The 71,398-nt window shown below is 43.3% G+C and overlaps 4 protein-coding genes and 1 pseudogene across 7 annotated transcripts in view; 4 read left to right on the top strand and 1 right to left on the bottom strand.

Annotated features, from left to right (window-relative positions):
- The first annotated feature begins 5,163 nt into the window (after positions 1-5,163).
- Positions 5,164-13,381, top strand: LOC134038844 (interferon-induced very large GTPase 1-like). Its single transcript, XM_062484454.1, has one exon. It carries the CDS (start codon positions 5,307-5,309, stop codon positions 9,996-9,998), a length of 4,692 nt encoding a protein of 1,563 aa, XP_062340438.1. The 5' UTR covers positions 5,164-5,306; the 3' UTR covers positions 9,999-13,381.
- Positions 13,382-20,051: 6,670 nt separating this feature from the next.
- LOC134038575 (interferon-induced very large GTPase 1-like) lies at positions 20,052-31,219 on the top strand. Of its 2 annotated transcripts, XM_062484034.1 has the most exons (4): positions 20,052-20,119; positions 23,270-23,337; positions 24,344-30,100; positions 30,206-31,219. In XM_062484034.1, the coding sequence occupies exons 3-4, from the start codon at positions 24,719-24,721 to the stop codon at positions 30,221-30,223; spliced, it is 5,400 nt and encodes a 1,799-aa protein (XP_062340018.1). In that variant the 5' UTR covers positions 20,052-20,119; positions 23,270-23,337; positions 24,344-24,718; the 3' UTR covers positions 30,224-31,219. The 2 variants fall into 2 exon arrangements, with proteins under 2 accessions (XP_062340018.1, XP_062340017.1); XM_062484033.1 differs by having other exon boundaries at positions 24,344-31,219.
- Positions 31,220-33,125: 1,906 nt separating this feature from the next.
- LOC134038574 (interferon-induced very large GTPase 1-like) lies at positions 33,126-46,428 on the top strand. 3 transcript variants are annotated; one of them, XM_062484032.1, is made up of 12 exons: positions 33,126-33,399; positions 34,514-34,606; positions 35,032-35,148; positions 35,343-35,456; positions 35,749-35,856; positions 36,105-36,411; positions 36,504-36,528; positions 36,995-37,258; positions 37,643-37,915; positions 38,016-38,285; positions 38,394-38,666; positions 39,500-39,830. In XM_062484032.1, exons 2-12 carry the CDS (start codon positions 34,566-34,568, stop codon positions 39,688-39,690), a joined length of 1,983 nt encoding a protein of 660 aa, XP_062340016.1. In that variant the 5' UTR covers positions 33,126-33,399; positions 34,514-34,565; the 3' UTR covers positions 39,691-39,830. The 3 variants fall into 3 exon arrangements, with proteins under 3 accessions (XP_062340016.1, XP_062340014.1, XP_062340015.1); XM_062484030.1 differs by having other exon boundaries at positions 33,136-33,399; positions 39,304-46,428; XM_062484031.1 differs by lacking the exons at positions 38,016-38,285; positions 38,394-38,666 and having other exon boundaries at positions 33,138-33,399; positions 39,304-46,428.
- A 2,932-nt stretch (positions 46,429-49,360) lies between these two features.
- On the top strand, positions 49,361-54,878 carry LOC134039044 (interferon-induced very large GTPase 1-like; annotated as a pseudogene).
- A 5,759-nt stretch (positions 54,879-60,637) lies between these two features.
- fbxw5 (F-box and WD repeat domain containing 5) overlaps positions 60,638-71,398 on the bottom strand; it is a 20,154-nt gene continuing 9,393 nt past the window's right edge. Inside the window, 13 exon segments of the mRNA XM_062483978.1 lie at positions 60,638-60,998; positions 61,224-61,436; positions 61,622-61,769; positions 68,150-68,180; positions 68,741-68,800; positions 68,802-68,870; positions 69,134-69,262; positions 69,264-69,404; positions 69,406-69,441; positions 69,594-69,742; positions 70,358-70,541; positions 70,797-70,954; positions 71,268-71,398. The exon segment at positions 71,268-71,398 is cut by the window's right edge and continues 98 nt beyond it. Of these exon segments, the coding sequence (XP_062339962.1) occupies positions 60,719-60,998; positions 61,224-61,436; positions 61,622-61,769; positions 68,150-68,180; positions 68,741-68,800; positions 68,802-68,870; positions 69,134-69,262; positions 69,264-69,404; positions 69,406-69,441; positions 69,594-69,742; positions 70,358-70,541; positions 70,797-70,954; positions 71,268-71,398 (1,729 nt within the window). The 3' untranslated portion in view covers positions 60,638-60,718.

Raw genomic sequence — 71,398 nt, forward strand, 5'->3', positions numbered from 1 at the left:
GTTGTCTTGGGGCTCCTCTTATTACAGCAGCAATCAAGGAAGATGAAGATGATACTGTATTATTCTGAACAGTATAGAAGTTTGTGTCTTTGCGCATCCTGATTTCCTGACTCACACCTAAGCACACAACATTTACCTTGACCTCTGGAGAAGTAAGGGTGGCCCCCCTCCTGGACCTTGCTCACCATGGTTACAGTGCTCACCATGGTTACAGTGGCTGGGCTTCTTGGCAGACATGTGCTGCCTTCTCTCAAAATAGGGAAACCACTACAGGAATTCCCACTGGCTGAGTTAAGGGGAGGAGTGTGGGCTGGGTATAGAAGTGTATATATTGACGGTGCCATCGTACAGCTGTCAGAGTGTTAGTGAGATCTCAGATTTGATTGTAGTTTTTGCAAGTTCAACATGGATTATAGGTCGAACGTTGAATGAACGAGTACTTATGTGCTTTGATTTTGTACAGGGTGAGTAGTTGTTGCTTATAACACTAGCATTCTGCTAATGAATGCTGATTGTATGACATTGACATTTTAAAAGGCTTTTTAGAACAAAAAAGCGACTTCAAATACACCCAGCAGTGTGTATTTTCTTTGCCTCCTCTTTCGAATGCAACATTCAAATTACTAGACAAAAAATTATATCCTGAGAAAAGTGGATTTTGAGGGGTATATCTCCATAGACCTCCATTCATTCTGCACTCACTGGTGAGCGCCCTCAAATGGAACCAGAGTGGAACTGTAACCAGTTCAGAACCCGGACGTTTCCAGAGAGTGGCAGTTTCCTCATATTAGACATTCTCTGATTCTATCACAGACAGTGCTGTTAAGTTACTGTAGACCTTCAGTTCAATATTGTGTATTTGAATATTCAGCAAAAAGGAATATGTCAGTTTTATTAGGACCTAGGGACTTGATCTGTTCCACACACGAGGAAGACACTACAAAATGTTACCATGTGCGAAGGCAACCTCATATCTCCAAAAATAATTGAATTACTGTAAAGGAAAATTAGATTAATTGCTAACGCTAAAATAAGGCTTTTCACATTCTCTATACATAAACCGATACTCCAATTCAATCAGAACTTGTAAGGTGTACATTTTCAAAACTCTTAGTACAAAAATCCAAACTGATCACACTTGTAACGCAACTAGTCATTCTTTCAAAACCTGATGGAATGCTTTCAGTCAGTTGCACATGTTTCCAGTCCACATAATCATTGTTTCAAACACAAGATTATTGTAATATGTAATGGGAACATTTGGTTTAATCACCAAAACACAACAGTATGATCTTCTTTCAGTTTAGTACTTTTAACAATCAGTTCATCCAACAGCAAACAATGCAAGATACATGTTTCAAATCGGCCTTATAAGTGCTGAAATTAATATGTTCCAGTACTATGTAAAAGACAGATTACACAGTTTGACATTAGGCAATACACTTACATTACTCACATTTACATAATAAATAATAATTTCCAAAATATCCATCCTATGTGTAATCAAGTGAAGGATCAATGAAGACATCGTCTACAATCATTTGGGCAAATTACGTAGTTTTTACTATTTTCAGATATAATTGTAACATAGGTATACTTTCTATATTACTATGTAACTAAATGAGAACAAAACATAACATTTAGAGGCCCCATGCCCACCTCTCTGACCTCTCTGTTGGTGCCCATGCCCACTTCTCTGACCTCTCTGTTGGTGCCCATGCCCACCTCTCTGACTTGTCTGTTGGTGCCCATGCCCACCTCTCTGACCTCTCTGTTGGTGCCCATGCCCACCTCTTTGACCTATCTGTTGGTGCGCATGCCCACCCCTCTGACCTCTCTGTTGACCTCTCTCATGCCCACCTCTCTGACGGATCCCTTGTCCACAAGCTCTTCCTATTCTCTGCTGTCTATCCTGCTATGTTGAAAAAAATTGCCAGTGTTTACGCCCCTACTTTTACGTATATCTAATCCAATTGTGGTTACCCCAATCTGAAATCAAGTAGCAATAACGAGTATTCATCATGTGTGGTTAATTTATATGTTCGTACAAAAACACATTTTATTTCTGTAGTTTTCAAAATCAATATACTGTTTATTGCTGAAATGAAAATATATAGGTTTACCAAACGGTTCAGTGATTAACCATTACAGTAAGATCAGTTGGATTAAGTGTTGGTCAAATGTATTTACGCAAATAAGATGAGAAGCATATATAAAAAAAAAAAAAAGTGATTGTGTAATTTTGTGCATTGTACTTTGTCAATTGAACATGTGATTACATGTTTGAAAAAACTGACTTTTTGATGATCTGCTTTGAGTTTTGTACTAACAGTTGTGAGGTTTTACCACATACTTGTGAGAATAGTACCAAAGCGAATAAAAAAAACTGTAACAGTTGTGAGGTTTTACCACATACTTGTGAGAATAGTACCAAAGCTAATAAAAAAAACTGTAAGTAAAGCTGTTTGAACTTTGTCCAAATCTGACCCATGCTAATACAGTACACCAGTGGTACAACCCTTTTTAATGAGCAACATCAATGACTCTGCAGTTGATGTGTTGCTGAATGAATAGAGAGTGTAGATAGCTACTAGCTAGCTACCATATGGTTGTGAGGTCAATCCCTGGTCCATCATGGATACATTGATTTACCCTAAAATGGGAAATTCCAACTTTTCGGTTCCAGAAAAGCGGATTTGAATTTGTTAAATCAACTCGGAGTACGTCCACTCTGATTTAAACGCGGGCATGAGAACTGTGCTGTGATCCACCATGGCACCTGGCGACAAACAACTTTGTCCTACTTCACCACACTTCAGGTAGAAGTGTTAATACGTGTTTATGGTGAATCTGAGCACATATTCCTGAAAAAGCAATACGGCTGTAGTAGCGAAGGAGAGACAATTGCTGTAGTCAATGCATACATTTGAATGCAGTAGCCAGTCCATACATTGAACATTTAACCACACTGTCTGTTAATATTACAAGTGAAAAAGTGGTGGACTTAATAAAATAGCATGTTCAATGTAAATTGTAATAAAGACAAAAATATAGATCAGAGAAACCCATTTTCTGGAACACATCCCTTAAGGCTTATATATGCTTCTGCGTTTTTCGAAAAACGGACACATGGGAACGCCCTCTTCTCCGAGGAACGCCCTCTACGAGCTCTCCGTCAGCCCTCGGAGAGCCCCGGAGAGCTCGACGTGCACCTCCTGAATTTTCTAACTATCCGTCGTGAGCGACGGAGAGCTACGGAGACCCCCTTGGCTGTGATTGGTCAGTATTAAGAATCGCTTGCATCAGGGGCGGGGTCGGGGTTGCTGGGATAAACAGGACAAACAGAATCCTTTGACCGCCATTGCTGTAAGTTGTCACAATTCATATTTCACCTAAACAGTACATGTAAATCAGCATCTGAATTAAAATGTGACGATAAATGGGCAATGTAGTTGCTGAAAATGTGCGTATTTTATTGATGAAACGGCTAATTTGTAAATTTGCTCCGACTTCTCGATAACCTAGGTAAATAAACACCCCACGACGATTTACAAAAAAACGTTGCGCCACCTACTCTTCTGGCGGTGAATTGTTTTCAGCATCCACAGCCTACGGAGAACCATAAACGCAGTCTATCCGTCCGTATCCGTGCGTATCCGTGCGCCCGCCCATCCGTAAACGGAGACGCAGAAGCATATTGCGGCCTTTATACTATTATTTCTGTGTTGTTGTCAACACCACAGATGTAACTTTATTTTTAGGCGTAAACAAACATGGTTAAATTGCATAGTAGAGATGTTAACCCTTGTGTTATCTTCGGGTCGTTCTGACCCATCAGTCATTGTGACCCACCGTCGTATTGCGACAACTTTACCGCATACAAAAACAAAGTGAAGCATTTTCTTTTAACCGTTGGGCTGTCTCAGACCCCCCACATTGCGAAGGTTAAAAGAAAATTATTTTTATTTGTTTTTGTATTGGGTAAAATTGGGTAAACACAACGATGGTTCGTTATGAACCTTTGGGTCATGTGACCCGAAGGCAGCACGAGGGTTAAGCGTTTCAAAAAATATTCACAGTGATTTAACTTTCTCAAACAGGAAGTACGAGCATCAGTAATCATGTATTTATTATTTCCTTAGGCAAGGAGTCAAAGACAAGACAAGGCAACATTGTCAGATCCAGAATCAAGAACCTCCAGATTTTGCAGTAAACTCAGGGATCTTTGACTGGGTGAAACTTTCTGGTTAAAGGTGTTTAAAGATGAATTAAATATTGTTAATTTGACACCATTACAAAATTAAAATAATACAGAGCAAAAAAAGATTGAAAACATATTCGCTTCACATGAGGGGAAAAAAAGCCCTTGAAGCAACTCAGTGAAAAGTGACAACGGGCAAATTGAATCTTCTAAAAACAGACAAGAGGAAGTGAGAAAAGGTTTAAATAATATTAAAAAGTTGTCCATTGAAGGCAGAAACTGGGCTCATGCGACGGAAGCAGATATGTATGTTGTTTCTGTTTCTGGATTTCCTGAACTTGCCACAAACCTGCAACTAGCCAGGAAGAAACTGGAAGATGCTACAGGTGCAGGTGATCCTGAAGTTCATAATGCCAAGGAAGAAACCACCAGAACCATCACCCTGTCCTTGAATGCGTTGTTGAAGACATTTAGGAAGAGTAGTCAAGAAGAAGCAGAGTTGTTGATACTTACCATAATCATGCTGTTGGGATATTGCAAGAATTGTAAAAGATTCAATACCCTTCTGAGTTTGGATGAAGTCATCTTCTTACAAGATAAGCTTCAACATGCGTACAGTCAATTCTCAGCTCTGAAATAATTGAGTTTGGAAAAGGCCCAGGCCTTCCTGCTTGTTACGGCTTTAACTGCATCTAGTGATGAAGATCTGGCTGTTACATTCCAGGAGAAAAGTGAAAAACTACAGATGATTAAGACAAAGTTGAAAGATAATATGTCAACCTCTATTGAATCAGCAATAAAAGACACAGACCATGACTTGAAAGAGCTTGAGGAAAGACTGAATTCCATTATAGATTAAACAAAATGCACGAAGCAAGAGGTGATGCAGAATGAAGAGGTAGTTTCAGCAGAGCAAAGTGCAAAGAACATGATTCAATCAACAAAAGACTGGAGTGTCTCCGATGGTGAACAGCACTTGGAGAAAAGTCTCAATTCCATTATAGATGAAACAAAACTCATTGACAGTGGTATCAAGCCAGGGGAAGTTATAAAAGATTTAGACAAGAATCCAGATAGATCTTCCTGTGAAGTTCGTGAAGATGAGATGACGGAACCAAGAAAGAAAACAACCAGATGTATGAATTTACTCCAGAAACTGGGTCTAAGTGACATGCTCCCCATACGCATGCAACAAAGTGATGTTCTAGTGATAGATGCTTTATCTCAGAATGTTAAACCACCTCAAACAGAAAAAGAACTGAGCTCTCAGTATCTGTACAAACTGATAATGTTGGATTACAGGGCTAGATTTCTGTCCTGCGAGCATGAACCAAGTGTCACAGTTTTAGAGAGCCATGATGAAGATGATTTTTTAAATTTTTTAGAGGAAACCATCCAAGAAGAACACATTGAAGAGCAACACATTCACCCGATGGATATTCACATGTCAGTTTTCCACTGTGCTGAGGATTTTTTGAGGCAGTACATATTTTCGAAACTCTCCAGTTGCCAGTTTGGACTGCCCCTGCTGGTACCTAACCCCTTTACACAGGAAACAGAATTCCCTCTCTGGGCCCTTCGGAACATCAAGAAGTCATGGCAAAGTAAATCTAAAACAGACAGCCCTGGCAAATACCAGAGCAGACACATGTTTAATACACCAGTGCCAGTTGTATCCTTCATCAGATTGGGAGAGTCGTCCATTTCCAAGTCCCAGATCTTGAACAGTGTCATTAGCAAACAAAAGCACAATGTGTTTTTCCATCGTCATTGCAAAGGCAGCACCCGAGACTGTCTCCTCATGGACGGAGTTGTGGAGATCGCCTGGTACTGTCCAGCGGGGAAGGAAGATGATGTTTTTGACGATTGTGTGGCTTTTCTGAACCTTCATGGTGATGCCAGAGACCATCCACAGCAACTTGAATTCATGCAGTCAGTGAGCACTGTGAATGTTGTTCTACTTTCAGAACATCCCTTAGATGAAAAAAACAAAGACATTTCCAAGAATCTTGTCAAGTCTACTGTCCCTCTGATTGTCCTTTTCTCAGGACAGGAAAAACATCTGACTCAAAAAAATACAACAAAGGTGAGATTAGCTGCCAAAAACAGGAACGAGGCTGAGCTGAAGGAAGAAATAATATCACATATCCAACACTGTGTCAACACTTCTGACAAGAAGACAAGCATTGAAATATTTTGTGACAAAGCAAGAAAACATCAGTTTAAAGTGGACGAAGACAAGAGATCCTGCAGAGATGGTCGTGAACAAGCCGAGGATTTGATGTCCCTGTTGAGGGAGGAAAGATCATCGAGTCTCAAGGAGAAACTTTTACCTCTCCAAGGAAAGCTGTGGCATGATTGGTGCCAGAAAAATAAGGATCAGTATCGTCTGAAATGCAAAGGAACAGAAAGTTTGGAATGTCAGTTGTACGCAATCAAGAATGAGATGGCTGCTATTCGAAAGACACAGCTTGAGGCAGCTTCATCAACCAATGAATTCATGAAGTCATTTATAACATGTTTAACATCCCCACTTCATTCAAAAGAGACAAAATCATACATGCTGCAGTGGCTGAGAATGTTCCTGGATGAATTCAACATGGATGCACTTGCAGGATATGAGGAAGAGTACCGCTCAACATGGGAAACATTTAAATGTGGCCCCAAGGTTGAAGGAGGATCAACCGACACAGATCCGCTGCTTATGAAACTTAACACGATATCTGACAAAATGACGGCTACCACAATTGAACTTCAGCACATCATGAGAGAAACAAGCCAGATGTATGAAGTTTTCAAGCCTACAATTAAACCTCAGATGGAGACATATGAACTTATAGAGGCTCTTCCTGCAATAGGAGCTGAGATGCTGATGTCTGGGTTGCCACTAGAGCTGATGGATGGAGATGCGGCCCACGTGCCTCTGTTGTGGATTCAGGCTGTCCTGGACCGTCTTACTGAAACACTTGGAGACAAGAAGGTGTTTGTGCTGTCGGTTCTTGGACTGCAGAGCTCTGGGAAGTCCACACTACTGAATGCCATGTTTGGTCTTCAGTTCACCGTGAGTGCAGGCAGGTGCACAAGTGGAGCCTTCATGCAGCTAATCAAGGTGGACCCGGCCATAGTGGACCAGCTGAAATATGAGTATGTTCTGGTGGTGGACACAGAGGGCCTGAGATCACCTGAGCTCAGTACTAATACGTCCCTCAGTCATGACAATGAACTGGCAACTTTTATTATCGGAATAGGTGACATCACCATCATCAACATTATGGGGGAAAACCCATCTGAAATGCACGACATCCTTCAGATTTGTGTCCAGGCATTCTTGAGGATGAAACAAGTTAAAATCACACCAAGCTGCATCTTTGTGCACCAGAATGTTGCAGAGGCCTCAGCCGGCGAGAAAAACATGGAGGGAAGAATGAATCTCCTGGGGAAATTAGATGCAATGGCTGTAACTGCAGCAAAAGAGGAACAAATCGACTCTGTCACTGGCTTTAGTGATATAATCCAGTTTGATGTAAAGACTCAAGTATTCTACTTCAAGGGGCTTCTAGAGGGAGACCCCCCGATGGCCCCTCCCAACCCCTCCTACAGCCAGAACGTTCAGGAGCTGAAGAACAAGGTGCTCTCCATCGCACAGTGGAGGTCAGACTGTAGATTTTCCACACTATCTGAAGTAAAAGGTCGGATTGGGGACCTATGGGATGGTCTTTTGAAGGAAAACTTTGTGTTCAGCTTCAGAAATACACTCGAAATGATGGTTTACAGTGATTTGGAAACAAAGGTTGCTGAATGGTCCTGGAAACTGAGAAAACATGCCCTGGAAAAAGAGAACGAGTTGCACAACCAACTTCACAGCAACATCATCGAGGTTGTGAATCACACAGATTTGATTGTTTATTTTGGTCAAGTTTACGATCCCTTGAAAGAGGAAATAGACAGATACTTCAAGGAAAATAGAACCCCAGAAATCCTTATTAAATGGAAATTAACCGTTGAAAAGCGGTTGGAAAATCTGAACGGGGAGCTCATTCAAAACATCATCAAGAAATGCAAAGATGTCATCACGATCAGGAAAAGCAGATCAGAACTTGACCAAAAGAATTCTGACTATGAGGCAGAATTGCTCAAAATAAGCAAAAACTTGGCATCCAAACTAAAAGACCAGAGGCTTACCGACCAGGACGTGGAGAAGCAGTTTGACTCAATCTGGACGGACTGGAGCACCAGAGTGGAAAATGAAACACCTCCGGAGAAATGTGTTAATGTTAGAGCTGCAGTGGAAGAAGTCTTACAAACAATTTTTTCTAATCAGAAGGACATCACAGACAAGATTACAAGTGAAAAGGGCCCATTTATGTTGGATGTTAAAAAACACATAAATAAATCAAAATTTGATCAATTTAAAGAGTTTTTCAACAAAAATCCAAACGACTGTATGAATCAGTGTACACGACAAGTGTCAAACAGTGTCCACAGACATATTACTGGGAAAGAAGCTGAAGGTAGGGATTTCAGTGATAGCTTTATTCATGAACTATTAAGCATCATAACAAGTGAGATCGACAGTTTCACAGAGTCCAATCAGATAAAATCCACAAAAGAATACCTAACTGACCTGTCTGTTCATCTCTGCATCAAAGCAGTTCCAACATTTGAGAGGATGCATTCATCGTTCAGGAAAACAGTAGATCCTCTAACATACTTGAAAAGCAAACGAGATCAGTACCTTCAGATGTTTAAGAACTTTTGCACAGGAGCCAACTCCATCACAATTTTTGCTGATTTTCTCTGTAAACAGTTGGAACCAGCAATCAAACAGCAAATGAATCAGAAAACCAGTCTTCAGATTACTGATTCATTAACGTGCAACAACCCAGCCTTTAGTGGAAACAGATCCAATCTTGAGGATCACATCCTGGAACATCTTGCAAAAAAGCAAAGCTTTAAGGACTATGAGGAATACATTAACCAACCAAAGACCTATTTTGAAAGATTCATCCAAGAACACGTGGAGAAATATTGTACAAATGACAACATGACAGACATGCTTATTGAAAACCTACGTTCCCTGGAAAGTGTGGTTTTAACAGCGAATACAGATGTAACAGCAGAAGTGGTTACACAACGTGGTGATGCCAAAACATGGCTTGACAGTTTCTGTAAGCAACTTGGAACACACATGGTGATAAAAAGAGAGGATCTGAAAAGCATTGAAAATGAAGATATTCAGAACCTGACAGAACTCAAAGACATGATGGCTAAATATATTAATGACATGGTGATGAAGATGAAACAACAAGAAAAGCAGAATTCAAGAAATGAGTCTTTTGTAACTTTGAAAAACCAAGTCACCGAGCACCTGTTAGATCATCATAAAGGATGTTGGGCCCAGTGCCCATTCTGCAAAGCCATCTGCACAAACACCATCCCTGACCACGATGGTGATCACAGTGTTACGTTTCATCGATCTCAAGCTTTAACTGGCTGGACTTGGGAAGACACAGATCATTTTCATATTGACTTCTGCACCACATCTATAAGCAGTGATAATACATTCCGCTATCATGGTGGTTGGATGCCCTTCAAGACATACAAAGATGCTGGTGAACCATATAGTCGTTGGAGCATCACTGCAGATGGTAGCAATCAGAAATACTGGAAATGGTTCCTTTGTACATTTCAGTCACAGTGGGAGAAAGAGAAAGGATTACAATTTGCTGGCAAAGGTGAAATCCCTCCGGGCTGGAAACAGATCACCAGAGAATCAGTACTGGAAGAACTCAAGTAACTGTCCCAGCAAATACAGAACAAACCATGGCCATGAAATATATCAAACTATTATAACTACTAGTAATTACTCACTTGTTCATCATGATTATTGAACTGAAGGGAGAGCATGTCTGGCTACCAGAGAATTATTTTATTCAGTTTAAGTTGTAAGATATAATTGAACCACCAGTGGTCAGGAATACATGACTGGACATCTTTGATAACATGAAGAGATGTCAGGGTCCTGTTGTTGAATAAATGACTAACACAAGCTAGCTGTTCATGATTTAAGATGTCACTAATGTGACATATGAGAACGTCACAACTGTAGGCAGCCTGGGGTCGCCATGTAAACATCATCATTGAGATGTTATTGTTCTGTGGTAATTGAGATATAAATATTTTTGCACTGTGACTTTGCAGTGTGCCTGCTAAATACAGACCAGTCCTTGACTCTGATCACCTAAATAATGTTATAAATCTGCACTTCTGATCCTTGATCTTCTACTGTACTTTCTATATTAACTGTTTGTATTCTAGCTTTGGATAAGTGTCTGCTAAATGAATACCATGTAAATGTTTGGATTTGGAACAAAAAGTTCACCTGTAACTATAGAGATGTGTGTTTACTGTGAACAACATAACTGTGTTTGAGAAGTCTGAGTCGGGTGTCCGACCACAGAAAGATGATACCTATGAGGATAAACGTCAAAAGACGTTGATGATGTCGGCCATTTTGTATGAATATGATATGTTGGTCACACGTAGGAATATGCTAGATAAGTTTATGCTACTGCAATATTCCTATATCCAGACATTATTATCCTTATGAAATCAAAGAAAGTTGTGTTCTATTTAAAAGAAACAATGGTTGCTTTCTAAAATGTTTTAATTTCTAAATGGGGGAAAGTTAGTAGTAAGAAATAGTTAATTCACACTGAATATGCAGCTCTGAAAAGAGAGCCTGGTTTATCTTCCTACAGCCTTATTGGTAGTACTTAAGACTTGTTGACACAAAGATTGTCCTTCATGGATAAATAACCAAACTAGCAAAGCCTTGTGATTTCATGTCAGAATAATGTGAGAAACTAATGCAACACATGGAATTAAACACATTGTTTGCAAATCATAAATTGTTGTACTTGTTTTTCTGTGCAATTCCTCGAAAACACCCTGTCAGGGTGAGTGGAGGGGTAGGACCCAAACGCAGGAGAGATGCGAGTCATTGCAAAATGAAGGGGTTTATTATCCAAAAACGGGAAACAGATAGGGTACTCACACGGACATGGGTAATAATGACAAGACAAAGACTGGACACAAAACAGAAACCTAAATACACAGAACCAAACGACACACAGGTGGACACAAGGTGAAGACAATAGGTGCGTTCGACTTCATGCAGCGCCGGCGTCGCCTGCAGCCGCCTGCAGCCCGGCTGACTTGAAGCAGCCAATGGCATTCTCAACTTCAAGGCAGCCGGCTGCAGCCGGCTGTCGGCGCCGCCGTTGCTGCATGAAGTTGAACACACCTAGTGACAGGGAAACACTAGAGCAGGGCAAAACCAAAAACAACAGGGGGGCACGGCTGTGGCCGTGACACACCCAGGTTACCATTTTTCTGGACAATCAACTTGTTTGTGATATAACAATGGCAGGACTGTCATGTACCAAAGAAGAGCTTCTTAACGAATCTGGGAAACCCGGCCATTGACAAGAAGTGTTTGTACACTAACTTGTAGAAAGTCACACTCTTATCTTGTGTAAATGTGACCTTGACAACAACAATAAAGGGGAAACTGCAGCACAGTTCATACATTATAAGTTTCACTTTAGGAATATTCCGGCACAGGGCTATGAAACCACTTAAAACCACACAAAGTTCTGGGTATTTAAGACAAACAAGTTGTAACTAACCCAATTTTGCACTACTATGAATGTTTTGCCCTTGTTACATGTTTTGCTTGTTTTCTTATTTTTCGTTATGCATTTCTTGTTGTAAGTTAAATGCTTTTATTCTGAAGGAGGCTCTGGGTTAAAAACGGTAATAGAGTTATGCGCTCGAGTACGGTGAGAGAAAAAAGGAATGGAGAATACGACTGTTTAAAAAGTAAAGAAATACTTACGGTATTAGTGCCCCCCCCGAAGAGGCAAAAGGTTTGTCAATGTTTAATAGATATAATAATTAACAACTGTAATAACTGTGTATTTGTTCTTAAACAGCATTGTTAATTGCTAGCTATGTGCATAAGCTAACATTTTCTGGTTTAGGTGAAATCCCTCAGAGCTGGAGAGAGATCACCCTAGAATCAGCACTGAAAGAACTAGCTAAAGTAACTGTTCCAGCAAATATAGGACAAACTATATTTAATTTCTTTATTGTTATGATTATCGAACTGTGCATAGAAGGCCATGAAGGGAGAGCATTTGTGGATGTCTACCAGTGAATCATTTTCATATCACAGTTTGCAACATGAAATGGGTCAGTAAGATAGACGTTGTAATTATAATCAGTTTAAGTTGTGAGATATCATTCGACCACTAGAGGTCAGTAATAAATGTCTGGACATCTCTGATAACTAGGAAGACATGAAGAGATTTCAGGGTCTTGTTGTTTAATAAATGACTAACACAAGCTAGCTGTTCATGATTTAAGCTGTCATTAATGTATTAATAATGTAATAACATATAAGAACGTCACAACTGCTGTAAGCAGCCTGGGGTCGCCATGTAACATTGTTAAGATGTTATTGTTCCATGGTAATTGAGATATAAATATAATAACTGCACTTCTGATCCTTGATCTTCTGCTGTACTTTCTATATACACTGTTTGTATTCTAGCTTTGGATAAGTGTCTGCTAAATGAATACCATGTAAATGTTTGGATTTGGAACAAAAAGATCACTGTAACTAAACGTAGATACGTGTGTTTGCTGTGAACAACATACCTTGAAGTCTCAGAGAAGAGAGTCCGACCACAGAAGATGATAACTATGAGGATAAACGTCCAAAGGCAGAGATGATGTCGGCCATTTTGTATGAATATTATATGTTGGTCACACATGATGTAGGAATATGCTAGGTTAGCTTATGCTATTGCTATATTATTTTATATCCGAACATTAATCATACGAGATCTGTGTAACAAAAAGAAAGTTGTGTTCCAATTGTATTTTTTTTTTTATTGCTAAATGTGATAAAGTTGTGTTAATTGACACTGAATATGTAGCTATCTGAAAAAAGCCTAGTGTTGTTTAACTTCCTACAGCCTTATTGGTGGTACTTAAGACTTGTTGACACAAAGATTGTCCTTCATGGATAAGTAACCAAAGTACCACAGCCTTATTGTGATTTCATGTCAGAATAACGTGAGAAACGGATGCAACACATGGAATTAAACATATTGTTTGCAAATCATTGTTTTCCTGTGCAATTCCTCAAAACACCCAGGTTACCAGTTTTCTGGACTATCGGCTTGTTGATAACAATGGAATGACTGTCATGGCCGCCGTCTTTGTACACTAACTTGCGGGAAGTCGCAAGTTATATATATATTTTTATATATATATTTTATATATTCTTATATATATATTTTTATATTTATATTTCGTAACCTAGTTTTCTTCATGAGAGTTGTGAAATACTAGCTAGCTATTACACAATTATTTTCACACACCTAGATGACCCTCTTCACAGCACAACATTGCTATTATAAATGATTCATTTAATTTTTTTGAAATTAAGACAACTTCACAGCTGCAAATATAATACAATGACACAATATTCAATAATTCTCTGTTACAGACACACACAAAAAAGATTATATGAAAAAGAACAAACCCAAGGCCAAGGGCACGTGCATAAATCCAAAATAAGTGCCAAAAAGAAGAACCATAAGAGCATGTAGTTAAGCAAGTTACAATTAAACAACATTAATCTCAAAAAGTGCAAGAGTGTACCTGTAGAAAAGCAAGCAACAGTAAAAATATTTCACAGGGAGTACGAGAATTTAAATCAGTTACAACTAACCAACAAGAGCAACAAGTCTCTAAGCAAGAGTCATTGTGATCCTGGAGGAAACTAATATCAGGTCCAGCAAATCATTCCTAAGTACCGTTGTACTCCCAAAATAAGTGCGTCTTGAGCCTTTTCTTGAAGGTGGGGAGACAGTCAGCCAAGGCCTCATTTATCAAACCGTTTGCGCCTGTTTCCAGGCGTTAATTGTTCGCAAAGACTGACTTAACGATGCGGGCTATTTACAAACATGGCGCACTTGGGTAAAATTGCAGATTGCCTGCCACATGAGCGAGAACAGGCAAGTTGCGCTTTAAATATGCGTTCGTGGGAGGGTCATGGAGAAAGTGGGAGGGTCATGGGGAAAGTGGGAGTTCCACCAAAAAAGTTGGGAGGATACGCGTAAAGTGCGCTTAATTATATATTCCGCGGTATTTACAAAGACTGCCAGTAAGAGTGCACCTCTATTCTGCGGGGGAAATTCTCCGCCTCTTAAAAGCAGGTCTTAACCAGGAGCGCATTTTCCTGTGTGTACAAATGTAAGTACCTTATTCAATGGCAGCAGTGATCCGAGCAAGGTGAAGACAGGCCAATTTTTTTTCCGAGGGTGTGGATGTTCTTCATGTTCGTATGCTTCATGTTTTGGTTACCCGAAATGTTTTTGGGGCTATCTCGTTGTTATGATCAGTGACCTATGCACTTTTGTAAAGCTCTCTCTTGGAAGTCGCTTTGGATAAAAGCGTCTGCTAAATGAATACATGTAAATGTAAATGTTCTGCCCTGTAATATGTTCAGGTTTTCTGTTACTTCATGCACGTCACTACATTTAAGCTCGCACTTTTTTCCCCGTAAGAAGATCCATAGAAAGATCTGTAAAAATATGCGAGCCCATTATTGTTCTTTTGGAGGCGCAAAAAATTACGCTTGAGACGTATTTTTATTCTTTGGCTTTCGAGGCAGTTTAGGGTCACTCACTGTAATTGTGTTGTTTGTCTGTTCTTATTTATTGTTGTTTAGCCCTATTTGATGATTTTGTACAGCACTTTGGTCGGCATTGGCTGTTTTTAAATGTGCTCTATAAATAAAACTGACTTGACTAAACAGATGTGGTGGTATACTGATTACAACACAGGTTAGGAGTTTCACTATACATTCTTGCTGCACAAGACTGGATTAACGGGAAACATTCATCTATGATTCTTATAAGAGCCAGAAAGTGAAAGTAGTCAAAGTAACTTCTGGTAAACCATGTGGTGAAATCTCCAACATAAATTAACTTATGATTAACTATTTAACCATACATATATTTGAAGACTACAATGTTTAGTACCCCTCCTTACTCACATCCCAAGATGCACCTCTTTCCTCAGCACTGGAACACTATCTGACGAGCCATCCTCCTCACCTGTTGAGACTGGCTAGCCATCCCCCTCACCTGTTGAGACTGGCTAGCCATCCCCCTCACCTGTTGAGACTGGCTAGCCATCCCCCTCACCTGTTGAGACTGGCTAGCCATCCCCATCACTCACCTGTTGAGACTGGCTAGCCATCCCCCTCACTCACTTGTTGAGACTGACTTCCTCTTTGCAAGTGAATATGGAGTCAGTACTTCCTTGAGTAGTCATGTGTACTTCAGGAGAAAGTGCCATGGTTAGGAGTTTCTCTGTACATTCTTTCTGCACGAGACTGGAATAATTGCATACATTCATCTATGATTCTTATCAGAGCCAGGAAGTGAAAGTAATTAATAAAACTTCTGGTTAACCAGGTGGTTTACAGGAAATCTCCAACATACAATTAACGTATGATTAACTTATTTAACCTTTATTTAACCAGGCAAAATCATTAAGATTATGATTATTTCCAACGATGTTCTGGCAAAAAGACTAACTATGTAACCAAACATTTTTGAAGAAAACAATGTTTAGTACCCCTCCTTCCTCACATCCCAAGATGCACCTCTTTCCTCAGCACTGGAACACTATCTGACGGAACACTATCTGACGAGCCATCCCCTCACCTGTTGAGACTGGCTAGCCATCCCCCTCACCTGTTGAGACTGGCTAGCCATCCCCCTCACATGTGGAGACTGGCTAGCCATCCCCCTCACCTGTTGAGTCTGGCTAGCCATCCCTCTCACTCACCTGTTGAGACTGGCTAGCCATCCCCCTCACCTGTTGAGACTGGCTAGCCATCCCTCTCACTCACCTGTTGAGACTGGCTAGCCATCCCCCTCACTCACCTGTTGAGACTGGCTAGCCATCCCCCACACCTGTTGAGTCTTGCTAGCCATCCCCCTCACTCACCTGTTGAGACTGGCTAGCCATCCCCCTCACCTGTTGAGACTGGCTAGCCATCCCCCTCACCTGTTGAGTCTGGCTAGCCATCCCTCTCACTCACCTGTTGAGAATGGCTAGCCATCCCCATCACTCACCTGTTGAGACTGGCTAGCCATCCCCCTCACTCACCTGTTGAGACTGACTTCCTCTTTGCAAGTGAATATGGAGTCAGTACTTCCTTGAGTAGTCATGTGTACTTCAGGAGAAAGTGCCATGGTTAGGAGTTTCTCTGTACATTCTTTCTGCACGAGACTGGAATAACTGCATACATTCATCTATGATTCTTATCAGAGCCAGGAAGTGAAAGTAATTAATAAAACTTCTGGTTAACCAGGTGGTTTACAGGAAATCTCCAACATACAATTAACGTATGATTAACTTATTTTATTTAACCTTTATTTAACCAGGCAAAATCGTTAAGATTATGATTATTTCCAACGATGTTCTGGCAAAAAGACTAACTATGTAACCAAACATTTTTGAAGACAACAATGTTTAGTACCCCTCCTTCCTCACATCCCAAGATGCACCTCTTTCCTCAGCACTGGAACACTATCTGACGAGCCATTCCCTCACCTGTTGAGACTGGCTAGCCATCCCCCTCACCTGTTGAGACTGGCTAGCCATCCCCCTCACCTGTGGAGACTGGCTAGCCATCCCCCTCACCTGTTGAGTCTGGCTAGCCATCCCTCTCACTCACCTGTTGAGACTGGCTAGCCATCCCCCTCACCTGTTGAGACTGGCTAGCCATCCCACTCACCTGTTGAGTCTGGCTAGCCATCCCTCTCACTCACCTGTTGAGTCTGGCTAGCCATCCCTCTCACTCACCTGTTGAGACTGGCTAGCCATCCCCCTCACTTACCTGTTGAGACTGGCTAGCCATCCCCCTCACCTGTTGAGACTGGCTAGCCATCCCCCTCAGCTGTTGAGTCTGGCTAGCCATCCCTCTCACCCATCTGTTGAGACTGGCTAGCCATCCCACTCACTCACCTTTTGAGACTGGCTAGCCATCCCCCTCACCTGTTGAGACTGGCTAGCCATCCCCCTCACCTGTTGAGTCTGGCTAGCCATCCCTCTCACTCACCTGTTGAGACTGGCTAGCCATCCCCCTCACTCACCTGTTGAGACTGGCTAGCCATCCCCCACACCTGTTGAGTCTGGCTAGCCATCCCCCTCACTCACCTGTTGAGACTGGCTAGCCATCTCCCTCACCTGTTGAGACTGGCTAGCCATCCCCCTCACCTGTTGAGTCTGGCTAGCCATCCCTCTCACTCACCTGTTGAGACTGGCTAGCCATCCCCATCACTCACCTGTTGAGACTGGCTAGCCATCCCCCTCACTCACCTGTTGAGACTGACTTCCTCTTTGCAAGTGAATATGGAGTCAGTACTTCCTTGAGTAGTCATGTGTACTTCAGGAGAAAGTGCCATGGTTAGGAGTTTCTCTGTACATTCTTTCTGTAAAGTTCTGAAAGTAATTAATAAAACTTCTGGTTAACCAGGTGGTTTACAGGAAATCTCCAACATACAATTAACGTATGATTAACTTATTTTATTTAACCTTTATTTAACCAGGCAAAATCGTTAAGATTATGATTATTTCCAACGATGTTCTGGCAAAAAGACTAACTATGTAACCAAACATTTTTGAAGACAACAATGTTTAGTACCCCTCCTTCCTCACATCCCAAGATGCACCTCTTTCCTCGGCACTGGAACACTATCTGACGAGCCATCCCCTCACCTGTTGAGACTGGCTAGCCATCCCCCTCACTCACCTGTTGAGACTGGCTAGCCATCCCCCTCACTCACCTGTTGAGACTGACTTCCTCTTTGCAAGTGAATATGGAGTTAGTACTTCCTTCAGTAGTCATGTGTACTTCAGGAGAAAGTGCCAAGGTTAGGAGTTTCTCTGTACATTATTTCTGCACGAGACTGGAATAACTGCATACATTCATCTATGATTCCTATCAGAGCCAGGAAGGGAAAGTAATTAATAAAACTTCTGGTTAACCAGGTGGTTTACAGGAAATCTCCAACATACAATTAACGTATGATTAACTTACTTTATTTAACCTTTATTTAACCAGGCAAAATCATTAAGATTATGATTATTTCCAACGATGTTCTGGCAAAAAGACTAACTATGTAACAAAACATGTTTGAAGATGACAATGTGTAGTACCCCTCCTTCCTCACATCCCAAGATGCACCTCTTTCCTCAGCACTGGACCACTAGACTGGCTAGCCATCCCCCTCACCTGTTGAGACTGGCTAGCCATCCCCCTCACTCACCTGTTCAGACTGACTTCCTCCTTGCAAGTGAATATGGAGTCGGTACTTCCTTGAGTAGTCATGTGTATGTTAGGAGAAAGTGCCAAGGTTAGGAGTTTCTCTGTACATTCTTTCTACACAAGACTGGATTAACTGGATACATTCATCTATGATTCTTATCAGAGCCAGGAAGGGAAAGTAATTAATACAACTTCTGGTAAACCAGGTGGTTTACAGGAAATCTCCAACATATAATTAACTTATGATCAACTTATTTTATGTTTTATTTAACCTTTATTTAACCATGCAAAATCATTAAGAACAAATTATTATTTCCAAAGGTCTGGCAAAAACACTAACTATGTAACCAAACATGTTTGAAGACTACAATGTTTAGTACCCCTCCTTCCTCACATCCTAAGATGCACCTCCTTCCTCAGCACTGGAACACAAGCTGACTAGCCATCCCCTCACCTGTTGAGACTGGCTAGTCATCCTCTTCACTCACCTGTTGAGATTGGCTGGTCATCCCCCTCACCTGTTGAGACTGGCTAGCCATCCCCCTCACCTGTTGAGACTGGCTAGCCATCACCCTCACTCACCTGTTCAGACTGGCTTCCTCCCTGCAGGTTAATATGGAGTTGTGAACACTTCCTTGAGTAGTCATGTGTGCGTCAGTAGAAAGTGCCAAATCAGATATGATGTTGGCGCATTGTTGTTTTTTTAGTTCAGTCCTGTATATACTGTATGTCCTTCAGGGGCAATTCTCACCTGTTGTCCTGGATCATGCTCACCATGACTACAGTGGCTGGGCTTCTTGTCAGACCTGTGCTGCCTTCTCTCAAAACAGGGAGAGGAAGAGCCGTCTCTTGAACAGCTTGAAAGCTTTCCAGTCTGGGATGAACTCAGTTTTACAAACGCATTGTGGCTACAATGTTATAAACGTCCACTAAAGGCCTGCACGCTGTCATGTGTTTGTAGCTGTAGCTCACAGTCACCTTGTCAAGATTATCAACCCATCCCTTGGTGGCATTGTAATCCAGAATCATCTCAGATTTCTGGTCTTCCCTGTACTCTTTTGACCCTATGTATACACTGTCGAACATTAGACTATGGATGTAATTCAAACATGGGGGGGGGGGTTGCAAACATGTTAAATTAGTCATTTTTTATTTGCATGTTCATTACACTAATTGAGGTAAACTGAAAAGGTTTAATGCTCCAAAACGTATGAGAAATATTTTTTTCTGTTTTTTTAAACGGGTTAATTTGACCAGCAACATAACAGGAGGGTTAATGAAGATGTCACAGTCAAGATAGTAGCACGAAGAGGGGGGTTAAAACCATGTCAGGAATTCCTACTGGCTGAGTTAAGGGGAGGAGTGTGGGTTGGATTTAGAAGCATATATATCGATGGTGCCATCGTACAGCTGTCAGAGTGTAATCATCCTTAGTCTTGGGAGGAACTCAAATGCGACCAGACCTCCTGTTCGTCTTGAAGTGAACAACCAAGAGGGTAAGTCAGATATTAGTGTTGTAGCACTGTTTGCTGGGATGTCATTTTCTTATTTTTAATGTGTGTGGGTGGGTCAGTGTTTTTAACCTTCCTATTGTATTCAAAAAGGGTTTTAGGAATTTGGTGTTTGAATTCATTGACAAGCTAAAATTATTAGAAGGTAATGATAAACAATCTAATTCCGAAATTAGATGATGAATTGGCCTCATTGTTTGATTTGTAAACAACAGCAAGTATCAGAAGCCCCATGTGAGCAATAGCATTAAAATGGTAGGCTGTATCCTTTGCTCATGTTGTTAACTAGATGCTCCTTCAGAATGAGGTGGGTTTAAGACCTCAAACATCTGTCTTATAGCACATTTTGGAACCACTTCCCTTTGGATGAAAACATTCAACACATCTGCGAGATGAGAAAAAAAGTGATTCCCATAATAATAAAAGTGAAAAAGGGGCGTCGTTAGACCCTTTTTACTGGGGCACGTGCCCCAGTATAACTCTGCTGTGCCCCAGTAAAATCTAAAGTCTAAGTTTTAATAATTTACTTCATTAGTCAGTGCAATAATTTAGATTGATAACCCCGGAAAAAATCAACACAGCATCCCAATCAAAGCTTGTAAGTGTTTAAACGAAAACACGCATTTTTACATTTATTCATTTAGCAGACGCTTTTATCCAAAGCGACTTCCAAGAGAGAGATTTACAAAGTGCATAGGTCACTGATCATAACAACGAGATAGCCACAAAACATTGCGAGTAGCCAAAACATGAAGCACACATTGTGAACAACCAAAATAAGTGCCAAAGGGAAGAACCATAAGAGCATGCAGTTAAACAGGTTACAATTAAACAACATGAACTGCTATAAGTGCAAGTGTACCTGTGGAAAAAGCAAACAACAATAATAAAAAAAACAATATATCACAGCGAGTACGTTACCAGTCAGTTACCACTAACCACAAGAGCAACAACGCATGAATAACCCTAACCCTAACGCATGAATGCAGAATTCCATGTCAGCGGGCTCTTCTGAGCTTGCCAAATAACCACTGCAGCACGGACACAGAAGTGGGGGGTAATTCCAGAAAGCAGGTTATGCAACATAACCGGGTAAGTTAGCCCACCAGCAATGTTGCTACAACTCTGGGTGTCAGTTAATTTACCCGGGTACGTCACATAACCTGCTTTCTGGAATACCCCCCAGGTGTCAGACTCGGCACACAGGTCAGAATTGAGGTAGGTTAACCCTCGTGCTGCCTTCGGGTCACATGACCCAAAGGTTCATAACGAACCATCGTTGTGTTTACCCAATTTTACCCAATACAAAAACAAATTAAAATAATTTTCTTTTAACCTTTGCAATGTGGGGGGTCTGAGACAGCCTAGCTGTTAAAAGAAAATGCTTCACTTTGTCTTTGTATGCGGTAAATCTGTCGCAATACGACGGTGGGTCACAATGACTGATGGGTCAGAATGACCCGAAGATAACACAAGGGTTAAGAAAACCTTAAAAAAGATTAATAAAGCTTAATGCACGGGCTTACCTGGGCTTAAGCCCGGGGCCTCGACCAATCAGGGGCCTCTTAATAATAATGTAGGGTGTGCTTGCTTGCATCGGTTGCAGATGGGTCCAGTTAATATGAAACAAGCTGAACCCCCTTTGAGACAAGCTATTCTAACAACGTTGTCACCGGCAGTATTTTTCAGATGGAATCGTGATTCAAACGGTACCATCTGCTAACTGAAAATATGCCCTCAAACGCGACTTTTTGGTCTCAGTCTAGAGCCCTGCGTGGAGAAGCTGAATTGTGCTACAAGCAAGCTAGCTTAGCTGCTGTTGCTAGCCAACTTCACTGAGGCGATTGTTTGAATGCGCCAGAAATTAACGTTTCTTTTGACATAAAGTTTAGGCTGTGGCATTGAATACAGCGACGCACCACACAATAAAAATAATTTATTGTGACATTACTTACTGTACATGCAAGTCTTGAATTGCTTAAATGTATAATGCTGCTAGTACACCACGGCACGATACGATACTTGCTGTGCAACAGCAATGCACGTTGTATCCATGCGTCGTTGCTAACGTGTGCTGACGTTGTGACGTAGGCTAGCACTGAGTTCCCTTCGTTGACACAAGGCACTTTTTGCCACAAAAACTGAATTTCAGCCTAAACCGTGCAACGGAATGTAAATAACAATACAAGCAACTCGTGCGATTGTGCGATTAGCGTGTGGGGGGCCTCAAAAAATGAAAAAAAAAGTCCATAGCCCAGGGGCCTCAAGTGCTATTAAGACGCCCCTGCCTATCGATCATGTTATTTTGACAAAAACAAACAATATGACATGAAGCTCAAAAAAACAGTATTTGCGCTCAAATGAATGCAGGAAAAAATGTGCGCGCTTGCATTAGCTATTGATGCCAAAGCTGATATCAAACTTGAACTGAACTGTTGTGAACTGTTGTGAACTGTTAAGCAAGGGGACTTTCTATAGCATGGTAGTGCATTGTGCACAGCGAGCTTGAAAGAAAAAAAGGGATATGAATTAGGGGCCTGTGCCCCAGTAGAGTTGTATGTCTAACAATGCCTCTGGTGTAGCCTATTGTCACGTTTCTGTGTTTGTATGTCCAAAAATTGCGGAGGACAGGAGAAAAAAAACTAAACCTAATGTAAATTTACTATAACTAGGGTAATGTAATGCATCGGAACTTCATCCACATCTTCCATAGCAAGTAGCAAATATAATATCATCATACTGTATAGCCTAGCGATCGTATTACAACACAAAGAATGAAAATAAAAATGGGCCAGGTGAACGAGAGGGAAAGATGCATCTAATCACTACAGGCAGGGGACATTTTACACAACAAAACCCTCTGTTTAAAAAAAGGAAAAACACTATACAGATATTAATTCTTTATCAATCAGCGGGTAGGCAAATTTGGTCTATGCGGTTTCCCCCAGAAGCTTGAATCTTAGCAGTACAGTACATAGACATAATAAATGTATTTAATAAATGTATTTATTATGTCTATGGTACAGTACCCCTCGAACCTTTGAACCTGTATGTTATTGACACACTGTAGTTGAGATACTACTGTTGACCGTGCATTTAAAAAAATATTCACAGTGATTTAACTTTCTCAAACAGGAAATACGAGGATCCTGCCCCCTAGTGGTGGATTCCTGCTCTGCACCCTTCCAGCTCAGCTTCAGAAGGTATCACGATGTTACAATAAATAAAGTTCCCAATGTCAACGTTTTGGAAATGACTGCTGTTGAAGATGAGAGGCCAGGAAGATGACCCTTTCATTCCATGTTATTAATTATTTAATGTGTTGTGGACAAACTACTGAGTCTGATATGAGCATTGCTTTCTCCCCGTGTATTTGCCAAGTATTTGTGAAACAAAACAAATTTGTCGTTGATGTTCAATGAAGGCAGACAGTAGATAACAGAATCTATACTTATACACAAGCTTATATCCTTCTGGGCCAGAATTAATATGCAAACAGGTTGGCTTTCAGGCCAAGGCTTGGCAAATTATTAATTACATCTCTATGTAAATGTTAGTAATAGAAAACAATTACTAATTTGACTTGAGTATCAATCATTTGAAAATAACGTGCCAGTTACATTATCTGGTCTGTATAGATTTATTCAAAACAAGGAACAAAACCAAGATATATTTTCAGATAAGACATAGCTGAATATCAAATGAATGTTTAAGCTTAGAATATAATCATTTTACAACTAAATTGGATGCAATCCAATCAGTGCATTATCAAATAAAGTGCAAATAGTATCTAACTATTTCAATATAAAATAGCCTCTAAAAGTTGCCCTAAATAGATAAAAAAAGAAAAAAATACCAGTGATGGTTTTAGTAGATCTCAGTTCTGCATTCTGTCCAGCTGCATCAAGAGACGTTGTGTTGCCTTTCTCTGCCCCCGTTGGTAATGAACTGAGAGGTCCCAGATCCATTTGCAAAATAATCTTCCAAAACTCCCAGAAGTCACACCTCCTATTTCTGCAGCTTGCCCATTGGACATTTTCTTACATTTACCATCTTTTCATTGGCTGGTGAAAAATTCCCTTTACAAATCTATAGACAATATTGATATAAAGCAGAGATCCCTCAAATCAGGATGACTGTTTTCCATACGTTACTATGTCCTTTAGGTAAGAAGTAAAATCAGTAATCATGTATTTATTATTTTCTCAGGCAAGAACACAAAGACAAGACAAGGCTACATTGTCAGATCCAGAATCTCCTGTTCCAGAACCTCCAGATCTTGCAGTAAAACTCAGGGATCTTGGACTGGATGAAACTTACTGGTTAAAGGTGTTTATCTATTAATTAAATATTGTTAATTTGACACCAAGTTCAAGTTTGACACCATTGCAATATTTAAATAATACAGAGCAAAAAAAGATTTAAAAACATATTCGCTTCACATGGGGGAAAAAAACCCTTGAGGCAACTCAGTGAAAACTGACAACGAGCAAATTGAATCTTCTAAAAACAGACAAGAGGAAGTGAGACAAGGTTTAAATAATCTTTAAAAGTTGTCCACAGAAGGCAGAAACTGGAGCAGATATGTATGTTGTTTCTGTTTCTGGATTTCCTGAACTTGCCACAAACCTGCAACTAGCCAAGAAGAAACTGGAAGATGCTCCAGGTGCAGGTAATCCTGAAGTTCAAAATGCCAAGGAAGAAACCACCAGAACTATCACCCTGTCCTTGAATGCATTGTTAAAGACATTTAGGAAGAGTAGTCAAGCAGAAGCAGAGTTGTTGATTCTTACTATAATCATGCTGTTGGGATATTGCAAGAATTGTAAAAGATTCAATACCCTTCTGAGTTTGGATGAAATCATCTTCCTTCAAGATAAGCTTCAACTTGCGTACAATCGATTCTCAGATCTGAAAGCATCGAGTTTGGAAAAGGCACAGGCCTTCCTGTTTGTTACGGCTTTAACTGCATCTACTGATGAAGATCTGGCTGTTACATTCCAGGAGAAAAGTGAAAAACTACAGATGATTAAGACAAAGTTGAAAGATAAAATGTCACCCTCTATTGAATCAGCAATTGAAGACACAGACCCCGACTTGAAAGAGCTTGAGAAAAAACTGAATGCCATTATAGATGGAACAGAACTCATTGACAGTGGTGTCAAGCCAGAGGAAGTTATAAAAGATTTACTCCTGAAACCAGATGGATCTTCCTGGGAAGTTCGTGAAGATGAGAAGACGGAACCAAGAAAGAAAACAACCAGATGTATGAATTTACTCCAGAAACTGGGTCTAAGTGACATGCTCCCCAAACGCATGCAACAAAGTGATGTTCTAGTGATAGATGCTTTATCTCAGGAAGTTAAACCACCTCAAACAGAAAATGAGCTGAGCTCTCAGTATCTGTACAAACTGATGATGTTGGATTATAGGGCTAGATTTCTGTCCTGCAAACCTGAACCGACTACCATAGCTTCAGAGAACGTTGTTTTTGTTCATGACGATGATGCTTTTTTTAACTTTGGCAAGGAAACCATCCAAGAAGTACACAGTGAAGAGCAACACATTTACCCGATGGATATTCACATGGCAGTTTTCCACTGTGCTGATGATTTTTTGAGGCAGTACATATTTTCAAAACTCTCCAGTTGCCAGTTTGGCCTGCCCCTGCTGGTACCTAATCCCTTTACACAGGAAACTGAATTCCCTCTCTGGGCCCTTCGGAACATCAAGAAGTCATGGCAAAGTAAATCTAAAACAGACAGCCCTGGTAAATACCAGAGCAGACACATGTTTAATACACCAGTGCCAGTTGTATCCTTCATCAGATTGGGAGAGTCGTCCATTTCCAAGTCCCAGATCTTGAACAGTGTCATTAGCAAACAAAAGCACAATGTGTTTTTCCATCGTCATTGCAAAGGCAGCACCCGAGACTGTCTCCTCATGGACGGAGTTGTGGAGATCGCCTGGTACTGTCCAGCGGGGAAGGAAGATGATGTTTTCGACGATTGTGTGGCTTTTCTGAACCTTCATGGTGATGCCAGAGACCATCCACAGCAACTTGAATTCATGCAGTCAGTGAGCACTGTGAATGTTGTTCTACTTTCAGAACATCCCTTAGATGAAAAAAACAAAGACATTTCCAAGAATCTTTTCAAGTCTCCTGTCCCTCTGATTGTCCTTTTCTCCGGACAGGAAAAATGTCCGACTTTAGAAAACCCAACAAAGGTGAGATTAGCTGCCAAAAACAGGAACGAGGCTGAGCTGAACAAAGAAATAATATCACACATCCAACACTGTGTCAACACGTACGAAAAGAAGACAAGCATTGAACTATTTTGTGACGAAGCAAGAAAACATGAGTTTAAAGTTGACGAAGACAAGGAATCCTGCAGAGATGGTCGTGAACAAGCCGAGGATTTGATGTCCCTGTTGAGGGAGGAAAGATCATCAAGTCTCAAGGAGAAACTTTTACCTCTCCAAGGAAAGCTGTGGCATGATTGGTGCCAGAAAGATAAGGATCAGTATCGTCTGCAATGCAAAAGACAGAATGGTTTGGAAAGTCAGTTGGACGCCATCAAGCATGAGAAGGCCTCTATTCGAAAGGCACAGCTTGAGGCAGCTTCACCAACCAATGATTTCATGAAGTCATTTATAAACTGTTTAACATCCCCACATCATTCACAAGAGACACAATTATACATGCTGCAGTGGCTGAGAATGTTCCTGGATGAATTCAACTTGGATGCACTTTCAGGACTTGAGGAAGAGTACCGCTCAACATGGGAAACATTTAAATGTGGCCCCAAGTCTGGAGGAAGATCGACCAACAAGGATGAAGGAGGATCAACTGACACAGATCCGCTGCTAACGAAATTGAACACGATATCTGACAAAATGACTGCTACCACCATTGAACTTCAGCACATCATGAGAGAAACAAGCCAGATGTATGAAGTTTTCAAGCCTACAATTAAACCTCAGATGGAGACATATGAACTTATAGAGGCTCTTCCTGCAATAGGAGCTGAGATGCTGATGTCTGGGTTGCCACTAGAGCTGATGGATGGAGATGCGGCCCACGTGCCTCTGTTGTGGATTCAGGCTGTCCTGGACCGTCTTACTGAAACACTTGGAGACAAGAAGGTGTTTGTGCTGTCGGTTCTTGGACTGCAGAGCTCTGGGAAGTCCACACTACTGAATGCCATGTTTGGTCTTCAGTTCACCGTGAGCGCAGGCAGGTGCACAAGAGGAGCCTTCATGCAGCTAATCAAGGTGGACCCGGCCTTAGTGGACCAGCTGAAGTACGAGTATGTTCTGGTGTTGGACACAGAGGGCCTGAGATCACCTGAGCTCAGTACTAATACATCCCTCAGTCATGACAATGAACTGGCAACTTTTATCATCGGAATAGGTGACATCACCATCATAAACATCATGGGCGAAAACCCATCTGAAATGCACGACATCCTGCAGATTTGTGTCCAGGCATTCTTGAGGATGAAACAAGTTAAAATCACACCAAGCTGCATCTTTGTGCACCAGAATGTTGCAGAGGCCTCAGCCGGCGAGAAAAACATGGAGGGAAGAATAAATCTCCTGGGGAAATTAGATGCTATGGCTGTAACTGCAGCAAAAGAGGAGCAACTTGACTCTGTCACTGGCTTTAGTGATATAATCCAGTTTGATGTAAAGACTCAAGTATTCTACTTCCAGGGGCTTCTAGAGGGAGACCCCCCGATGGCCCCTCCCAACCCCTCCTACAGCCAGAACGTTCAGCAGCTGAAGAACAAGGTGCTCTCCATCGCACAGTGGAGGTCAGGCAGTCGATTTTCCACATTATCTGAAGTAAAAGGTCGGATTGGGGACCTATGGGATGGTCTTTTGAAGGAAAACTTTGTGTTCAGCTTCAGAAATACACTTGAAATTATGGTTTACAGTGATTTGGGAAAAAAGGTTTCTGAATGGTCCTGGAAACTGAGAAAACATGCCCTGGAAAAAGAGAACGAGTTGCACAACCAACTTCAAAGCAACATCATCGAGGACGTGAATCACAAAGATCTGTGTGTTGATGTTGATCAAGTTTACAATCCCTTGAAAGAGGAAATAGACACATACTTTAAGGAAAACAAAAACTCAGAAATCCTTATACAATGGAAAGTAACCATTGACAAGCGGTTGAAAAATCTGAACGGGGAGCTCATTCAAGACATCCTAAAGAAATGCAAAGATGTCATCACAATCAGGAAAAGCAGATCAGAACTTGACCAAAGAAATTCTGATTATGAGGCAGAATTGCTCAAAATGAGCAAAAACTTGGCATCCAAACTAAAAGACCAGAGGCTTACCGACCAGGACGTGGAGGAGCAGTTTAACTCAATCTGGACGGACTGGATCATCAGAGTGGCAAATGAAAAACCTCCAGAGAAACGTGTTAATGTTACAGCTGCAGTGGAAGAAGTCTTACAAACTCATTTTTCTAATCAGAATGACATCATTGGCAATATTAGAAGTGAAAGGGGCCCATTTATGTTGCATGTTAAACGACACGTAAATCTATTGTGGTGGATGTTACGGAATAAAAGGCATCCGTTACACAGAAATATAGTTTACTGTATGAGTAAGTGTACACAACAAGTGACAAACAGTGTCAACAGATATATCACTGGGAAAGAAGCTGAAGGTAGAGATTTCAATGACAGCTTTATTCATGAAATATTAAGCATCATAAAAAGTGAGATTAACAGTTTCACAGAGTCCAATCAGTTTAAATCCACAAAAGAATACCTAACTGACCTGTCTGTTCATCTGTGCATCAAAGCAGTTCCAACATTTGATAGGATGCATTCATCGTTCAGGAAAACAGTAGATCCTCTAACATACTTGAAAAGCAAACAAGATCAGTACCTTCAGATGTTCAAGAACTTTTGCAAAGGAGCAAACTCCATCACCATTTTTGCTGATTTCCTCTGTAAACAGCTGGAACCAGCAACCAAACAGCAAATGAATCAGAAAACCAGTTTTCAGATTTGTGATTCATTAAGATACAACCATCCAGCCTTTAATGGAAACAGATCAAACCTTGAGAATCACATGCTGAAACATCTTGCAAAAAAGAAAAGCTTTGAAGACTTTGTGGAATACATTGACCAACCAAAGACCTATTTTGAAAAATTCATCCAAGAACACGTGGAGACATTTTGTACAAATGACAAAATGACAAACCTGCTTGTTGAAAACCTACATTTCCTGGAAAGTGTGGTTTTAACAGTGAATACAGATGTAACAGCAGAAGTGGTTACACAACGTGGTGATGCCAAAACATGGCTTGACAGTTTCTGTAAGAAACTTGGAACACACATGGTGATAAAAAGAGAAGATCTGAAAAGCATTGAAAATGAAGATATTCAGAACCTGACAGAACTCAAAAAGATGATGGCAAAATGTCTTAATGAGATGGTGGAGAAGATGAAAGAACAAGAAGAGCAGAATTCAGGAAAAGAGTCTTTTACAACTTTGAAAAGCCAAGCCACCAAGCACATGTTAGATCATCATAAAGGATGTTGGGCCCAGTGCCCATTCTGCAGAGCCACCTGCACAAACACCATCCCTGACCATGATAGTGATCACAGTGTTGTGTTTCATCGCCCTGAAGCTCTATCTGGCAAGTCTTGGAAAGATACTGATTATTTTACTACTGCTCATTTTTCTATTGAGTTCTGCACCACATCTGTAAGCAGTAATGCTTCATTCAGATGTCAGACTGGTATTTGGCCCTACAAGAAATACAGAAAAGCTGGTAAACCTTATAATCAATGGAGCATCACTGCAGATGGTAGCAATCAGAGTTACTGGAAATGGTTCCTTTGTACATTTCAGTCTCAGTGGGAGAAAAGTAACAGATTAAGATTTGCTGGTTTAGGTGAAATCCCTCAGAGCTGGAGACAGATCACCAGAGAATCAGTACTGGAAGAACTCAAGTAACTGTCCCAGCAAATATAGGACAAACCATGACCATGAAATTCATCAAACTATTATAACTACTTTTAATTAATCACTTGTAAGAGTTACTTGAAAGAACTCAAGTAACTGTCCCAGCAAATATAGGACAAACTATATTTAATTACTCACTTGTAATTAATCCCTTTATTGTTATGATTATCAAACTGTGCACAGAAGGCCATGAAGGGAGAACATTTGTGTCTGTCCACCAGAGAATCATTTTCATATCACAGTTTGAAGCATGAAATGGGTCAATAGATGGACGTTGTTGTAATGAAATTCAGTTTATATTGTGAGATTACTTTGAACCACCAGTGGTCAGGAATACATGACTGGACATCTCTGATAACTAGGAAGACGTGAAGAGATGTAAAGGCCCTGTTGTTGAGCTGAGATGTGGTGACTTTGCACTGTGCCTGGTAAATACAGATCAGTCCTTGACTCTGATCACCTAAATAATGTTATAAATCTGCACTTCTGATCCTTGATCTTCTGCTGTACTTTCTATATTAACTGTTTGTATTCTAGCTTTGGATAAGTGTCTGCTAAATGAATACCATGATGTAAATGTTTGGATTTGGAACAAAAAGTAAACCTGTAACTAAACGTAGAGATGTGTGTTTGCTGTGAACAATGTACCTTGAAGTCTCAGAGAAGGGGGTCCGACCACAGAAAGATGATATTATATTACATAATTTATATCTATGAGGATAAACGTAAAGAGACATAGATGATGTCTGCCATTTTGTATGAATATTATATGTTGGTCACACATGTAGGAATGTGCTAGAAAAGTTTATGCTACTGCAATATTATCTTATATCCAAACATTATTAGTCTATAGAGATCAGAGTAACACAAAGACAGTTGTAATCCATTAAAATTCCTCTGTGTTAATTGAAACTGAATATCCAGCTCTCTGAAGAGAGAACCTTGTATAGTTTATCTTCCTACAGCCTTATTGGTAATACTTATGACTTGTTGACACAATGATTGTCCTTCTTGGATAAATAACTAAATCCTTATTATGATTTTATGTATGAATTCTGTGAGAAACTGATGCAACACATGGAATTAAACACATCACACAAATCATCAAAAAGGATACTTGTTTTTCTGTTGTTTTTTTTTTTTGGTGAATAACATTTTCTTCACCAGGATTTTATTCCGCTCCATTGCAAGGGCACATCATCATGTTTTCTCACTTGGAAGGGCATCTAATTCAGGATTATTTATATATCAGAAAGTAACCTCAGGTTTATCCTATGGTAAGGGCAGCTATATTTCACCACATCACATTTTATCCACTGACCGGGCACTTCTCCACTAGAATCAGAATTTGTTTTTATTGCCATGTAAGTTTTCACAAACACGGAATTTACTGTGGCAGAAAGGTGCATACAATAAACATATACGGATCTTAATAAATAAATAAAGGTTGCATGTATAAATAAAATGTAAAAAGTCTAATGCTAAACAATAACTAAAGATCTAAACAGTACTGTAAGCTATCAAATATATATAATATAAAAAGTTACTAAAGATATAAAATAAAATAGCAAAATAGGGCAGCATAGTGCAAAATGTGCAAAGTAGGTGGTGGATGGACTCATAAATAGATGAAAGTGTTATGTCAGTGCGAGTCCTTGGCCTTGTTGAAGAGGCCAGCAGCGGATGGGAAGAAAGTTTTTGTGGCGTGAGGTTTTGGTCCTGATGGACCGCAGCCTTCTGCCAGAGGGGAGTAGCTGGAACAGGGAGTGTCCAGGGTGGGAGGAGTCGGCCACAATCTTTCTCGCTCGCCTCAGTGTCCTCGAGGTGTGCAGGTCCTCGAGGGTAGGCAGATTGCAGCCAATTACCTTGTCAGCAGCGCAGATGATATGCTGCAGTCTGCTCTTGTCCTTTAACACATTGCAATTTGCACTGCTTTACACATTTGTATCTTTTGTACTTTTTGTATTTTTATATTGTAAATGATGTCTCCTTTACATTTTATTATATATTTTATTTTAATTCTAAATCCCCTTAGGATTGCTTGACTATGTACCTTTAGTATAGTTAGTCCACATATTTAAGTTTTTAAGATTCCTATATGTTTAATGTATGCACCTTTCTGCCAAAGTAAATTCCTTGTCTGTGCAAACTTTCATGGCGATTAAAACCCTTTCTGATTCTGATTCCTTGGCAGTGGCAGCAGCGTACCAGATGGTGATGGAGGAGGTGAGGATGGACTCAATGATGGCTGTGTAGAAATGCACCATCATTGTCTTTGACAGGTTGAATTTCTTCAGCTGCCGTAGGAAGTACATCCTCTGTTGTGCTTTCTTGGTGAGGGAGCAAATGTTCAGTTCCCACTTGAGGTCCTGGGAGAGGATGGTGCCCAGGAAGCGGAAGGACTCCACAGTGTTGACTGGGGAGTCACACAGGGTGATGGGGGTGAGTGGGGCTGTGTTCCTCCTGAAGTCCACAACCATCTCCACTGTCTTGAGAGCATTGAGCTCTAAGTTGTTCTGGCTACACCAGGTCACCAGGTTGGCCGCTTCCCACCTATAGTCAGACTCATCCCCGTCAGAGATTAGCCCAATGAGGGTGGAGACGTCCGCAAACTTTAGAAGTTTGACGGACGGAGGACTGGAGGTGCAGCTGTTGGTGTACAGGGAGAAGAGCAGAGGAGAAAGAACGCAGCCCTGAGGAGATCCGGTGCTGATGGACCGGGAGTCAGAGACTTGTGTTCCCAGTTTAACAGACTGCTTCCTGTCAGACAGGAAGTCTACAGTAGAACTCGTTCAGGTTATTGGCCAGGCGAGAGTCATTGATGGTGTGTGGGGCTCTGGGCTTGTAGTTGGTGATCTGCCTGAGCCCTCACCAGACAGAAGCAGAGTCGTTAGCAGAGAACTGGTGTTTTAGTCTCTCTGAGTACAGTCGTTTAGCAACTCTCACCGCCTTGCTAAACCTGTTCTTCGACTCCTTGAATCTGTCTCTATCCCCACTCCTAAACGCAGAAGAGCACATAATTGGACACCGTGTTCTCACCTGTAGGAGTATACAGCACTGCTGTCATCGTTTTGGCCACTTTTGGCATTTAAGCAACGTTCTTCAACCATGGGGGCACCATGGGGAGAGGAGTTCTAATATTCTGTTGACACACAAGCTGTGATCGGTGACGTCATCGCCTGTCATTCCGACAGAAACTTCCTCCATTCCTGAGAATATCAGACTGCTCACCTTGATAACACGTCTCTGCTACTCACTCCATAATTATCACAGTAAGTACGGGAACAAATATTTCATGTTGTTAATCACTGCCGCCTCCTCCGCTAAGAAGCTTAAATGGTGATTATTTCTATTTAGTGTCCCAGCATTATGTAGCCTACCTGGGAAGCCTATGTGAAAGTAAAGTTTGTTAGGTTGCAATAGGAGCTGTTCTTCTATCGGAGTCGTTAACAGGTATTTTAAGTTTAAGTAAAGCTAATTGAAACCAAGTATACTTGCCACAATGACTCCCTTAAACGCTATTTGAAGATATAGGCCTACGGTTTTAATTAGGCCTGGTCGAGTTTATCGAGTCTGGTGTTGGTTGTTGGTGTTGGTTGTTAAACGGTGGATTTATGGTAACCTTGAAGAAGGTGACGTTCAAAAGGCCTTTGCATGTAAAACATAAATACAATATATCTTACTACATCAGACACGAGCCTCTGTGATTGAGTTAGGCTTCTTTGGCTTTTTATTGGTTATTTATAAATAAGAAATGCAAAAAGCGGCCTTCTCTGATTCAGACGGCTTTGATTTCTCTGATACATTTAACCCTTTGATAACCAATTAAACCGAATGAATAAATGCTTGCGGTTATCGTAATGTATGTGTTAAATGTATGTGTATGTAATGTGTGTGTGGCGTCAAGTCTTGTAAGACGGCTTTAGAACAATTTGGCTACTATGACCTAAACTATGTATCTGTCAGTGGTTTTGTGAGTAGGCTGTACATTCCTACCTCTTCCTTGTAGGCCTCTCCTCTGCAAATGGAGGAAGAACTTAGTCACATTGCATAACAAAAGTTTCAAAATGGCTGTTTACGTATTGTAATTTTAAAAATTCTATATTTTATAGGCAGTAAAATAAAATAGGCAGGGTAAATCTATTAAATAACATGTTTTAAGAGGCTTCTACCTCTGTCTAACTTAATTAAAGGCACATTTGTCAGGTGTAGGCTATACATTTTTGTTTCGCTATAGGTAAAGGTAATTTAGTTATATTCATGATGATATTGTTGAATCTGCATTACATCTGATCAAAGTCAAATAGAACATTGTATACTTGTACAAAACCTTGAAAACAAATCAATGAGTATGAGCTATCCTGATCCTGTGACTTGCATCAACAGGCATGTTCGTCATGTTCCAATGATTCTTGTGTCTGAGGATTGAAGGAGCAACATGGAGGAAGCTACAGGGAACAAGGTCTCTCTGGTAAAAAGGTGAGACTGAAAGGGTGTAGAGGAGGGGGCAGAGTGACCATCTGCCTGGGAGACACTAGACATTCAGGGTTCTCAACTTCTGAACCCCTGGCAAAATCTACATAATTTGAAATTTGTCACAACCTTTTAGATAACTATTTTTGTGTGTAATTTATATCTCACAAAATGTGTTTTAAACATCCAAATGTACACCTCAATAAAATACATTAAAAAGACAAGCGAGCACTAAATTAATGTCAGTGTCACTGGACTTATTTGTAGAATAAAGTGTTCATATAGTTTACAATAGGTCACCCTAATGCTTGCAAGTTTTTATTGTGTGGTCGTCATGTTAATGTTGTTATGAAGCCAAGTGACAAGTGACAGGAACCTGATACTATCCATCTGAAGAACAGTCCTTCTGAGTTTGTCTTTATATTTGACAGTGTGTCTGTGGAGGAGCCTTCATCAGTAAGTTCCCCGGCCAGCGACCAGACAGGAAAAACAGATCAAATGGACGACTCTCCCAATCTGATGAAGGATGTAACTGGCACGGAGCAAAGGTGAATAATCTGGACTGTTCTGTAAACTGGAATGTTATTGTTGTGGTTTATGAAGTCACACCTTAAGGGTTCAAGTATAGATTAAATCAACTGACAGTTTTACTAATTTACCAAGATATGTAAAATCTTTACTTCTGTATTATATGTTGTTATTGTTGTATGTAGATCATAAATACATAAATGTATTGTTTTAGGGTGGATGAGAAGAGTCCAGTGTCACCAAGCCCCAGTTATCTGTCAATGAAGAGTGCACAATCTATGGGTATAACCGCACATTTCAGAGAGCATGACATAACTGAAGAAAATAAGTAAGTCCACATATCTTAGTTATGGCAATATATTTATTGTGACATCAACTTGAGGAGTGAGATGGCTGAGCGGTGAGGGAGTCGGGCTAGTAATCTGAAGGTTGCCAGTTTGATTCCCAGCCGTGCCAAATGATGTGTCCTTGGGCAAGGCACTTCACCCTACTTGCTTTGGGGGGAATGTCCCTGTACTTACTGTAAGTCGCTCTGGATAAGAGCGTCTGCTAAATGACTAAATGTAACCTGTAATAAACTATTCATATGTTTATTTTATAACCAATACTCAAATGTGCAGGGTTAAACTTGTGAGATCTGGATCACCAACCACCAGTATTGTATCACTGCAGAGTGACCTTCCCATGAATATTCCTATTACCTGCAAAGATGAAGGCTCAACAGAGATGTGAGATCATACTATTATATCTACATAATCAACAATGACATGATTAATGGTGCATCAATATCCATAATAGTCTCTCTAGCTCTCTATGTTGTATGTATGCTGTGTTGTCTGTTGAGCTCTGGTACAACCTTAGAAAACAAAACAATGTTGCCATTTACCCAGAATTTAACGCGGCGTGACGTCAACTTTGCAATCTCTATACTGGCTGTTGTATAGCGTAATTCTTTTGTTTGTTGTCTCAATGTTAGATCCAGAGAGGGTCTTTGTGACCCCTGTTCTGATGATGACACAGAGAGGAGAGCTGTGAAGACCTGTCTCACCTGCGGTCTCTCCTACTGTGAGAAGCACGTCAGGAGGCACTACACTTCACCACGGTTTCAGACACACATCCTGGTGGATGTGGCCCCGGCCATACAGCAGAGACTCTGCCAGCATCACCACAGGCCTCTGGAGGTGTTCAGCTGCAGTGATAACATGCTGATCCCCAGTCAGTGTTCTGTAACACAGCACAGAGGACATGATGTCATTTCTAAGGCTGAACAAGCTGCAGGAAATGTAGGTACTGTTTTGGATCCCTATTCCAAGTTCTGTACACCATAAAACCTACTTCCACATGAATAAAAAAACAATGTTTACTTTATTAACAGGAACATCAAAGGAATACAGGAAATGGTAAGTGTGTTATAAATAGTGTTGGAACAGGTCAAAGTGTCGGGTAGCCAACTCAACTGTGTTTTCAGGTTGTCACTGCACTTCTGCATTAGAAACTGTAACTACAGGTAATATACTTTTATTACAGCAGAAATGACAACAACTAATGGAGATCTTGTGAAATCTGGGCTCAACTGTGAACATAAGGACATATGCGGTTATTAGTCGGTTGCAAGAGTTAACAAAATCTTTGGACACATACCGATTGTCTCTTTTTAGCATGGCATGCTAGCGGAGGATTAAATCCCACTTGCATCATCAGCCTATTGTGTTTTAATAGTTTAAATGTTGCCCTCTCTAAAGAAAAGAGTAGAACAATTTAAATCCCACTGACAATAATATATACAGAAAAACAAATGATCCATTTATGTTATTATACTGTAAAAAATAAGATTACCAGTTTACAATCTTGTCATTTTTCTCAAAGCGGTCCCAGGCCCCAAAGACCTGACAGTAGAGAGACAGTACAGTTCTCTGTCTCTACGATGGACCAAACCACCAGGACTGCAGCTCTCTCATCAATACCTCATAACCTACAGCTGCCCTGGATCAGAACCGCTGGCCGTAAACACTGAACTCTGCTGCAGAACCCTGACTGACCTGCAGCCTGGTACCCAGTACACTGTTGATGTCTCAACCGTGTTGATAACTGGGGAGCAGAGTGAAGCTGTGTCTAAAACCATCTTCACCAGTAAGTCTTATTTATTTGTATGTACTTAATGTATCTGATTGACCTGATACACTGCTGTGAGGTACTTCCTGTATACAAAGCAACAGAAAACCTCTTCTGGAACTTTTGAGGAGACATTTTTATTTATTTTACTATCTTGGTAATGTACCACCAGAGCTGTTGGTTTTTATGTTGAATTTTTTAGCTTGTTGTTTTTCTTAAAGTCTATAATAGCAAAAGTATAGGAGAGAAAAAGTAATAGCTGGGACTATGTGTATGATGATGCTGTGTTATTCTGTTTGTTGAAGATGTATTATACCGAGTTAGACCAACAACTCTAACAACTGTTTACTGTATATCAAAATGTTTCTGTCAAATATCTAAAATGTACCCTCTTCACTCAAGGAGTTCCACCACCAGCTGACTTGACCACAGAGCAGGTACAGCCCTCCTCTGTGACCCTGCGCTGGACCAAGGCTGGAGGAATGGAGACAATCCCACATCACTTCCTCATAACCTACAGCAGCCCAGGATCAGAGTCCCAGACGACACAGACTGCAGACTGCTGCACAACCCTGACTGACTTGCTAGCTGGTACTCACTACACTGTTGGAGTCTCCACTGTGCTGGATCATGGAGGAGAACACAGTGAACCTGCTTCTACAACCATCATCACTGGTGAGACACTTTTACATTTGAAATAAAGCTTTTACTACCAGAACATGGTCTGCATGTGAATGTTCTCCTGGCACTCCTGAAACTGTATTTCCTTTATCAGGTGTCCCTGCTCCAGACAAGCTGACAGTTGTCTCAGTGGACACCACATCAGCCACTGTGAGCTGGAAACAGCCAGCTGGAATGGACCAGACCCAACTCCAGTACCAGGTCTCCTACCAGAGATCAGGAACAGATCAACTCACCACCACCACCTCCTCACTCAGCATGACTCTCTCTGACCTGAGACCTGCCTCTGAGTACTCTGTCAGTGTCTGCTGTCTGCTGGACAACAGGAAGACGAGTCCACCTGTGTCACACACTTTCACCACCAGTAAGGCCTTGAATAGAAACAGACCCTGTTTATTTGTTCAAACAAAACAACTGGCAACATCTGTTGATCCCAAAAGGTAACTTGTTAAAATGTTGTTCTTCACTCAAGGAGTTCCACCACCAGCTGACTTGACCACAGAGCAGGTAGAGCCCTCCTCTGTGACCCTGCGCTGGACCAAGGCTGGAGGAATGGAGACAATCCCACATCACTTCCTCATAACCTACAGCAGCCCAGGATCAGAGTCCCAGACGACACAGACTGCAGACTGCTGCACAACCCTGACTGACCTGCAGCCTGGTACTCACTACACTGTTGGAGTCTCCACTGTGCTGGATCATGGAGGAGAACACAGTGAACCTGCTTCTACAACCATCATCACTGGTAAGACACCAGATGTATGAATTTACTCCAGAAACTGGGTCTAAGCGACATGCTCCCCAAACACATGCAACAAAGGGATGTTCTAGTGATAGATGCTTTATCTCAGAATCTTAAGCCAGCTAATGAATTGAAAGGTTCCAGACCTATTTGCATTTACAAATGTAGTCTATCAATGCCAGGCTTGTTCTCGGTTCTGATATTTACAGACATTCACAACTCCAAAAGGTCACACATCACTGTGAAGCATTTTATTTTACCAATTGTGAATGTCCTGGTTTTACCCCTAACCTTACATTTTATTGGCTGTTGAAAAAACAACTTTAGAAATTAAAGACAATGTATATAAGTCCATGATCCTTTAACCCTTGTGTTATCTTCGGGTCATTTTGACCCTTCAGTCATTGTAACCCCCCCCCCCACGTGTTGTAACAACTTTACCTCATACAAAAATAAAGTGTTGGTCTGTCTCACACCCCCCACATCGCGAAGGTTAAAAGAAAATGGTTTCTATTTGTTTTTGTCATTGTGACCCGAAGGAAGCACAAAGGTTAAAATCAGGAAGACTGTTTTGCATGCTTTTATATATCCTTTATACAATAAATAAATACATGATTACTGAATTGACTTATTTCCACAGGCAAGAACTCAAGAGAGAAAACAACCAGATGTATGAATTTACTCCAGAAACTGGATCTAAGCGACATGTTCCCCAAACTCATGCAACAAAGGGATGTTCTAGTGATAGATGCTTTATCTCAGAATGTTAAACCACCTCAAACAGAAAAAGAACTGAGCTCTCAGTATCTGTACAAACTGATGATGTTGGATTACAGGGCCAGATTTCTGTCCTGCAAACCTAAACCAACCGCCTCAGTCTCAGAGAGCCGTTTTGCTGTTGCTGAGTATGAAAATGAGGATATTTTTAACTGGGAGGAAACCATCCAAGAAGTACACATTGAAGAGCAACACATTCACCCGATGGATATTCACATGGCTGTTTTCCACTGTGCTGATGATTTTTTGAGGCAGTACATATTTTCAAAACTCTCCAGTTGCCAGTTTGGCCTGCCCCTGCTGGTACCTAACCCCTTTACACAGGAAACAGAATTCCCTCTCTGGGCCCTTCGGAACATCAAGAAGTCATGGCAAAGTAAATCTAAAACAGACAGCCCTGGCAAATACCAGAGCAGACACATGTTTAATACACCAGTGCCAGTTGTATCCTTCATCAGATTGGGAGAGTCGTCCATTTCCAAGTCCCAGATCTTGAACAGTGTCATTAGCAAACAAAAGCACAATGTGTTTTTCCATCGTCATTGCAAAGGCAGCACCCGAGACTGTCTCCTCATGGACGGAGTTGTGGAGATCGCCTGGTACTGTCCAGCGGGGAAGGAAGATGATGTTTTTGACGATTGTGTGGCTTTTCTGAACCTTCATGGTGATGCCAGAGACCATCCACAGCAACTTGAATTCATGCAGTCAGTGAGCACTGTGAATGTTGTTCTACTTTCAGAACATCCGTTAGATGAAGAAAACAATAAGATTTTCAAGAATCTTTCATACTCTCCTGTCCCTCTGATTGTCCTTTTCACCGGACAGGAAAAATGTCAGACTTCAAAAAAACCAACAAAGGTGAGATTAGCTGCCAAAAACAGGAATGAGGCTGAGCTGAACAAAGAAATAATATCACATATCCAACACTGTGTCAACATGTACGGAAAGGAGACAAGCATTGAACTATTTTGTGACAAAGCAAGAAAACATAAGTTTAAAGTGGACAAAGACAAGGAATCCTGCAGAGATGGTCGTGAACAAGCCGAGGGTTTGATGTCCCTGTTGAGGAAGGAAAGATCATCGAGTCTGAAGGAGAAACTTTTACCTCTCCAAGGAAAGCTGTGGCATGATTGGTGCCAGAAAGATAAGAATCAGTATCGTCTGAAATGCAAAGGAACAGAAAGTTTGGAAAGTCAGTTGGAGGCAATCATGAATGAGAAGGCCGCTATTCGAAAGGCACAGCTTGAGGCAGCTTCATCAACCAATGAATTCATGAAGTCATTTATAAACTGTTTAACATCCCCACATCATTCACAAGAAACAAAATCATACATGCTGCAGTGGCTGAGAATGTTCCTGGACGAATTCAACATGGATGCGCTTGCAGGATATGAGGAAGAGTACCGCTCAACATGGGAAACATGTGGCCCCAAGGTTAAAGGAGGATCAACTGACAAAGATCTGCTGCTAAAGAAACTTAGCACGATATCTGACAATATGACGGCTTCCACAATTGGACTCCAGCACATCATGAGAGAAACAAGCCAGATGTATGAAGTTTTCAAGCCTACAAAACCTCAGAAGGAGACATGTGAACTTATAGAGGCTCTTCCTGCAATAGGAGCTGAGATGCTGATGTCTGGGTTGCCACTAGAGCTGATGGATGGAGATGCGGCCCACGTGCCTCTGTTTTGGATTCAGGCTGTCCTGGACCGTCTTACTGAAACACTTGGAGACAAGAAGGTGTTTGTGCTGTCGGTTCTTGGACTGCAGAGCTCTGGGAAGTCCACACTACTGAATGCCATGTTTGGTCTTCAGTTCACCGTGAGCGCAGGCAGGTGCACAAGAGGAGCCTTCATGCAGCTAATCAAGGTGGACCCGGCCTTAGTGGACCAGCTGAAATATGAGTATGTTCTGGTGGTGGACACAGAGGGCCTGAGATCACCTGAGCTCAGTACTAATACGTCCCTCAGTCATGACAATGAACTGGCAACTTTTATCATCGGAATAGGTGACATCACCATCATCAACATCATGGGCGAAAACCCATCTGAAATGCACGACATCCTTCAGATTTGTGTCCAGGCGTTCTTGAGGATGAAACAAGTTCAAATCACACCAAGCTGCATCTTTGTGCACCAGAATGTTGCAGAGGCCTCAGCCGGCGAGAAAAACATGGAGGGAAGAATAAATCTCCTGGGGAAATTAGATGCTATGGCTGTAACTGCAGCAAAAGAGGAGCAAATTGACTCTGTCACTGGCTTTAGTGATATAATCCAGTTTGATGTAAAGACTCACGTATTCTACTTCAAGGGGCTTCTAGAGGGAGATCCCCCGATGGCCCCTCCCAACCCCTCCTACAGCCAGAACGTTCAGGAGCTGAAGAACAAGGTGCTCTCCATCGCACAGTGGAAGTCAGGCTGTAGATTTTCCACATTATCGGAAGTAAAAGATCGGATCAAGGACCTATGGAATGGTCTTTTGAAGGAGAACTTTGTGTTCAGCTTCAGAAATACACTCGAAATGATGATTTACAGTGATTTGGAAAAAATGGTTTCTGAATGGTCCTGGAAACTGAGAAAACATGCCATGGAAAAAGAGAACGAGTTTCTCAACCAACTTCACAGCAAAATCATCGAGTATGTGAATCACACAGATCTGATTGTTGATTTTGATCAAGTTTACAATCCCTTGAAAGAGAAAATAGAGACGTACTTCAAGGAAAATAAAAACCCAGAAATCCTTATACAATGGAAAGTCACCGTTGACAAGCGGTTGGAAAATCTGAACTCAGAGCTCATTCAAAACATCCTAAAGAAATGCAAAGATGTCATCACAATGATGAAAAGCAGATCAGAACTTGACCACAGAAATTCTGACTATGAGGCACAATTGCTCGAAATAAGCAAAAACTTGGCATCCGAACTAAAAGACCAGAGGCTTACCGACCAGGACGTGGAGAAGCAGTTTGACTCAATCTGGACGGACTGGAGCACCAAAGTGGCAAATGAAAACCCTCCAAAGAAACTTGTTAATGTTTTAGCTGCAGTGGAAGCAGTCTTACAACTTAAGTTTCAATATCAGAATGACGTTACTGACAAGATTAGAGGCAAAAAGAGCAAAACGTGGCTTGGGTTAGTCCTAACTGCTTGTAAAGAATTCTTCACAAGAAATGCAGACTGTATTAATCAGTGTACAGAACACGTGACAAACACTGTCAAAACATATATCACTGGGAAAGAATCTGAAGGTAGGGATTTCAATGATATCTTTATTCATGAAATGATAAGCATCATAACAAATGAGATGAATAATTACCCAGAGGCTAAACTCCCCAAAGAATACCTAACTGACCTGTCTGTTCATCTGTGCATCAAAGCAGTTCCAACATTTGAGAGGATGCATTCATTGTTCAGGAAAACAGTAGATCCTCTAACATACTTGCAAAGCAAACGAGATCAGTACCTTCAGATGTGTAAGAACTTGTGCAAAGGAGCAAACTCCATCACCATTTTTGCTGATTTCCTTTGTAAACAGCTGGAACCAGCAATCAAACAGCAAATTAATCAGAAAACCAGTAGACAGATTAGTGATTCCCTAAAATGCAACCACCCAGCCTTTAATGGAAACAGATCCAATCTTGAGAATCACATCCTGGAACATCTTGCTAAAAAGCAAAGCTTTGAAGACTTTGTGGAATACATTAACCAACCAAAGACCTATTTTGAAAGATTCATCCAAGAACACGTGGAGACATTTTGTACAAATGACAAAATGACAGACATGCTTATTGAAAACCTAGGTTCCCTGAAAAGTGTGATTTTAACAGTGAATACAGAGGTAACAGCAGAAGTGGTTAGACAACGTGGCAATGCCAAAACATGGCTTGAGAGTTTCTGTAAGAAACTTGGAACACACATGGTGATAAAAAGAGAGGATCTGAAAAGCATTGAAAAGGAAGATATTCAGAACCTGAAAGAACTCAAAGACATGATGGTAACATGTCTTAATGAGATGGTGATGAAGATGGAAAAACAAGAAAAGCTGAATTCAGGAAAAGAGTCCTTTGCAACTTTGAAAAAACAAGCCACCATGCACCTGTCAGATCAATTCAAAGGATGTTGGGCCCAGTGCCCATTCTGCAGTGCCATCTGCACAAACACCATCCCAAACCATGATGGCGATCACAGTCTTACGTTTCATCGATGTGAAGCAATATGTGGCTCGTATTATAGAAACACAGACCATTTTTCTATTGATTTCTGCAACACATCTGTAAGCAGTGATGCTACGTTCAGAACTGAGACTGGTGTTTGGCAATACAAGAATTACAGAGATGCTGGTAAACCATACAATGAATGGAGCATCACTGCAGATGCTAGCAATCTGAAATACTGGAAATGGTTCATTTGTACATTTCAGTCTCAGTGGGAGAAAAGGATCGGAAAGACATTTGCTGGCAAAGGTGAAATCCCTCAGGGCTGGAGCCAGATCACCCTAGAATCAGCCCTGGAAGAACTCAAGCATATGTCCCAGTAAATACAGAAGAACAAACCATGACCATGAAATACATACAATTTTTATAACTACTTGTAATTAATCACTTGTTCGTCATGATTATTGAACTGTACATAGAAGGCCATGAAGGGAGAACATTATAGATGTCCACCAGAAAATACTTTTTATAAAACAATTGGGTTCTATCGAGTTATTTAGCTGTTTCTGATTGGACGAGAGACGTTTCATGAGTTGAAATATCCCATGACATCCCAACTCTGACTTTTCACAGCTAATAATAAATCACTCCGCGATGAAACATTCGCGTTGATACAAATAAGTAACCATAACAAGGACGAGTCAAAGCCTCCATTTACAATTTGAAAGACTTTAACAAGCTAACTTGTATTTACAACAATGAGTGACTTCAATATTTATTTTAACCTATTTGAAAAATGTTTCTTTTCAGAATGTATTGTGTCACGTAACCGCTCATCTCACATCCCTTTCGCTATTCACCTCGCTAGTCAATCTACTTCAGACGGGCTGCGGCCAACACGACAGTGGCAGCAACTCTACACATGGACGATTATTTTCTAATTAAAAATCTTGATTTTATTTGGGGACAATGACATGCCTCGATAGCTGGCTATTCTTGTTGTTAAACGTACTGTCAAATTATAATTACTGTTTGGAGAAAATGTAAACTTTGATGCGGTCATCTCACATCCATTAGCTATTCAACTCGCTCCACAGGCTGCGGCCGTACTGTAGCCTGGTACTAGTATGGCCGATACTTTGTTCGTGAAAATCTTGATATTGATTTTGGGACAGGGACATGGCTGGTTAGCTAGCAAATCTTCTTGTCAGACATACTGTAAAATTATATTTACTGTTTGTCAACCGTACACAATGTTATTGCCTTTGAATCTTGCTAGCATAACGTCAGCTTTCGGGCTAATAGCGCAGCTGACGTTGACAAGGGAACTATTTTTTTCGTTGCGGAGGAACAATGGCGAAATAAACATTGTTTAAATCAATAACTGTGTTTAAATGTTAATTGGTTGACTATAATTTTTTTAATAAAAGCAATATAGTACTCGTGCGAGTGGGGTTGGTAAGGGATATTCCCAACAACAACACCCGTACTCTCACTCGTACTATATTGCTTAATCATCACAGTTTGCGGCATGAAATAGGTCAGTAAGATGGACGTTGTTGTAATGAAATTCAGTTTTAATTGAGATCACTTAAAACATATCTGGTAACTAGGAAGATGTGAAGAGATGTCAAGGTTGTTGAATAAATGACTAGCTGTTCATGATTTAAGCTGTCTTTAATGTGACATATAAGAACGTCACAACTGTAGGCAGATACAGATGTCTTTATATAGCTTGACCTAGCGTCAACATGTCAAATTGTAGTTGCGATGTTATATTGTTGCAGCATGCCTGGTAGCTGAGATGTGGTTGCTTAGCACTGTGCCTGGTAAATACAGATCAGTCCATGACTCTGATCACCTAAATAATGTTATAACTCTGCACTTCTGATCCTTGATCTTCTGCTGTACTTTCTATATAAACTGTTTGTATTCTAGCTTTGGATAAGTGTCTGCTAAATGAATACCATGTATGTTTGGATTTGGAACAAAAAGTACACCTGTAACTAAACGTAGAGATGTGTGTTTGGTGTGAACAATGTACCTTTGAAGTCTTAGAGAAGGGAGTCCGACCACAGAAAGCAGATATTATATTACATAGTTTATATCTATGAGGATACACGTCAAAAGACATAGATGATGTCGGACATTTTGTATGAATATTATATGTTGGTCACACATGTAGGGATATGCTAGATTATTTTATGCTACTGCAATATTATCTTATATCCAGACATTATTACTCTTAAGAAATCAAAGAATGTTGTGTTCCATTTAAAAATACAATGGTAATTTTGGAATGTAAAACGTTTTTATTTCTAAATTGGGGAAATTTCTGTTAATTCAAGGCCGTAGCCATGGAGTCAACATTGAGGGGGACAAATTAATCTTTTAATAATTTCGGACAGCGTGGGTGGTTGCCTGTCATAGCGTAGCATTTATATTTGTATTTATATTTTTATATCAATATATTTTGGGCGACATTTTGATCATATTTGAATATTGGGGGAGATGTGTTCCCCCCCCCATTATGATTACGGCCTTGTGTTAATTCACACAGAATACGGAGCTCTCTGAAAGGAGAGCCTGGTTTATCTTCCTACAGCCTTATTGGTAATACTTAAGACTTGTTGACACAAGGATTGTCCTTCCTGGATAAATAACCAAAGCCTTATTATGAGTATATGTAAGATTTATGTGAGAAACTGATGCAACACATGGAATTAAACACATTGTTTGCAAATCACCAAATAATATACTTGTTGATCTGTGCAAAACAACCAGATTGCCAGTTTTTTTTTTATCACAATAATAATAAAAATATAACATCAATATGTCTTTCGTTTTTAATTGTTTTTATTTCATCAAGTAGTAGCAGGCAAACAAAATATTACAACACAAGTTAATACAGGACAGACATGAGTCAGTTACCAAACGTAGAAAATAAGTTGTGTATTTAAAGTCCTTTGCTGTGACTAAAGACACATCTCTCTGATGGACCAAGTTACAGTGATTCAACCCTCAATGTGGAAGATTGTAAAATATCTTCAAACATACAGCTAAGCAACTAGTTATTTTGACATGAATGAAACAGTTACATCTTGTATATACATATGTATCTAGCTGAGCACCACTATTAAATATGTGTGTAACCATTGTGTGTGTGTGTGTGTGTGTGTGTGTGTGTGTGTGTGTGTGTGAGAGAGAGAGAGAGAGAGAGAGAGAGAGAGAGAGAGAGAGAGAGAGAGAGAGAGAGAGAGAGAGAGAGAGAGAGAGAGAGAGAGAGAGAGAGAGAGAGTGTACAGGATTGATGAACATCCCTGGAGGTCCTATTTGATTATTTTTTAAGGCACTTCACCCTATTTGCCTCGGGGGAATGTCCCTGTACTCACTGTAAGTCGCTCTGGATTAGAGCGTCTGCTAAATGACTAAATGTAATATGAATATTCTTGCTTCCCTGCGTGGGTTTTCAGCCCCTCCTCCTCCCGCGAGGGGAGTTTACAGACGGGCCGTCATGATCGCAGGAGCAGCTGCACTGCGCCCTCTAGTGGCGCACTGCGGGTGGTGCGCGCGTGACGGCCGTCTGAGCGAGGTTCATACTGTAATAGACCTAGAATGTAGCCAGATTCGGAAAGAATGCACACAAAACGAAGCTGCACAACTACACTCTCCCCCGTCCATAAAGCAGACTCGCCCTCGAGTCTCAATCAAAACATCTCATAGTCCCGAGACCATCCTGGCGGCCTCCTTGGTCGCCCATGGCGTGTCGCTTCGAGTAGAGGTATGCCTTGGCGTGTCTCCTCCGTCGCAGTCTGGTTAGTCGTGGGTGTCTGCATGGTCCCCATGAGTAAAGGTTCTTGATCACCTTGGTCCTGTGTAGCTTGAGTGTGCCGGTCCCCTTGCCGTTGTAATCCAACTGAGACAGCGCAGCTTCCCGCACCACTGCTTGGCCCCTCTGTAGGTCTGGGGGCACCCCGGCTCTGGCTCCTGGCCCTACCACCTCGCCCTCTCGACCAGTCGTAGAGGATGGAGATCGCGGACAGGTCTCATTAGGGATTATGGCAGCTGTCAGTGGTCTCGCTGCACACCCTTGGTTGGTAGCCTCTGTCCCAGAAGAAAGACATGGTTTGAGTCTGTTGAAGTGCACCACCGTTTCTGCCCCCGCCTCCACTGGCGTTAGTCGATACAGATATTTCAGCTTCCTGATTAGGAAGAGGAAGAACCTCAGTCCATTTTGAGAAGTAGTCTCTAATAACTACAATGTATTTGTTTTCTCTGGGGGTTCCAGGGAGGGGTCCTAAGATGTCCAATGCTACACGCTCATACGGCCTAGACGTTACCACCTCTTGAAGCGGTGCACACCACTGTTTTCCCGCAGCTTTTCGTGACCCACAGTCCCTACACTCCCGACACCACTGTTTCACATCCCCAAACCAACCCGGCCAATAGAAACGGTCCTTTACTTTTGCTTGTAATTTCTGTATTCTCAGGTGACCACCAGTAGCAATGTTAAGCAACTGTTTTAAGACTTTTGGCACCATAGGACTGGGAATAACAATCTGGACCTGGTTTGCAGCATCTTAATTTGATGGGGGAAACCTCACCAATCGGGATCCCTGCATTTGTATCTGAGCCCACACAGGTGCATACTTCTGCAGATCAGCCGGTGGTTGCAAACAATTTGTTCCCTCAGACTTTACAGCAATGATCTTCTGTAGCTCGGCATCCTCTCTCTGAGCCTGAGCCAATTCATCCCCTTCCCACCCCGTGTTTGCATTAGGAGTTATGTTTTTTACCGCCGCTATCACTGGCCCCCCTTGTGTCTGTACGGCTGGCTGAGAGACCACTGAAGTTGACAGGTAAGCAGGCAGCCTAGACAGGGCATCCGCATTGGTATGCCCTCGTCCAGGACGGTGTACAATTTTATACTGGAAGCTAGCAAGCTGCTCCACCCACCTGGCTAATTGTCCCTCCAGCCCTTGAAAATTATGCAGCCACCTCAAGGAGTTATGATCTGTCCGCAGGACAAACTCCTTACCCAGCAAATAGTGCTTTATGAAAGTACCCATACTCAACAGCTCCTTTGTTGTTGCATATTTTCTTTCTTGTTTTGTTAGAGCCCTACTGGCGTATGCAATCACATGTTCAAACCCCCCCTCTTCTTGTGACAACACAGCCCCAATACCGAAAGGCACAGCTTAACCCTCGTGCTGCCTTCGGGTCACATGACCCAAAGGTTCATAACGAACCATCATTGTGTTTACCCAATTTTACCCAATACAAAACCAAATAAAAATACTTTTCTTTTAACCTTCGCAATGTGGGGGGTCTGAGACAGCCCGACGGTTAAAAGAAAATGCTTCACTTTGTTTTTGTATGCGGTAAAGTTGTCGCAATACGACGGTGGGTCACAATGACTGATGGGTCAGAACGACCCGAGGAGAACACAAGGGTTAAGGCAGCTTCACCAACCAATGATTTCATGAAGTCATTTATAAACTGTTTAACCCCCCATCATCATTCACAAGAGACACAATTATACATGCTGCAGTGGCTGAGAATGTTCCTAGATGAATTCAACATGGATGCACTTTCAGGATATGAGAAAGAGTACCGCTCAACATGGGAAACATTTAAATGTGGCCCCAAGGATGAAGGAGGATCAGCTGACAAAGATCTGCTGCTAAAGAAACTGAACACGATATCTGACAAAATGACTGCTACCACAATTGGACTTCAGCATATCATGAGAAAAACAAGCCAGATGTATGAAGTTTTCAAGCCTACAAAACCTCAGAAGGAGACATATGAACTTATAGAGGCTCTTCCTGCAATAGGAGCTGAGATGCTGATGTCTGGGTTGCCACTAGAGCTGATGGATGGAGATGCGGCCCACGTGCCTCTGTTGTGGATTCAGGCTGTCCTGGACCGTCTTACTAAGGACTATGGAACAAATTACCCATAAATATTAGGGAAGCAAACACTCTAGACATTTTTAAAAGACAGCTTAAAACCTACCTTTTTACCGAAGCATTTAAGTAATTTTATCTCAAAAGGGTTTTCCTACTTTTATTAATTATATTATTGTAGAATCTTGGTTTAGTAAATTTGGGTCATTATTTGACTTGCTATTTTTACTTTGTCTAGGTCAGAGTTGTTTAAAAGTATTTAAACAAATATGTAAAACAATCTGTATTCTTGATCTGAGGCAAAGGATCTGTTAACAGAGAATACGGCCCATACTCTTGACCTGGGGAAAGGATCTGTTAACAGAGTGTATGGTTTTATATATACAGACCAGGGGTGAACCAAATGTATATGTTACTTTTAAGATGCATGTTTAAAGTTGGTTTCTCTCTTGAACAGAGATCTTATTGGGATTTTTATTTTTGTTTGAATTGTTTATCACTTGTATTATTGTTTTTATTGATTTTATGTAAAGCACCTTGAGCTGCAATTCTTGTATGAAATGTGCTATATAAATAAAGTCTTACTTACTAAAACACTTGGAGACAAGAAGGTGTTTGTGCTGTCGGTTCTTGGACTGCAGAGCTCTGGGAAGTCCACACTACTGAATACCATGTTTGGTCTTCAGTTCACCGTGAGCGCAGGCAGGTGCACAAGAGGAGCCTTCATGCAGCTAATCAAGGTGGACCCAGACATAGTGGACCAGCTGAAATATGAGTATGTTCTGGTGGTGGACACAGAGGGCCTGAGATCACCAGAGCTCAGTACTAATACGTCCCTCAGTCATGACAATGAACTGGCAACTTTTATTATCGGAATAGGTGACATCACCATCATTAACATCATGGGAGAAAACCCATCTGAAATGCACGACATCCTGCAGATTTGTGTCCAGGCATTCTTGAGGATGAAACAAGTTAAAATCACACCAAGCTGCATCTTTGTGCACCAGAATGTTGCAGAGGCCTCAGCCGGCGAGAAAAACATGGAGGGAAGAATAAATCTCCTGGGGAAATTAAATGAAATGACTGTAACTGCTGCAAAAGAGGAGCAAATTGACTCTGTCACTGGCTTTAGTGATATAATCCAGTTTGATGTAAAGACTCAAGTATTCTACTTCAAGGGGCTTCTAGAGGGAGATCCCCCGATGGCCCCTCCCAACCCCTCCTACAGCCAGAACGTTCAGGAGCTGAAGAACAAGGTGCTCTCCATCGCACAGTGGAAGTCAGGCTGTAGATTTTCCACATTATCTGAAGTAAAAGATCGGATCAAGGACCTATGGAATGGTCTTTTGAAGGAGAACTTTGTGTTCAGCTTCAGAAATACACTCGAAATGATGATTTACAGTGATTTGGAAAAAATGGTTTCTGAATGGTCCTGGAAACTGAGAAAACATGCCATGGAAAAAGAGAACGAGTTGCTCAACCAACTTCACAGCAAAATCATCGAGTATGTGAATCACACAGATCTGATCAAGTTTACAATCCCTTGAAAGAGAAAATAGAGACGTACTTCAAGGAAAATAAAAACCCAGAAATCCTTATACAATGGAAAGTCACCGTTGACAAGCGGTTGGAAAATCTGAACTCAGAGCTCATTCAAAACATCCTAAAGAAATGCAAAGATGTCATCACAATGATGAAAAGCAGATCAGAACTTGACCACAGAAATTCTGACTATGAGGCACAATTGCTCGAAATAAGCAAAAACTTGGCATCCGAACTAAAAGACCAGAGGCTTACCGACCAGGACGTGGAGAAGCAGTTTGACTCAATCTGGACGGACTGGAGCACCAAAGTGGCAAATGAAAACCCTCCAAAGAAACTTGTTAATGTTTTAGCTGCAGTGGAAGCAGTCTTACAACTTAAGTTTCAATATCAGAATGACGTTACTGACAAGATTAGAGGCAAAAAGAGCAAAACGTGGCTTGGGTTAGCCCTAACTGCTTGTAAAGAATTCTTCACAAGAAATGCAGACTGTATTAATCAGTGTACAGAACACGTGACAAACACTGTCAACACATATATCACTGGGAAAGAATCTGAAGGTAGGGATTTCAATGATATCTTTATTCATGAAATGATAAGCATCATAACAAATGAGATGAATAATTACCCAGAAAAGGCTAAATTCCCCAAAGAATACCTAACTGACCTGTCTGTTCATCTGTGCATCAAAGCAATTCCAAGATTTGAGAAGATGCATTCATCGTTCAGGGATACAGTAGATCCTCTAACATACTTGCAAAGCAAACGAGGTCAGTACCTTCAGATGTGTAAGAACTGGTGCCAAGGAGCAAACTCCATCACCATTTTTGCTGATTTCCTTTGTAAACAGCTGGAACCAGCAATCAAACAGCAAATGAATAAGAAAAACATTCATCAGATTAGTGATTTATTAAGATGCAACCACCAAGCCTTTAATGGAAACAGATCCAATCTTGAGAATCACATCCTGGAACGTCTTGCTAAAAAGCAAAGCTTTGAAGACTATGAGGAATACATTGACCAACCAAAGACCTATTTTGAAAGATTCATCCAAGAACACGTGGAGACATTTTGTACAAATAACAAAATGACAGACATGCTTATTGAAAACCTAGGTGCCCTGCAAACTGTGATTTTAACAGTGAATACAGAGGTAACAGCAGAAGTGGTTAGACAACGTGGCAATGCCAAAACATGGCTTGACATTTTCTGTGAGAAACTTGGAACACACATGGTGATAAAAAAAGAAGATCTGAAAAGCATTGAAGATGAAGATATTCAGAACCTGACAGAACTCAAAGACATGATGGAAAAATGTATTAATGGGATGGTGATGAAGATGGAAAAACAAGAAAAGCTGAATTCAGGAAAAGAGTCCTTTGCAACTTTGAAAAACCAAGTCACCGAGCACCTGTCAGATCAATTCAAAGGATGTTGGGCCCAGTGCCCATTCTGCAAAGCGATCTGCACAAACACCATCCCTGACCATGGTGGTGATCATAGTCTTATGTTTCATCGCCCTGAAGCTTTAGCTGGCAGGCATTGGAAAGATACTGATCATTTTGCTATTGAGTTCTGTACCACATCAATAGACAGTAATGATACTTTTTGTACCAAAAGTAGCATTACTCCCTACAAGAGATACAGAGATGCTGGTGAACCATATAATCAATGGAGCATCACTGCAGATGGTAGCAACCAGAGTTACTGGAAATGGTTCCTTTGTACATTTCAGTCTCAGTGGGAGAAAAAGAAAGGATACAAATTTGCTGGCAGAGGTGAAATCCCTCAGAGCTGGAGACAGATCACCCTAGAATCAGCACTGGAAGAACTCAAGTAAATGTCCCAGCAAATATAGGACAAACTATATTTAATTACTCACTTGTAATTAATCACTTTATTGTCATGATTATCAAACTGTGCATAGAAGGTCATGAAGGGAGAACATTTGTGTCTGTCCACCAGAGAATCATCTTCATGTCACAGTTTGCAGCTTGAAATGGGTCAATAGATGGACATTGTTGTAATGATATTCAGTTTAAGGTGTGAGATTACTTTTAACCACGAGTGAGTGGTCAGGAAGAAATGTCTGGACATCTCCGATATCTAGGAAGACATGAAGAGATGTCAGGGCCCTGTTATTGAATAAATGACTAGCACACGGCTAGATATTCATGATTTAAGCAGTTTTTATTTTGACATATAAGAGAAAGTCACAACTGTAGGCAGCCTGGGCATGTAACATTATAATTGAGATATAAATATTGTTGCACCGTGCCTGGTAGCTGAGATGTGGTGACTTTGCACTGTGCCTGGTAAATACAGATCAGTCCTTGAGTCTGACCACCTAAATAATGTTAGAACTCTGCACTTCTGATCCTTGATCTTCTGCTGTACTTTCTATATAAACTGTTTGTAGCCTCGCTTTGGATAAGTGTCTGCTAAATCAATACCATGTAAATGTTTGGATTTGGAACAACAAGTAAACCTGTAACTATACGTAGAGATGTGTGTTCGCTGTGAACAACGTACCTTGAAGTCTCAGAGAAGTGAGTCCAACCATAGAAAAATGATATTATATTACATAGTTTATATCTATGAGGATAAACGTCAAGAGACATAGATGATGTCGGCCATTTTGTATGAATATTGTATGTTGGTCACACATGTAGGAATATGCTAGATTATTTTATTCTACTGCAATATTGTCTTATATCCATACATTATTACTCTTAAGAAATCAAAGAAAGTTGTGTTCCATTTAAAAATACAATGGTAATTAAAATGTAATTGTTAATGTAAAACGTTTTTATTTTTAAATGGGGGAAGGTTTGTGTTATTGGTAGTACTTAAGACTTGTTGACACAATGATTGTCCTTCATGGATAAATAAGCAAAGCCTTATTATGAGTATGTAGGATGTGAGAAACTGATGCAACACATGGAATTAAACACATTGTTTGCAAATCACCAGATATACTTGTTTTTCTGTGCAATTGCTAATAACCAGATTTCCAGTTTTCTTTGAATCACAATAATAATAAAAATATAACATAAATATTTCCTGTGTCTTTCTTTTAAAAATGTTTTTATTTCATCAGGTAGCAGAAGGCAACAACATCAGTTAATACAGGACTGACATGAGACAGTTACCAAAGCTAGAAAATAAGTTGTGTGTATTTAAAGGTCTTTGCTGTGATTAAAGACACATCTCTCTGACGGACCAAGTTACAGTGATTCTGGATTCAAACCTCAATGTGGAAGTTTTTAAAACATCTTCAACCATACAGCTAAGCAACTAGTTATTTTGACATGAATAAAACAGTTACATCATATGTATCTAGCTGAGCACCACTATTAAATATGTGTGTAACAAGTGTGTGTGTGTGTGTGTGAGAGGGTACAGGATTGATGAACATCCCTGGAGGTCATATTTTATTATTTTTTAAAGCATTTTCTACTTCACAAAAAAATATTCAATTGAGTGCTAAGACTTTTTCATAGTGCTGTACAGACCCCCACTGAGTCTTTAGAGGCATCAGTATAGATTTTGAAGGGCACGCTAAAGTCAGGCAGAGCCACTACAGGGGCTGTCGACAGTACCCCTTTTAAATGGTTGAAGGCTAAGTCACAGTCAGCTGTCCATTCAAATGGCACATTTTTCCCCATCAGGTGATTCAGAGGGGCCGCATGCTGGGCAAAATTCTGAACAAACCGTCTGTAGTAAGAACACAGCCCCACAAAGGCTCTCACTTCTGATGGAGTCTTGGGAGTAGGCCATTGTTCTACTTTGTCTGTGTTTCTTGGGTCCGGCTGTAGACCCCGCTGAGAGACAACTTGGCCCAGGAATGTCACCTGATCCCTGGCTAAGTGGCATTTCTTTGGATTTAACCGAAGGCCCGCAGCTTGGATCCTGGCAAACACCTCTTCCAGATCAGAGAGGTGGGCCTCAAACGTGTTGCTGTATATCAAAATATCGTCAAGGAAGACCATACATCACTACGAGAAAGAATTGCAAGAAATGAGCAAAACATTGGCATCCAAACTAAAAGACCAGGGGCTTACCGAAAAGGCCGTGGAGAAGCAGTTTGACTCAATCTGGACGAAATGGAGCACTAAAGTGGCAAATGAAACACCTCCAGAGAAACTTGTTAATGTTAGAGCTGCAGTGGAAGAAGTCTTACTAACTCATTTTCTCAATCAGAATGACATCATTGGCAAGATTAGAAGTGTAAAGGGAACATTTATGTTTCTTAAAAAACATGTAAACCAAGAGTGGTGGAGGTCACTAAATCCATTAAATTGGTTGCGCAAAAATCCAGACAGCTACATGAATCAGTGTACAAAACAAGTGACTGACAGTGTCGAGAAATATATTACTGGGAAAGAAGCTGAAGGTAGGGATTTCAATAATAGCTTTATTAATGAAATATTAAGCAACATAACAAGTGAGATTAAGAGTTTCACAGAGTCCAATCACATTAAATTCACAAAAGAATACCTAACTGACCTGTCTGTTCATCTGTGCATCAAAGCACAGAGGATGCATTCATCGTTCAGGAAAACAGTAGCTCCTCTAACATACTTGTAAAGCAAACGAGATCAGTACCTTCAGATGTTTAAGCACCATTGCAAAGGAGCAAACTCCATCAATATTTTTGCTGATTTCCTCTGTAAACAGCTGGAACCAGCAATCAAACAGCAAATGAATCACAAAACCAGTATTTCGGTTAGTAATTTATTAAAAAACAACCACCCAGCCTTTAGTGGAAACAGATCCAATCTTGAGAATCACATGCTGAAACATCTTGCCCAGAAATACCAAACAAAGAATCTTGATGAAGAAAAGGAAATCTTTAAGGAAAGAATCTTTAAGGACTTTGAGGAATACATTGACAAACCAAAGACCTATTTGGAAAGATTCATCCAAGAACAGATGGAGACATACAAAGATTGTAAAAATGACAAAATTACAGACATGCTTATTGAAAACCTCAGTTCCCTGATAACTGATATTTTAAAAGTAACAAAGGAAATGGGAAAAGCAGAATTGGTAACAGCAGGAGTGGTTACACCAGAAGAAGTTGAAGAAAGTGGCGTTGCCAAAACATGGCTTGACAGTTTCTGTAAGAAACTTGGCACGCACATGGTGATAAAAAGAGAGGATCTGAAAAGCATTGAAAATGAAGATATTCAGAACCTGACAGAACTCAACGAGATGATGGTTAAATGTATTAATGAGATGAAGATGAAGATGACAGAAAAAGAAGAGCAGAATTCAGGAAAACAGTCTTTTGCTACTTTGAAAAGCCAAGCCACCAAGCACCTGTTAGATCAACTAGAAGGATGTTGGGCCAAGTGCCCATTCTGTGGTGCCACCTGCACAAACACCGTGCCTAACCACAAAGAAGATCACAGTGTTATGTTTCATCGATCTCAAGCTCTAGCTGGCTGGCGCTTCGGTGACACAGATTTTTTTGTTACTAACTTCTGCACCACATATCTAGGCAGTGATTCAGAATTTATCTGTTCGACTGGTACTTTTCCCTACAAGAAATACAGGGATGCTGGTAAGCCATACAGTGAATGGAACATCACTGCAGATGATAGGACTCAGAGTTACTGGAAATGGTTCATTCGTACATTTCAGTCTCAATGGGAGAAAAAAAAAGGACGCACATTTACTGAATTGGGTAAAATCCCTCCGACCTGGAAAGATATCACCCTAGAATCAGCACTGAAAGAACTCAATTAACTGTCCCAGCAAATACAGAAGAACAAACCATGACCATGAAATATATAAAACTATTATAACTACTTGTAATTAATCACTTGTTCATCATGATTATTGAACTGTGCATAAAGATGTTCTGCTGTACTTTCTATATAAACTGTTTGTAGCCTAGCTTTGGATAAAAGTCTGCTAAATGAATACCATGTAAATGATTGGATTTTGAACCAAAAGTAAACCTGTAACTAAACGTAGAGATGTGTAGATTTGCTGTGAACAACATACCTGGAAGTCTTAGAGAAGGGAGTCCGACCACAGAAAGATGATATTATATTACATAGTTTATACCTATGAGGATAAACGTCAAGAGACATAGATGATGTCGGCCATTTTGTATGAATATTATATGTTGGTCGCACATGTAGGAATATGCTAGATTAGTTTATGCTACTGCAATATTATCTTATATCCAGGAATTATTACTCTTCTGAAATTAAATAAAGTTGTGTTCCATTTAAAATAAACAATGGTAATTTTGTTACGTAAAAGTTTTTATTTTTAAATGTGAGTAAGTTTGTGTTAATTCACACTGAATATGCAGCTCTCTGAAAGGAGAGCCTGGTTTAACTTCGTACAGCCTTATTGGTAGTACTTAAGACTTGTTGACACAAAGATTGTCCTTCCTGGATACATAACCAAAGCCTTATTATGAGTATATGTAAGATGTATGTGAGAAACGGATGCAACACATGGAATTAAACACATTGTTTGCAAATCACCAAAGAATATACTTGTTTTTCTTTGCAATTGCTCAAAACAACCAGATTGCCAGTTTTCTCTGATCACAATAATAATACAAATATAACATCAATATTTCCTGTGTCTTTCGTTTTTAAATGTTTTTATTTAATCAGGTAGCAGCAGGCAAACCCACTATTACAACATCAGTTAATACAGGACAGACATGACACAGTTACCAAAGCTAGAAAATAGGCTTTGTGTATTTAAAGGTGTTTGCTGTGACTAAAGACATATCTCTCTGTCGGACCAGAATTGATGGACATCCCTGGAGGTCATAGGTCATTCACTAGGCATGTACGTGGTTCTCTCTCTCACAGACCACAGCAGTAACTTATTTTTTGGCCTTTTAACTTACTGGAGGTACTAGGAGTGTATATATACAAAATTGCATTTTTACAATAAACAATAAAAAGAGGTTTAGCACTCTGAAACTTGCATTTATGTATGAAGAATTTAGCCAGAAATAATTTTAGATTTTTCAGATAATATCTATTCTACTTGTGTATCAAAGTTACTACAGCCAAATAAAACATATTTATATGACAAAGGGAAACTCTCTATTCAGAAGTTACGTGAGAATCAATTTCAGACATTTGCAGTATGCATGCAGTCTCAGGAGATGAAATTAGGATTAGGATTGACTGGGTTTTGGGGGTATTTCACACTGTTCCTCTCCGATTAGGGTATGTAACATTGGTTGCAGTAATTTTAGTGTCCCCCTCAGGAGCAATTCCTGAGGGGGACACTAAAATTACTGCTTTAACACATATAGATTATGGAGGATTATGGGGGCCAAAACTAACTAAATAAATACTTGGATAAATAAATAATTATATAACACAAAGCTTAAATAAATGACAAATTATATAATGTAATGCCTAATTGACATAAGAAATAGTGATTCTGGAGCTTTCAAACCTCAATGTGGATGTTTGTAAAACATCTTAAACTATACAGTTAAGCAACAAGTCCTAATGCCCAGACACAAATAAAACTGTTACATTGTATGTATCTAGCTGAGCACCACTATTAAATGTGTGTAACCAGTGTGTGTGTGTGTGTGTGCGTGTGTGTGTGTACAGGAGTGATGGACATCCCTGGAGGTCATAGATCATTCACTAGGCAGGTACGTGGTTCTGTAAATAGATATATATATAAAGACATATATATCTATGGTCACTCTTACCTTGTGTTAATGTAACCTTGACAACAACAAAGGGGAAACTGCAGCACAGTTCATACATTTATTAGTTTCACTTTAGGAATATTCAGACAAAGGGCTATGAAACCACTTAAAACCGCACAAAGTTCTGGGTATTTAAGACAAACAAGTTTAATATGAATCAGACAAACATGGCAGTTTAAGCTGTCTCTCCCAGACAGAACGCTGTGATGTGAAACAAAGTGAAAAGGATCGATGTCCATCATGACCTCACCGACCCGCAAACACATTCTAACATTCTAAACAACGTCAAATAAGATACACTGTAAACACTGGTGCTTACGTGCACGCGTGGTTTGAAAGCCTTAAAACAAAGACACACAAGAAATAAGGTGATATATGTTACTGTACACGGCTCCTTAACTGTCCTTGAAATGAACACATTACGTATCATAATTTCTTCTTCTTAGGTCCAGGGAATCCTAGCCAGTTCATTGTACATCATGTGTATGAACACGTGTCAGACCTAGACAGCACTCGGCCCTCTTCAACCAGTCTGTAGAACAGCAGGACTGTGTAGCAACATCGCCCCCGTGTGTCTGTAACAGGGTAATTACATCTCATGTCCTTCCTGATGCTGAGTCACCACATCTCACAGAGTTGTAGCTGAAACTGGGCACTTGTTGACCACAACACCATCACTCCTGGAGTTTGTCACCCACGGGAGAGAAGCACCTGTCCCTGTCTCTCTCTGTCTCTCTCCCTCTGTCTCTCTCTCTCCCTCTGTCTCTGTCTCTCTCTGTTCCTGTCTCTCCCTCTGTCTCTGTCTCTCTCTGTTCCTGTCTCTCCCTCTGTCTCTCCCTCTGTCTCTCCCTCTGTCTCTCCCTCTCTCTCTCTCTCTATCTCTCTCTCTCTCTCTCTCTCTCTCTCTCTGTCTTTCTCTGTCTCCCTCTGTCCTTGTCTCTCCCTCTGACCGCCGACCCACCCGCCCCCCTCCTCCACGCTCCAACCTGCACCATTTAACTTGGTCCAGGTTTTCCCATTGATCCAATGACAGGAGCACCTCTCCCTCCCTCTTCCTCTCTATCTTCTCTATCCCTCCTCACTCTTTCTCTCCCTCCCTTCCTCCATCCTCCTCTCTCTCTCTCTCTTCCTCTCTCTCTCTCTTCTTCCCCCTCCTCTCCATCTTCTCTTTCTCTCCCCCCCCTCTCAGTCTGGTCTAACTGGGTCCAGGCCCCCCTCTCTCTCTCCCCCCCTCTCAGTCTGGTCTAACTGGGTCCAGGCCCCCCTCTCTCTCTCCCCCCCCTCTCAGTCTGGTCTAACTGGGTCCAGACTCCCCTCTCAGTCTGGTCTAACTGGGTCCAGGCCCCCCTCTCTCTCTCCCCCCCCCTCTCAGTCTGGTCTAACTGGGTCCAGGCCCCCCTCTCTCTCTCCCCCCCCTCTCAGTCTGGTCTAACTGGGTCCAGACTCCCCTCTCAGTCTGGTCTAACTGGGTCCAGGCCCCCCTCTCTCTCTCTCCCCCCCCTCTCAGTCTGGTCTAACTGGGTCCAGGCCCCCCTCTCTCTCTCTCCCCCTCTCAGTCTGGTCTAACTGGGTCCAGACTCCCCTCTCAGTCTGGTCTAACTGGGTCCAGGCCCCCCCCCCTCTCTCCCCCCCCTCTCAGTCTGGTCTAACTGGGTCCAGGCCCCCCTCTCTCTCTCCCCCCCTCTCAGTCTGGTCTAACTGGGTCCAGGCCCCCCCCCTCTCTCCCCCCCCTCTCAGTCTGGTCTAACTGGGTCCAGGCCCCCCCTCTCTCTCCCCTCCTCTCAGTCTGGTCTAACTGGGTCCAGACTCCCCTCTCAGTCTGGTCTAACTGGGTCCAGGCCCCCCTCTCTCTCCCTTCCTCTCAGTCTGGTCTAACTGGGTCCAGGCCCCCCTCTCTCTCCCCCCCTCTCAGTCTGGTCTAACTGGGTCCAGACTCCCCTCTCAGTCTGGTCTAACTGGGTCCAGGCTTCCCGTTGGCCTGGCTGCTGCCTCGGCGGCCCAGCCAGGAGAGCAGGTTCCGGGGCCTTGGGGGGCGTGCGGGCGTCTGCGCCAGGCGCACCATGCGAGGGGAGCGCCACACCTTGATGGTGGAGTCGTCGCTGGCAGACAGCAGCAGCTCCTGGTCGGCCGGGCTGAAGGCCACAGAGTTCACCACGTCATCGTGCTGCAGGCGCGCCAGGCAGATGTTGTAGTGGCGGTCCCAGATGTAGCCGTGCTTGTCCTCCGCGCCACTGGGGGGCGACGGAGAGGTCAATGGAGGGGTTGTCAACTGAGTTTTTGGGTACTTAACTGATTTAGGCTTCACATACACACATTTCTTTTTGACTATATGCACTGTGTTCTAGGGTCTAATTATACTGTTTCTGGCAGATATGTGCTGATATGAATAAAAAATGATAATAATATACACACAGTATATCTTTGAAAACAAAAGTGAAGCGTGGGCGCTGCTCTACCTGGCGACGAAGTCTCGACTGACGTCCAGGAAGATGAAGAAGCACTCGTCGTTGGGCGTGAAGGCCCGGTGCGCCCGCAGGCTCCGCCTCTCCTCACGAAGGCTCTTCAGGTCGATGACGTGCAGGTCGATCTCCTCGGCGATGGGGGGCGGGGCCATGGGGTCGGAGATCACGCAGCCCGCCGGCCACGCCCGGCTGTTCACGTACAGGTACCTGGGCAACGGGAGACGGGCGCTTAGCAACCCTCTAACACGTGTGATCATAAACGTCTCTGGCGCTAACCTAGTCACCCTCAACCACATATGTCCAGAGTTACTGTACCTGTCCAGAGTTACTGTACCTGTCCAGGGTCTACTGTACCTGTCCAGAGTTACTGTAAATGTCCAGGTGTACTGTACCTGTGGTCTGGAGACAGGCCCATGCCGATGATGTGTCCGTGGATGTCGATCACGTGGTCCAGAGAGTCGAAGAACTCGTCCGAGTTGCGTTCCTTCCCCAGAACAGGACCGCTCGTGCTCATCTGGTCCGGACGGATCCGCTTGATGCCTGCAGAACCACGCAGAACCACACAGAACCAGCTATGAGTCTCTCTTGCAGAAAGATGCCCTAGCTGTCTGGTGTGTGTGTGTGTGTGTGTGTGAGGCTGGTCTACCTATCTGGTGAGGAGAGTAGGTGAGGCTGCTCTACCTATCTGGTGAGGAGAGTAGGTGAGGCTGCTCTACCTATCTGGTGAGGAGAGTAGGTGAGGCTGCTCTATCTATCTGGTGAGGAGAGTAGGTGAGGCTGGTCTACCTATCTGGTGAGGAGAGTAGGTGAGGCTGCTCTACCTATCTGGTGAGGAGAGTAGGTGAGGCTGGTCTACCTATCTGGTGAGGAGAGTAGGTGAGGCTGGTCTACCTATCTGGTGAGGAGAGTAGGTGAGGCTGCTCTACCTATCTGGTGGGGGGAGTAGGTGAGGCTGGTCTACCTATCTGGTGGGGGGAGTAGGTGAGGCTGGTCTACCTATCTGGTGGGGGGAGTAGGTGAGGCTGGTCTACCTATCTGGTGAGGAGAGTAGGTGAGGCTGGTCTACCTATCTGGTGAGGAGAGTAGGTGAGGCTGGTCTACCTATCTGGTGAGGAGAGTAGGTGAGGCTGCTCTACCTATCTGGTGGGGGGAGTAGGTGAGGCTGGTCTACCTATCTGGTGGGGGGAGTAGGTGAGGCTGGTCTACCTATCTGGTGGGGGGAGTAGGTGAGGCTGGTCTACCTATCTGGTGAGGAGAGTAGGTGAGGCTGGTCTACCTATCTGGTGAGGAGAGTAGGTGAGGCTGGTCTACCTATCTGGTGAGGAGAGTAGGTGAGGCTGGTCTACCTATCTGGTGAGGAGAGTAGGTGAGGCTGGTCTACCTATCTGGTGAGGAGAGTAGGTGAGGCTGGTCTACCTATCTGGTGAGGAGAGTAGGTGAGGCTGGTCTACCTATCTGGTGGGGGGAGTAGGTGAGGCTGGTCTACCTATCTGGTGAGGAGAGTAGGTGAGGCTGGTCTACCTATCTGGTGAGGAGAGTAGGTGAGGCTGCTCTACCTATCTGGTGAGGCTGGTCTACCTATTTGGTGGGGGGAGTAGGTGAGGCTGGTCTACCTATCTGGTGGGGGGAGTAGGTGAGGCTGGTCTACCTATCTGGTGAGGAGAGTAGGTGAGGCTGCTCTACCTATCTGGTGGGGGGAGTAGGTGAGGCTGGTCTACCTATCTGGTGGGGGGAGTAGGTGAGGCTGGTCTACCTATCTGGTGAGGAGAGTAGGTGAGGCTGGTCTACCTATCTGGTGAGGAGAGTAGGTGAGGCTGGTCTACCTATCTGGTGAGGAGAGTAGGTGAGGCTGGTCTACCTATCTGGTGAGGAGAGTAGGTGAGGCTGGTCTACCTATCTGGTGAGGAGAGTAGGTGAGGCTGGTCTACCTATCTGGTGAGGAGAGTAGGTGAGGCTGGTCTACCTACCTGGTGAGGAGAGTAGGTGAGGCTGCTCTACCTATCTGGTGAGGAGAGTAGGTGAGGCTGCTCTACCTATCTGGTGAGGAGAGTAGGTGAGGCTGCTCTATCTATCTGGTGAGGAGAGTAGGTGAGGCTGGTCTACCTATCTGGTGAGGAGAGTAGGTGAGGCTGCTCTACCTATCTGGTGAGGAGAGTAGGTGAGGCTGGTCTACCTATCTGGTGAGGAGAGTAGGTGAGGCTGGTCTACCTATCTGGTGAGGAGAGTAGGTGAGGCTGCTCTACCTATCTGGTGGGGGGAGTAGGTGAGGCTGGTCTACCTATCTGGTGGGGGGAGTAGGTGAGGCTGGTCTACCTATCTGGTGGGGGGAGTAGGTGAGGCTGGTCTACCTATCTGGTGAGGAGAGTAGGTGAGGCTGGTCTACCTATCTGGTGAGGAGAGTAGGTGAGGCTGGTCTACCTATCTGGTGAGGAGAGTAGGTGAGGCTGCTGTACCTATCTGGTGGGGGGAGTAGGTGAGGCTGGTCTACCTATCTGGTGGGGGGAGTAGGTGAGGCTGGTCTACCTATCTGGTGGGGGGAGTAGGTGAGGCTGGTCTACCTATCTGGTGAGGAGAGTAGGTGAGGCTGGTCTACCTATCTGGTGAGGAGAGTAGGTGAGGCTGGTCTACCTATCTGGTGAGGAGAGTAGGTGAGGCTGGTCTACCTATCTGGTGAGGAGAGTAGGTGAGGCTGGTCTACCTATCTGGTGAGGAGAGTAGGTGAGGCTGGTCTACCTATCTGGTGAGGAGAGTAGGTGAGGCTGGTCTACCTATCTGGTGGGGGGAGTAGGTGAGGCTGGTCTACCTATCTGGTGAGGAGAGTAGGTGAGGCTGGTCTACCTATCTGGTGAGGAGAGTAGGTGAGGCTGCTCTACCTATCTGGTGAGGCTGGTCTACCTATTTGGTGGGGGGAGTAGGTGAGGCTGGTCTACCTATCTGGTGGGGGGAGTAGGTGAGGCTGGTCTACCTATCTGGTGAGGAGAGTAGGTGAGGCTGCTCTACCTATCTGGTGGGGGGAGTAGGTGAGGCTGGTCTACCTATCTGGTGGGGGGAGTAGGTGAGGCTGGTCTACCTATCTGGTGAGGAGAGTAGGTGAGGCTGGTCTACCTATCTGGTGAGGAGAGTAGGTGAGGCTGGTCTACCTATCTGGTGAGGAGAGTAGGTGAGGCTGGTCTACCTATCTGGTGAGGAGAGTAGGTGAGGCTGGTCTACCTATCTGGTGAGGAGAGTAGGTGAGGCTGGTCTACCTATCTGGTGAGGAGAGTAGGTGAGGCTGGTCTACCTATCTGGTGGGGGGAGTAGGTGAGGCTGGTCTACCTATCTGGTGAGGAGAGTAGGTGAGGCTGGTCTACCTATCTGGTGAGGAGAGTAGGTGAGGCTGTTCTACCTATCTGGTGAGGAGAGTAGGTGAGGCTGGTCTACCTATCTGGTGAGGAGAGTAGGTGAGGCTGGTCTACCTATCTGGTGAGGAGAGTAGGTGAGGCTGCTCTACCTATCTGGTGAGGAGAGTAGGTGAGGCTGGTCTACCTATCTGGTGAGGAGAGTAGGTGAGGCTGCTCTACCTATCTGGTGAGGAGAGTAGGTGAGGCTGCTCTACCTATCTGGTGGGGGGAGTAGGTGAGGCTGCTCTACCTATCTGGTGGGGGGAGTAGGTGAGGCTGGTCTACCTATCTGGTGGGGGGAGTAGGTGAGGCTGGTCTACCTATGTGGTGAGGAGAGTAGGTGAGGCTGCTCTACCTATCTGGTGAGGAGAGTAGGTGAGGCTGCTCTACCTATGTGGTGAGGAGAGTAGGTGAGGCTGGTCTACCTATCTGGTGGGGGGAGTAGGTGAGGCTGCTCTACCTATCTGGTGGGGGGAGTAGGTGAGGCTGGTCTACCTATCTGGTGGGGGGAGTAGGTGAGGCTGGTCTACCTATGTGGTGAGGAGAGTAGGTGAGGCTGGTCTACCTATCTGGTGAGGAGAGTAGGTGAGGCTGCTCTACCTATCTGGTGGGGGGAGTAGGTGAGGCTGGTCTACCTATCTGGTGGGGGGAGTAGGTGAGGCTGGTCTACCTATCTGGTGGGGGGAGTAGGTGAGGCTGCTCTACCTATCTGGTGGGGGGAGTAGGTGAGGCTGGTCTACCTATCTGGTGGGGGGAGTAGGTGAGGCTGGTCTACCTATCTGGTGGGGGGAGTAGGTGAGGCTGGTCTACCTATCTGGTGGGGGGAGTAGGTGAGGCTGGTCTACCTATCTGGTGAGGGGAGTAGGTGAGGCTGCTCTACCTATCTGGTGGGGGGAGTAGGTGAGGCTGGTCTACCTATCTGGTGAGGAGAGTAGGTGAGGCTGGTCTACCTATCTGGTGAGGAGAGTAGGTGAGGCTGGTCTACCTATCTGGTGGGGGGAGTAGGTGAGGCTGCTCTACCTATCTGGTGGGGGGAGTAGGTGAGGCTGGTCTACCTATCTGGTGGGGGGAGTAGGTGAGGCTGGTCTACCTATCTGGTGGGGGGAGTAGGTGAGGCTGGTCTACCTATGTGGTGAGGAGAGTAGGTGAGGCTGGTCTACCTATCTGGTGGGGGGAGTAGGTGAGGCTGCTCTACCTATCTGGTGGGGGGAGTAGGTGAGGCTGGTCTACCTATCTGGTGGGGGGAGTAGGTGAGGCTGGTCTACCTATCTGGTGGGGGGAGTAGGTGAGGCTGGTCTACCTATGTGGTGAGGAGAGTAGGTGAGGCTGGTCTACCTATCTGGTGGGGGGAGTAGGTGAGGCTGCTCTACCTATCTGGTGGGGGGAGTAGGTGAGGCTGGTCTACCTATCTGGTGAGGAGAGTAGGTGAGGCTGGTCTACCTATCTGGTGAGGAGAGTAGGTGAGGCTGCTCTACCTATCTGGTGGGGGGAGTAGGTGAGGCTGGTCTACCTATCTGGTGAGGGGAGTAGGTGAGGCTGGTCTACCTATCTGGTGAGGAGAGTAGGTGAGGCTGCTCTACCTATCTGGTGGGGGGAGTAGGTGAGGCTGGTCTACCTATCTGGTGGGGGGAGTAGGTGAGGCTGGTCTACCTATCTGGTGAGGAGAGTAGGTGAGGCTGCTCTACCTATCTGGTGGGGGGAGTAGGTGAGGCTGGTCTACCTATCTGGTGGGGGGAGTAGGTGAGGCTGGTCTACCTATCTGGTGGGGGGAGTAGGTGAGGCTGGTCTACCTATCTGGTGGGGGGAGTAGGTGAGGCTGGTCTACCTATCTGGTGGGGGGAGTAGGTGAGGCTGGTCTACCTATCTGGTGGGGGGAGTAGGTGAGGCTGGTCTACCTATCTGGTGGGGGGAGTAGGTGAGGCTGGTCTACCTATGTGGTGAGGAGAGTAGGTGAGGCTGGTCTACCTATCTGGTGGGGGGAGTAGGTGAGGCTGCTCTACCTATCTGGTGGGGGGAGTAGGTGAGGCTGGTCTACCTATCTGGTGGGGGGAGTAGGTGAGGCTGGTCTACCTATCTGGTGGGGGGAGTAGGTGAGGCTGCTCTACCTATCTGGTGGGGGGAGTAGGTGAGGCTGGTCTACCTATCTGGTGGGGGGAGTAGGTGAGGCTGGTCTACCTATCTGGTGGGGGGAGTAGGTGAGGCTGGTCTACCTATGTGGTGAGGAGAGTAGGTGAGGCTGGTCTACCTATCTGGTGAGGAGAGTAGGTGAGGCTGGTCTACCTATCTGGTGAGGAGAGTAGGTGAGGCTGCTCTACCTATCTGGTGAGGAGAGTAGGTGAGGCTGGTCTACCTATCTGGTGAGGAGAGTAGGTGAGGCTGCTCTACCTATCTGGTGAGGAGAGTAGGTGAGGCTGGTCTACCTATCTGGTGGGGGGAGTAGGTGAGGCTGCTCTACCTATCTGGTGGGGGGAGTAGGTGAGGCTGGTCTACCTATCTGGTGGGGGGAGTAGGTGAGGCTGGTCTACCTATGTGGTGAGGAGAGTAGGTGAGGCTGGTCTACCTATCTGGTGAGGAGAGTAGGTGAGGCTGCTCTACCTATCTGGTGGGGGGAGTAGGTGAGGCTGGTCTACCTATCTGGTGGGGGGAGTAGGTGAGGCTGGTCTACCTATCTGGTGGGGGGAGTAGGTGAGGCTGCTCTACCTATCTGGTGGGGGGAGTAGGTGAGGCTGGTCTACCTATCTGGTGGGGGGAGTAGGTGAGGCTGGTCTACCTATCTGGTGGGGGGAGTAGGTGAGGCTGGTCTACCTATCTGGTGGGGGGAGTAGGTGAGGCTGGTCTACCTATCTGGTGAGGAGAGTAGGTGAGGCTGGTCTACCTATCTGGTGAGGAGAGTAGGTGAGGCTGGTCTACCTATCTGGTGGGGGGAGTAGGTGAGGCTGCTCTACCTATCTGGTGGGGGGAGTAGGTGAGGCTGGTCTACCTATCTGGTGGGGGGAGTAGGTGAGGCTGGTCTACCTATCTGGTGGGGGGAGTAGGTGAGGCTGGTCTACCTATCTGGTGGGGGGAGTAGGTGAGGCTGGTCTACCTATCTGGTGGGGGGAGTAGGTGAGGCTGGTCTACCTATCTGGTGAGGGGAGTAGGTGAGGCTGCTCTACCTATCTGGTGGGGGGAGTAGGTGAGGCTGGTCTACCTATCTGGTGAGGAGAGTAGGTGAGGCTGGTCTACCTATCTGGTGGGGGGAGTAGGTGAGGCTGCTCTACCTATCTGGTGGGGGGAGTAGGTGAGGCTGGTCTACCTATCTGGTGGGGGGAGTAGGTGAGGCTGGTCTACCTATCTGGTGAGGAGAGTAGGTGAGGCTGGTCTACCTATCTGGTGAGGAGAGTAGGTGAGGCTGGTCTACCTATCTGGTGGGGGGAGTAGGTGAGGCTGGTCTACCTATCTGGTGGGGGGAGTAGGTGAGGCTGGTCTACCTATCTGGTGAGGAGAGTAGGTGAGGCTGGTCTACCTATCTGGTGAGGAGAGTAGGTGAGGCTGGTCTACCTATCTGGTGGGGGGAGTAGGTGAGGCTGCTCTACCTATCTGGTGGGGGGAGTAGGTGAGGCTGGTCTACCTATCTGGTGAGGGGAGTAGGTGAGGCTGGTCTACCTATCTGGTGAGGAGAGTAGGTGAGGCTGGTCTACCTATCTGGTGAGGAGAGTAGGTGAGGCTGGTCTACCTATCTGGTGGGGGGAGTAGGTGAGGCTGGTCTACCTATCTGGTGAGGAGAGTAGGTGAGGCTGGTCTACCTATCTGGTGAGGGAGAGTAGGTGAGGCTGGTCTACCTATCTGGTGGGGGGAGTAGGTGAGGCTGGTCTACCTATCTGGTGGGGGGAGTAGGTGAGGCTGGTCTACCTATCTGGTGGGGGGAGTAGGTGAGGCTGGTCTACCTATCTGGTGGGGGGAGTAGGTGAGGCTGGTCTACCTATCTGGTGGGGGGAGTAGGTGAGGCTGGTCTACCTATCTGGTGGGGGGAGTAGGTGAGGCTGGTCTACCTATCTGGTGGGGGGAGTAGGTGAGGCTGGTCTACCTATCTGGTGGGGGGAGTAGGTGAGGCTGGTCTACCTATCTGGTGGGGGGAGTAGGTGAGGCTGCGGTGGTGAACAGCAGGTAGGTCTTGTCCTCTCCCTCCCCAGGGGCAGAGGGGGTGATGAGGGGAGGTGTCCAGGGGCTTGGTGCGAGCACGACTCATCATCCGGACCACCTTGGCCTCCAGCTCTATCTCCTGGCAGCCACGCCCTGGGAGGGGGGGGGAGAAAGAGATACATTTAGGAATTGGTTACAGTGCATACAGTTTTCATTGACTGTCTTTGTTAATATTCGCTACAGAAAAAACATACTCTTTTCCACATTCACATTCATGTATTCGTGTTCTGTTTTACTGTGCATAACATAATGTCCATATGACAATTCATATTGTCCCATCCCCTCCTCCCCCCCCTCCTCCCCCCCCCCCCCTCCTCCCCTCCTCCCCTCCTCCCCCCTCACCCCCCCCTCCCCCCCCCCCCCTCCTACCTGGATGACATGCTCCAGCCCTGGGGCCGATGGGTACGCCTGTCGCCCCCTCACCTCCCTGGGACGCCCCCCCTCCTCCTCCTCCTCACTGTCGGGGGTGCCCCAGGTCGAACAGCAGGGGGGCGGAGCGGGCCTGGGACTGGGCCTCGTAGTCCAGGAGGAGGTCCGGGGTGTCGTGGCGACGGCAGTGTGCCACCATGACGGTTCTGATGGTGCTGGCGTTGACGTTCTGGATCTTGAACAAGACGCTTCACCACGTTCACGTTCTCCGACTCGATATCCTGAAGGAGAGAAGGAGCAGCTCTGGATCAGGAGAGGGGACGGGGACAGCTCAGTGTAGAGCTCTGGACTCTGTGGAACTAGTGAATACAGGTCTGTGTGTGTGTTTGTGTATCTGTGTGTGTGTCTGTCTGTGTGTGTCTGTGTGCCGGACCTGGAAGGCCTTGTTGAGCCAGAGCACAGAGCAGGAGGTCATGTTTCCTATCCAGTGCAGGTTCCCTGAGATCAGGTGGGTCTCGTTGAGCCAGCAGCCAAACACGTCGTACGGCTTGTTCCTCACGCGAGACAGAAGCGTGTAGTTGTCTGGAACACACGTGTATACACACACACACGTCAACACACACATAAGTACACACACACAGACAGTATATGTATCACCCAGAGCATTATGCTGGCTACTGCTAGCATGTTTACAGTCATGACCCAGAGCATTAGATCCTCTCTGCATCAGGTTTCTCACAACATTTCTGTTTTCTGTCTGCAATGAAATCAAGTTTCTGTGATCTCTGAGGTGCTGTTATGTCTGAAACACATGTCCAATGTTCCTGAACAAAGTATTTAGCCTAACTTGTAATTTAATTTGTACACAGGATCATGTGAGGAACATTTCTGAAAGAAATTAGGAAAGAGAGACTGTGTGTGCGTGCTGTTACATGCGTGTGTGTTTATCCATGTGTGTGTGTCTTTATAGATGTGTGGTGTGTATGTGTCTGTATAGACGTGTGTGTGTGTGTATATATGTGGTGTGTGTGTGTATATAGATGTGTGTGTGTGTCTGTATAGATGTGTGTGTGTCTGTATAGATGTGGTGTGTGTCTGTATAGATGTGGTGTGTGTCTGTATAGATGTGTATGTGTCTGTATAGATGTGTGTGTGTGTATATGTGTGTGTGTGTGTATATGTGTGTGTGTGTCCTACCCAGGCTGAGGACGGCGATCTCCCCTGAGGAGGAGTGGTGCGGGCCCAGGTAGACCCCCGACACCAGCAGCAGGGTGTCATCAGCGTTGAACTGGGAGAACTGGGTGTAGCCCCAGTTAAACTGGCGCATGCTGCAGCTGTGGACCAGCGTGATGTTCCCATCAGGACGCTCCGTGTCCCACAGCTGAAACACACCGCGTTCCACCTCTCAGGTTAAGCTGCCATTCGTAACAAGTACAGGTGGATTGTAGTACAGTTTATATGTATGTATAGAGAGACTACATGTAATTACATTACGTTTTTTTACAGTATATATCCTAGCTGTGCTATGTGGGATATAACATTTACTCTATATAGAGTATATAGTGTATGTCTCTTGTCTAGGTTGCGTGGGTATATAACACTGTATATAGAGAGCAGAGAGGCTGCGGGTGTGGACCTTGACGGTGCAGTCCTTGGAGCAGGAGGAGAAGCGATGTCCTCTGTGAGAGAAGGCCAGGTGCAGCACCTGGTCATGGTGTTCCCTCAGGGTCTGCACCTCCTCACAGGGGATGCAGTCAAACAGCCGCTTGAACTCCCGGTACCACGACACGGACGCTGTTCACACACACACACACACACACAGTGAGACACACACAGTGAGTAATAAGACATAACAATGGATTTTAGGTGTGTGTGGATTCTAGCTGGATTCAAGGTGTCTAGATTCTAGGTACCTTGGTGTCTGGGTTCTAGGTACCTGGGTGTCTGGGTTCTAGGTGTCTGGGTTCTAGGTACCTGGGTGTCTGGGTTCTATGTGTCTGGGTTCTAGGTACCTGGATGTATGGGTTCTAGGTACCTGGGTGTCTGTCTGGGTTCTAGGTGTCTGGGTTCTAGGTGTCTGGGTTCTAGGTGTCTGGGTTCTAGGTACCTGGGTGTCTGGGTACGGAGCGTGGGATGCGGTAGTAGCTGTAGAAGAGTTCCCTCCAGAGGAACTCATCTCTGGACACGTTCAGCCACTGTCTGCAGGCCAGACCGGCGCTCAGCACAGCGCTGTGGGGG

Source organism: Osmerus eperlanus, chromosome 18 (assembly GCF_963692335.1).
Source record: "Osmerus eperlanus chromosome 18, fOsmEpe2.1, whole genome shotgun sequence".
Classification (NCBI taxonomy): domain Eukaryota; kingdom Metazoa; phylum Chordata; class Actinopteri; order Osmeriformes; family Osmeridae; genus Osmerus; species Osmerus eperlanus.

Bases quoted from the DNA above. Each gene is read 5' to 3' on its own strand.
- LOC134038844 (XM_062484454.1), top strand. From the start codon at position 5,307: ATGACGGAACCAAGAAAGAAAACAACCAGATGTATGAATTTACTCCAG.
- LOC134038575 (XM_062484033.1), top strand. From the start codon at position 24,719: ATGTATGTTGTTTCTGTTTCTGGATTTCCTGAACTTGCCACAAACCTG.
- LOC134038574 (XM_062484030.1), top strand. From the start codon at position 34,566: ATGGAGGAAGCTACAGGGAACAAGGTCTCTCTGGTAAAAAG. The intron at 35,457-35,748 runs GTAAGTCCACAT...TCAAATGTGCAG, and splicing joins GACATAACTGAAGAAAATAA to GGTTAAACTTGTGAGATCTG. The intron at 37,259-37,642 runs GTAAGTCTTATT...TCTTCACTCAAG, and splicing joins GTCTAAAACCATCTTCACCA to GAGTTCCACCACCAGCTGAC.